Source organism: Mytilus trossulus, chromosome 10 (assembly GCF_036588685.1).
Source record: "Mytilus trossulus isolate FHL-02 chromosome 10, PNRI_Mtr1.1.1.hap1, whole genome shotgun sequence".
NCBI classification, from domain to species: Eukaryota; Metazoa; Mollusca; class Bivalvia; order Mytilida; family Mytilidae; genus Mytilus; species Mytilus trossulus.
Window position 1 is genome coordinate 74,876,515 of NC_086382.1, and position 59,517 is coordinate 74,936,031.

Below are 59,517 nucleotides of genomic sequence, written 5' to 3' on the forward strand. Positions count from 1 at the left end.
TTTGACCTCTATTTTGTCATCAGTATCAACATATTAAAATTTGAAAAGATTAGATTGAATGGTTCGTGAGTAAATGCAACAACGTGAAACACAATTTTACGATCATTCAAGAACCATAACTCCTGAACGGTAAAAGTCAAAATCGTCATTCTAATATGACGTCCTTATTACGCTTTGTAAACAAAGCCGTGTTCTAATGAGCATAACAAACTTGTTTGACACATGCGCACGAACTTACTGTGTATATAAACGTTATTTCCATCGTTATCCTTTAAAAATGTATACATTTAAGCAGCTAGCATAAACTTTTATTATATATTTTTTATAAAACAACATATATTTACCCTGCTCGTAGTTTTTAAACTTATCAAAAATGAAATGTAATGCACAGACTCATCGGGGAGGGAATGGGAAAAGCCAACATTTTTACGGTATTTTCGTACGCTTCGACCTATGAAAATACTTTTTTTGTCCTATTAGAATCGAAATAATTCCTTCGTGTCATGCTCTATGCTCATTTTAACATGGGTAGGCATTATATTTGACCACATTTTACACCTCGCTAACGCTCAGTGTAAAATATCGACAAATATAATGCCTACTCATGTTAAAATGAGCATAGAGCATGACACGAAGGAATTATTTCTTAATTATTTAACTTGACCTCTATTTTGTCATCAGTAACATCATATTAAAATTTGAAATGCTTTGGTTAGATGGTTCATGAGAAAATGCACGGACACGACTGGAAACACCATTTTTCAATCTTTCAAGAACCATAACTCCTGAACGGTAAAAGTCAAAATCGTCATTATTGAACTTGACCTCTATTTTGTCATCAGTAACATCATATTAAAATTTGGCAAGCTTTGGTAGAACAGTTCATGCGTAAATGCACGGACACGACTGGAAACGCCATTTTACGATCTTTCAAGAACCATAACTACTGAACGGTTAAAGTCAAAATCATCATTATTGAACTAGACCTCTATTTTGTCATCAGTAACAACATATTAAAATTTGAAAAGCTTTGGTTGAATTGTTCATGAGAAAATGGACGGACACGACTGGAAACACCATTTTTCAATCTTTCAAGAACCATAACTCCTGAACGGTAAAAGTCAAAATCGCCATTATTGAACTTGACCTTCATTTAGTTGTCAGTAACAACATATTAAAATTTCAAAAGCTTTGGTTGAACGGTTCATGAGTAAATGCACAGAAACATTTGATTGAGCCGCCCGCCCGCCCGCTGAGCATCCCCAAATCACTAATCGACATTTTTGTCACAAAAATACGGTTAAAAACGTTATCGCAATCATATGCTATAGCGACGAAATCATATTAATTTTGATAAGCGCCATTGAGTAAACTGAAAAACATTATCAAGATTTGATATCAACAGCAATGGTCATCGAAATAATCAGTGTTAGTTTTTCATAAACTGTATATTAATGTGCATTGTTTTAACTTTCTTGCGTGTAGTTCGTATAATGGAAGGAGGTTACCAAAACGATTTCGTGGTACGGTCTGGTACGTTTGAACAGGTCATAGAAATCACTGTTCCAACTAGAACTAATAATGCAAGTAAAAGTATCATAGAAAGTACAGTATTTTATACAAACATTGAATAGCTAATAAATCAAAAGGACATAAAGTGAAACCAAAAAAAAAAAAAAATATTGGAAGTAATTTAAAATGATTTTTTCATCTTTTTAACAGTAAGTTTCAATCAAAGCAATATTCGTATTTTCATACCAATACCAAAGTACTGGCTACTTGGCTAGCGATATCCTCGAGGACTTGCAGTCAACCATTAGATATATCGGGAAGATATACGTCGTTATCTTGGAAACAGATACTTCGTAATGGTTTAGCTCTTTTGTTGGCGTTCATCAGATTTTCGAAAGGATGATTTCATCTTTTTTACAACTAACTCTTGGTTTAATAGCCTTCTTGTATATCGAGTTTATTTGAACAGTTGTTTATAGGTTTGTTTTAAAGAAAAAAATGGGTAGGCAACTTAAACATTATTGCAAGGTTAATGTGACTATTATTTGGAGTAGTTTATGAGGATATATTCATGGGTCCCAATCAGAACAGTTAATGGTGAGAACACTATCAATTCACCTGGTTGTGAAATTAATTGCTGCAGCTTCTTTGATTGTCGTGTGTAATACAAGGCGTAGTATCTATATGAACTCAGACTCCTATTTACATAAGAAAAAAGAATGTAAGATGGTAAATTGACTATAATGATTGGAGATTTGTTTGAAATAATAAAATGGATTTTAAAAACTTTTACCAGGTGTCATCATTTTCTTATCGATTGGAGTAGATTAAGGTTGTAACTAGTTAACCCTTTTCACTTAAAATTATTTTACCCCCAAAATACATTTTATATTATGTAAATATAGACTCTCTGTACACGTATTTTGTTGTCATCTATGCAGTTTTCAGAGTTCCTTAATAAATTATTACTGTGAAAGCAATGATTAAAACAGATAAACGTTTTATAAAGAAAATAAAAAAAAAAATATTCCCAATTCTAGTAAGTGGATTTTAAGAAACACAATTACATGTATTATCTGAAATTAGGAAGCTTTAAAGTTGTGCTACTTAAAATGTCCTCTAACAATTTGCAAACTGTGTCTGATTTCTCAACAACTGGAACATAAATTACAAATACATATTATTAGTATATTTTTTTAAAGGGACACTAGCTATAAGATATAAAAAAAATCATATTTGTTATTTTCAATCATGAATGAAAGTGAAATAGAGAAATAAAAAATCATTTTAGCAGCAAGTATGTTTGAATTTTTTTCAAAATAAGCAAAGAAACTTTGCAAGTGAATAATTTGACCTCATTAATTCCGAATTCATGTGATTTTCAATTTAACATGTAAGTTAGAGTTTGATAAAGTATGAATAATTCGAGTTCAATTGTTAAAAAGAAAAGAATACAACTTTGAAATAGAAACAAATGGAAATCATATGATTGACTGGCTCTATCAACAAAAACTCATTCTCTTGCAGGTAAAACCGATAATTGACAAGAAATCAAAGAGACTTACGAAAATCTTATGTCACGAGGTCGCTTTCTATTTATAGTTATGTTTCTTTTATATCGTATTATGTGATCGTCGTCAGTTTTTCGGATGTCATCTCGATAATAAATAAGATGACATCTGGACTAAAAAACACACGAAATTCTGATGAATATATTATCTAGTATATGAATTGTTCACTGCTTATTGCAGACTAATTGTAATTTGGATATGTGTTTTAGTATGTTATAAATCAAATATGAGAATGTGAGTCAAATCAGTGTACATCATTTTGACAGTTTGTGCGCTTTTAAAGTAGCTTTGACTGCAAAAATATATATCTGTTATTCATAGTGTTGATACTTAAAATCAAATTTACAAGTGTTCGTGCCTTAAGCTTATAGATTCAATGCGTCAATATAACCTTCATCCGGAAAGCTCAAAGCCGATTATTTAAAAGCCAAGAATGTATAAGAACTGAAATAAATGAAGATTTATGTAAATATCAGAAATAGGCGTTGGTCCATTGTTCAAGCTTTGGTGGGATCACATCATTTATATTTCATACTTAATTGTTCAACGCATCTTATACAAGATTGATGTTTTGTTAAAAAATCAAAACCACAACTTTTATGAATTGATACAGGCATATGACAGTAATGAAATCTTCCAAAACCTTGACATTTTGATAGTATAATAATATAATTTGTCGCCTAAAAAGTAATTTAAAATAATGATTATAATAATAATTAAAAACCAATTGTTCAGAGAACAATTGTAGGTCATTCCACTAGTAAAGATCTATTTTGATATTGGAATATAAAAAATCAGTTTAAAATGTTATTTCCTATGGCTTTATGATGTATTTATATGAATTGAAAGCAAAGGTCAAAATCTAGAACGTCATATTAACCTATGACCTTGACCTCAATTTCAAGGTCAGAAACCAAGGACCTTAACCAAAAGACCCTAGGTCTTTAATATGTTAGGTTAATGAGTAATATCACTTTACGCGTAATTCTAAATGTAAGATAGGCAAAAACTCCCATTTATTGTCTGCACACCCTTTCAACCAAAATATACAAGTAAGGACATGTAGCAACTAACAATTTATGAAAAAATATTTGTCAATATGTCATACTGTATTGGAAAATAAATGAAAATAAGCCAAAATCAAAATTTAGAATATGACCTTGACCTTTGACCTTGACCTCATTTTTATTTTTTTGGACCAAGGACCTTAAATCTAAAGACCCTATGTCTTTATCACTTATGGTTTCCCATTTAGAAATGCATATCACTTAATTGAATTGAAAAGGGGGAATAACTCTCATATGGCGTCTCCGTAAAGCTTCGGTCCATATGAATATCCGAATCCTGAAAATGTAACGAGCAATTTGGTCAAATAAATTTGTCGTAATCGTTAACGGTTGCGAAGGAGTAGTGGCCACAAGAAAAACAGTGTTTGGGGAGATAACTATTACAACATGAAGTATTTTGTTACGCAATTGTGAATTTTTAAAGCGTATAAACTATACGATATCATATTCCAAATGTCTAAGCGACATCTTTTGAAACATCAATACTACGCAAGAAATAAATTAGGCGGAAGAAAAGAAAATAATAATCAGAACAAAACCTATAGGTCTTTCCACGGAAAGGTGGAAAGACCTAATAATAAATTCTTTATTTAAAGAGGGTAAACTCAGCTAGTTACAATAAACAAAATCTTCCCTGAGGACCTCGCATACAAATTACAATACAATCAAAACAGATATTTACACATAGTTAATTTACAGTCATGTACTTCAATGTATTGTTATTAACATAAGATATCAAGCTGTTTTAAAAGTATACATGTAGTAAAAAAACCAAATGAAAATAAAAAATATAGAAATACATTGTAGCAAACATTTCTTATTAAGATTGTGTTAGGTACTTCTTGATATTTTGCTTAAAAGTAAAAGTGTTTTGAGCTTTACACATTTTGTGTGGAAGTCCATTCCATAATACTGATCCAGAATAAGCAAAGGATTTCTTAGATAGTTCAGCTTTAAGCTTAGGAACTATCAGATTACCTTGAGTGACACCTCTTAAGGAGTAAGAATGATTATCTGATTTCAGTTTAAACTTTTGAACTAGGTACATTGGTGCTTTCATACGCAGACATTTATATAGAATAAATATTTGTGGTATTTTATTCTATTGTCCTCCTTTTTTTGGAGTTTTGAAATTCTTGTTTTCCCTTCATTTTTACATTCACCCCAAATAATACAGCAGTAGTCAATTAAGGGAAGAATATACCCATTGTAATATGTTTTCCTTGCATTTATATCTAAAAAGGAGAAGGTTCAGTATGATCCTTTTTTGGCCCCACAGTAGCCTCACTAAATCTATAAATTTCAAGCTTTAAACAAAGAATATCATGATCTACCAAATCAAAAGCTTTTCAAAATCTAATAAAATTGCTAGATTTGAATTGCCATCATTCATTTCTTGCAACCAATTGTCAATGATATTGATAAGTGCAGTTTTACAAGATTGCTGCGGCCTAAAACCAGATTGATTCCAGATTGTGTAGGGTGTAAAAGTTTAAGTTTAGATAAATATTTGTACATTTTGTTAGAAACATGTCTTTCTATTAATTTTGATAAAGTTGGAAGAACAGATATAGGTCTGTAATTTGTTGCTAAAAGCTTGTCACCATCGTTGAAAACTGGTGTTACCTTAGCATTCGTCAGTATCTATCTTTCTGTTGAATATATATGTGAGAGGTTATGCAATTAAAGGGGCACTTAGTCTTATGATGTTTTATTTATATCAAGTCTTGCTAATTCATTAAATAGCTCATTCATATTCACTGGTGGTATAGAAAACTTTTCATGTTTATGTAATTTATTTTTAACAAATTTACTAAGATTACTAAAATCTGCTTTGTTAACAGGTGTATAACTTTTTTAATTCGGATTAACAAAAACGTATTTCTAATGCGAATTATTTAATTCAATTAGCCAATTTGAATCAATTCGAATTTAAAAAAGAAGAGTGTGAGAACGCGATTAGCGAAATCGATTCGCATTCGATTCGAATTTAATTCGAATTAAAGTTACGTGTGAACGAGACATAAAAGTATCAGCTATACATTTTATTTGCTAAAAAATCCAACACAAAAACACAGAGTGTATGTTATGTCTATGATTGATTAAAAAATCATGTAGTCTAACAAATTAAAAAAAATGCAACACAAATACAGATTTCGAGCGACTTTTATGCTCCAAGTTAATGTAGTCAAACTGTTCTCACAATAAGCCGTTACATGCATATACTATGTATTCAAACATTAAATTTTGAAATTTTAACACGTTCAAATATATTTCTTGTTGAATTATTATTGACAATGTATTCTGTATTGTTGAGTTTTTTGGCATCTATTATCTTATTGAGATACCGTCAAATCCTATTGTCATTTTAACCGATATGAATAAACAAAGTATGACGTAATGTCATACCTTTAGATATGTAGCTTTTAATGCTTGGTGCAGTTCATCACAAACTTCAGGGAGCTTAGAAAAAAACTTTAACTTTTTAAGTATGGTGTTTTAGTGTCTGTCGTAATTGTTTCTTGGATCTGCGTCATTTTTCAAACTAAGCATAGTAATTTTCAAAAAAACAGTTGATACATAGACTTGATAAATAAATACATAAAGTTTTAACAGGAGATTTTGATAAAATACTTATGAGTCTATACAACTTTAAAAAAGAAGGAAAAATTAACGTCATATCAAAACACTTGAAACTTAGATTATGAGAATTTATAGAGGAAGAATTTGTATTTATTACCTTGTAACAAACTGCATAATCGTATCTTACAATTTTTTTTCAATATACAGATAACCTTTATCCCTATGCATTATGAAGTTCACCAGCACACTAATAGTGCAAGTATTTGGGTGACAGTCGTATGGTTATGCTGTTATTGTAACAATTATTTTTAAGAGACGAATAACAAAAAAACATTATATTTTCACCACGAATGTTACATTTGGAATTATACTTTTTACCGGGATTGGAATAACATGAGCAGCACGACGGGTGCAACATATAGAGCAGGATCTGTTCACCCTTCCTGGGCACCTTAGATCACCCCTAGTTTTTGGTGGGGTTCGTGTTGCTTGGTCTTTTTCCATGTTGAGTCTCGTGTACTATTATTTGTCTGTTTGACTTTTTGTTTTTTAGCCATGGCGTTGTCAGAGTTTATTTTCGATCTATGAGTTTGACTCTCCCTCTGGTATCTTTCGACACTCCTTTATAATATATTCTAAAAGAGTTATTAAGCATTTTCCTGTTAAAATACTTTTTTTCGTGATTCGACATAAAGTAATTTGACATATGATTGTTTAAAAAAAAAGAAAGACATACGTTTTCCCTCTTATTTGTCATTTGCTTTTCTACCATATATCACCCCAGTATATTACATTTTTTTTTATAGTAACTGAAGTAACAAAATAATTGTCATAGATACTTTGGTTAAGGAACTCTGCTTTAATATCTTGATAGAGGGGTTGTTGCTTTCAAGGAAGTTGTCGTAAATACAGTCCTTTTCCCCCGAGTGTGACTTACCGAAACATTCTTGTCATGACAACATTAGCAATACTGATCTTCTTATTCTTCCAGAGCACCTGAGTTAATCTCAAGGTTTTTTTTTAAGAATTTGTGTTGCTCTATTTTTAGTTTTCTATGTTGTGTGTTGTGTTTAGTGTACTATTCTTTATTTTTTTAACCATGGTGTCGTCAGTTAATTTTCGACTGTGAGTTGGAATGTCCCTTTGGTACCTTTCGCTCCTCCTTTTTTAATACAAAGTTCTCCTGATTAAAAGTAAATATAAAAAACGCCTCGGTTGCATAAGGCTTAAAAGATGGTGCTTTTATTTTTTGACCATATGGAATAAATCTGTCTCAATTTTTTTTAAGAACTATAAAATTCATATAATTTCAGGAAGACACAATTTCAGATTTAACGGAGTTCTATAACCGAATTGAAGATGGCACCATTCAGAGATTTGCACATTTGAAAGTACGGAGATCGAAACCGTGTTGCAGTTATAACCATCACTTTATGTTGATGGATATTTTGGAAAGGGGAGAAAACAGCGTTAAAGTAATAGTTGGCCACTATACTTCATCGAGAGAAATATGTACAAATACCAGTAATTTTGGAATCGAAATGAAAGAAATACAACGGAGCGAAACATGCGACCCCTTTGATTTTGAAGCAGGACTGTTTTATGTCAAATACGAATCGTCTTTTCTAGATCCTTACAGAATACAAGAGCGACTTTGTGAGCGATTAGGTGAACGTGATTACGACTTTAGACATAACAACTGCGAACATGCGATTACTTATATTATGATTGGAGAACAGCTTAGCAATGACGCTGACCAGAACTCATCATGTGCTGATTTATGTACAGTCACAGTGGGTGAATTCAAAGAAGTTGGAATGAAAGTAGCCTTTTTCATGGCATTTATTAGTGCAACTGCAGGTTCACTTATACGATATTCTTACATCAATGTAATTGTTGAAGGTACAATTCTTTATGCTTATCATCATGGCACGAATGAGACGTGTTCTACTCCAAAATTGTGGAACTGGATTCCAATTGGAAAAAACGTAATAACTCATGCAAAAGATGTGTTAGATTATCATGCCAGCATACCAAAGTTGTCGGACAGTCTCTTCAGAAAGCAAATCATACGAGATATAGAATCAACTTTTGATGAAGCCTATATTTGCAAAATTGCTTTCGAGCTTGCTAGTACAGCTTTAATTAACACTCTTTACCTTTCCTTAGCTATATCTTTTTCAGTTGAGACGATATTTTTTATCATAAAAATACGCACAACATTTTGTTCTCTTTATCATGCAAAAACTTGGATGGAAAAGTTTTACTTTGTTGAGAAAGCTTTTGGTTAGATTTGTTGCAGGATATATGTCAATTGGCATAGGAACATTTGCAGGGTTCCTGGGACAAGCAACACTTTCTCCTCCAGCGGTATATTTTTTCCTTATGAATCTTATATTTAGTATTACTTCACAGTATGGTTTATCACTTCTTGTAGGCTGTCTTTTCGATCGATGTTTTTTGTCTTGTTATTCAAGATGTCGTTCCATTTGTTGTTGTTGTTGTTGTTGTCGTTTTTGCTGTTGTAGAGACAGTCAAATAGATGAATATTCTGAGATAGAAGGTGGTAACGAACGCTCCTACATACGCTGTTGTTGTAGGTGTTCGAGAAACAGAGGTCGTTATGTTTTTATCAAATTGAATGTTATAACTGTAATTCTATTTGCTGGTTGTTTGTTCGTTATAATCTGGTCTTGCATGAAATATTTAGACTGAGAGAATTATGACATGTTGGATGTATACTGATTTATAGTCTTAGATTCATGATTTCTTATTATTAGTTATTGGCCTTTACATGTAACTACCTTTAAGTAACTGCCATTACTTTCAAATTAGTAGTGTTTGATGTTTTTTGTTTTGTTTTACTTTTATATTGATCCGATGAGTTCAACCCTTTACAACTGATGTTTATAGTTTGTCATTATGTTGTACTGTTTTACCACTATCCCAGGTTATGGGATGGTTTATGCCAGCTTGCATGTTTAACCCCGTCATATAGTGCATATTTTTTTCCATAGTCAGAAGCCTGTTATTCAGGTTTTTTTTTTTATTGCTGTGTATAATAGTTGTAGTTCGTTTATTGTTTTGTTCAGAAATCAGGCCGTTAGTGTTTTTGTTTGGATCGTTTTTAATCCATTAATCATTTCGTCACCTCCATAGCTTACAATAAGTGAGGATTATTCTCATTCTGGAATGCCGAATTGTGAAAGTATGTATCTAACTTCCATGTCATTTGGTATTTGATGGATAATAGTCTCATTGATATTGATGCCTCATCTTTTTATAAAAAAAACCTCGAATACTGCTTACACTGTTGTTTCGTTTAACACGTGTTTAATGGTCAAAATATATCATTTATACAGCTGAAATTATGCATATCATTCTGCAATTCTTTGAAATCATAATTTTACTTTAATATTATTTATAGAATCATATAAACTGCCAGTTGTTAAACTACACCTATGTAATATGGAAAAAACAACCTTGAAAAAATAGGAAAATTTACACATTTTAAAATTTGTTAAAATTAGATGTTTGCCAAATATGCAAAAAATTAAAAGAATACTGACACTAACACACGGATCAGAAACAACTTCGTGAATATTATGTTTGTATATTGCTTTAGGTATTAAACTAATTTATATTTCTTATATTAATAAATTTACAGTCAACTCGACTTTAAGATCAGTCAGCAATGTTAAAATATTTGTTCATTTCATGTCTCTATATTAATATTGTATATTATTTTACTCACGTGTATTCTATTTTGCTCAGTTTGATCACGTTTGTATGTAATGGAGAAAACGTTTTAAGTATGAAAATGCAGCTTTATTGTATTTAAAGTTTGAATTTCGACCAACGTTGATTTCCAGTAGCTAGGATATTCTGCCTTCTTGCATATAATTAGATATCACGTGGTATTCATACAGAAGATAGAAGATCTTAGTTACCGGAAATCAACGTTCATTGGTCGAAATAGTTCAAGATGTCAAACTTCCGTCAAACTTGATGAGATTGAAAGTATAATGTATTAAATGTTTTTCCATACAGTGCAAGAGCTGTATAGTCAAGGTAGTTAAAAACTTCCATTTGTTGTTATATTGAATGTTGAAAACAGTGTATTATCTGGACATAGGAGGTCGCGGATCCTGGTAAGGCACACGAAAATGTAGAAAAAAAAACGTTTATCTACAAGTGTGTACAGGTACGAATGTCTGATAAATACAAGATAAGCGATAAAATGAGCGCTTACAAATTGTCCGCTATCTCCTGTTTTGAATGGGCACATTTTTCTGTCTCTATATTGCAAAAAAAAAAATATCTTAAAAAATTAGAAAATAGCAAAATCAATAAAAATAGAATGTTAATTAGTAAAAATATGCATTATAGGGGCAGAAGAATTCGGTCAACCATTATGTTACCTTTAACTGTTCAATATTTATTTAGAATAGCCCTCCTCTTTCTTAAAAATATTGGACAGCAAAAGGTAGCACAACTGGTTTTTACATGTGAACGATAGTTCAATCACTGAATTAACTACTATTGATAATTATGCCTCCTATGATTTTCTTCGTGGGAACAAAAACACAACCAAAGAACAAATGAAAATTTAAAAAAAACAACATTATATTAAAAAATCATCTTCCAATACAATAATTCTGTCACTCATTAAAACTTGAGAAAAAAGTGCATTTTTTTATAGTTAGATATTTGAAATAAAATCGACTGCGGTGCAATCGATATGGTTCAATGTCAACATGTCTTTATAGGCTTTTCTTTTTTTCCCTATCGTATTTGTTTTTAACTTGTTTTCGTACTGAACATTAATGACATATTTGCCAACAATCATTTATTTTTATCATTCATCTAGTAAAAAATAACACCAGAGAAGAAACAAGAAACTAAGAAGAGAGGACTACGTTTGAAAATATAATATATATAAAGCTTGCTATTATTAGCGACTATAACTATATCCTTTTTGTAATTCAGACTTCAAGGTGTAATACCACCAAATCAATCTACGAAAGTAGGTCTAAAAAAATATTCCCTTGAATTTGACCGTTGTAGGTAATTAATTCTATATTTTATTGCATTAAAACTATTTCTGGGTCATAAACATATGTCTTGGGTATTTCTAAACACCATTATTTTTTATTAGCTCACCTGGCCTAAAAGGCCATGTGAGCTTTTCTTATCACTTGGCGTCCGTCGTCGTCGACGTCGTCGTCGTCGTCGTCTGTCGTCGTTAACAATTTTTCAAACATCTTCTCCGCTGAAACTACTGAATGGATTTGGATGAAACTTAGCATGATTGTTCCTTAGAGTATCCTGCACAAAGTGTGCGCTTCGATTTTTGATCCGTCAAAAAACATGGCCGCCGTTACTTAAAGTAGAACATAGGGGTCAAATGCAGTTTTTGGCTTATATCTCAAAAACGAAAGCATTTAGAGCAAATCTGACATGGGGTTAAAATGTTCATTATGTCAAGATCTATCAGCCCTGAAATTTTCAGATGAATCAAACAAACCATTGTTGGGTTGCTGCCACTTAATTGGTAATTTTAAGGAAATTTTGCAGTTTTTGGTCATTATCTTGAATATTATTATAGATAAAGATAAACTGTAAACAGCAAAAATGATCAGCGATGTAAGATCTACAAACAAGTTGATATGACCAAAATTGTCAATTGACCCCTTAAGGGGTTTTTGTCCTTAAATGGCAATTTTTCACAATTTGTTCATCATATTTGCTAACTTTAAAAAATCTTCTCCTCTGAAACTACTGAATGGATTTAGATGAAACTTAGCATGATTGTTCCTTAGATTATCCTGCACAAAGTGTGTGCTTAGATTTTTGATCTGTCAAAAAACATGGCCACCGTTACTTAAAATAGAACATAGGGGTCAAATGCAGTTTTTGGCTTATATCTCAAAAACGAAAGCATTTAGAGCAAATCTGACATGGGGTTAAAATGTTCATTAGGTCAAGATCTATCAGCCCTGAAATTTTCAGACGAATCAAACAAACCATTGTTGGGTTGCTGCCACTTAATTGGTAATTTTAAGGAAATTTTGCAGTTTTTGGTCATTATCTTGAATATTATTATAGATAAAGATAAACTGTAAACAGCAAAAATGATCAGCAAAGTAAGATCTACAAATAAGTTAAATGACCAAAATTGCCAATTGACCTCTTAAGGAGTTATTGCCCTTTAAAGCCTTTTTTCACAATTTGTTCATCATGTTGACTTACTTTAAAAAACCTTCTCCTTTGAAACTGCTGTATCAATTTCAGCCAAACTTAGGCTAAATGAGTTTCAGAGTTTCAGAGTATCTAGTATAAATTTTATATTTCATTTTCTTGTATGTCAAGAAACATAGCTCCTATGGCTAAATAGAACATAGGAGAAAATGATTTTTTTTTTGGCTTTTGAAGAGAATAGGACGATTTAAAGAACATTTAAATAAATTGAAAAGCCAAAATAATCATTGATGAAAGATTAAACCAAAAAAAATCAGGTGAGCGATTCAGGCTCTTGAGAGCCTCTTGTTTGTGATTTCTATAGAAAATTTTGTAATCTTGAGGTTACATGGTGACTAAACCTTGTGCATATATAGAATAAGGGGAGAAATTTGATTGGTTAACTTCCGATGATGGTTATTTTCTAATATGCAATGAAATGTTATGTGAAATTTTTTCTATAGAACTGGACAGGATAAAACTTTACTCATGCCAAGTATTTCTTTATTTGAACCAAAGATAAATTCTGCACAATTTTTTGAAAAGTGCAAATTTAACAAAGACTAATACGGGGAAAATCAATGGTGGTATTACACCTAATATGGGAAATTGTATATGCACCTATGGCCTTGTGAGTATTCTCATGTGTTAAAAATTCTTGCTATTTAAGTGAAATAATACAAAAATGAAATATTCTGATTGGATGAGTCTCCAAAACACATTTTATGAGAAAATTGTCTTGAAATAGGCCTGTACCATGAATATTCAATTGACAGAACAAGCCATACTAAGTGCATATTTTGGAGGGGATGGTTATTTCTTATATTTTGCTTTGATATAACAATTTCCTAGGTAATAGTCTTAAATATAATATAGTAATAAGTAGATGAAATTATTTCTAATGTTGTAACGACAAGTTATTCTTTAAAAGAGAAGCCTTTTATGTCCCTCTTTGGAACGCGGCGTAAATTTAATTTTTACATAAGGACTTATTGAAACCTCCTTGGAGTCAGTAAACTTTTATATGGATTGTTCATTCTGCTAAAATGCTCTAATTACTCATTTCTTATATCATTTCTACCATAAATGAGTGAAAGTTACCCCATTATTTTTATTTATTGGCCTGAAAAGTTGAAATTTTTAGGAAATAAGAGGTATAAATTGACCCAAAGAGACCTTATAAAGAAGACAAAGAGGTTCATTAGTGATATTTATCTTCCTAAAATCATCTTGTGTATCATACTCAACTGTTTGCAGGCAGATAAGATAGATATTTGATCATTTATTGGTCCACACTCCATTCTATCTTGTTGCGGCTTGGTTTAGATTTGTCGAAGACATTTTTCTCGAATCACTGTAGATGTCGTCTTTCATTATACTAGATTTTTCTCAAACTATTGAACTGATTATGGCAAAACTTGACAGAAATGCTTGAAATAACCAGTATAACAAATGAAAAAAGTCTCATTCAGTTTATTGAACAAAAAAGGTCTTCTTTAGGTTTAATACCACCAAATCATGGTATGTCACATCCGGAAAGTAGGTCTAAAAAATATTCCCTTGAATTTGACCGTTGTAGGTAATTAATCCTACATTTTATTGCAGTAAAACTATTTCTGGGTCATAAACATATGTCTTGGGTATTTCTAAACACCATTATTTTTTATTTGTGATTTTTATAGAAAATTTTGTAATCTTGAGGTTACATGGTGACTAAACCTTGTGCATACATAGAAGAAGGGGAGAAATTTGATTGGTTAACTTCCGATGATGGTAATTTTCTTATATGCAATGAAATGTTATGTGAAATTTTTTTTATAGAACTGGACAGGATAAAACTTTACTCATGCCAAGTATTTCTTTATTTAAAACAAAGATAAATTCTGCACATTTTTTTGAAAAGTGCAAATTTAACAAAGACTTATAGGGGAAAATCAATGGTGGTATTACACCTAAATCGAATATATCTTAATACACATTTATTGTGTACACTCACTTAATATAACGACATCACAATGATCACTCTTTTCTTTTCTTTTCTTTTGCATTAGGAATATACTAGTACTTCTACCATTTATCCATTTTGAAACACAAAACTCATGTAAAGGTATTGACGGAAAAAATGAGCGGATAAGATGAGTTGTCTTTTTTTACGCACAAATCATGATATGCATACCCTGAGTCATATTCTTCAGGTAGCATTACATGTTGTTTACCTTCAGCTGTACTTCCTTTTTGTCTATGTTTACTTTGAACTACTGTTTAAATGAGCCAGTATGTAGGATATATTTTAATTAACAATGTTTATTATTAAAAAAACAATTTCCACACTTGATAAAAAAAATTCTTTGTTTGCTTTTTCTTTCTTATATACATTCTTCGAGGTGTTAAACCATGTTTTAAGTAAAATATAAGTCTCTAGCCATCCTGCGGCCTCAGCCTCTGTCCAATATTTTACAGAATGGATTGTCATCGGCTTATATCCTTTACTTATGCCCTAAGCATCTGTGTTCTATAGACACAAAAAGTCATCCTTGTTATCTACGAAAAGTAGATCAGGTTGTGTATTGGCATTAAGATGAAAGAGGATAAAGTTAAGCATCATTTATTTTATAATATAGTAAACTCTAGATCTCCAGGTTAACTCTTCAAAGTTATCTTGTGTGATATATTCATGTTTATATTGATTCGGATGGTACGGGTTTTAGGAGTATGAACACAATATTCTACATAAAGTTCCAACGAAAGATTTATAATGTGCTTATAACAAAATCAGAATCCTAGACTTCTAGTATATGTATAAGTGTATGACGTGTGCGAGTATAACATATGTGCTTTTAAATGATTTAAAATATAACATGTATATATATTAGGCATATAAATTGTAATTAAACATAGCGGTAGAATATTTTTGATGTTCTGAAGATAAATATGTTTATTACATAAACGGAAAGTATCAAATTAATACAAAAACTGGCGAATATTAACTTATCGTCGAAATTATAGCTAACTGTAAAACTGACATGTATAAAATGACTTACCTCCCGTTTCCCGTTTACTGATAACATTAAGTTTTTATGTGCTTACTTCACTATTTTGACCATATGTGTATACCTTTTCATTGATCCTATAATGTGCCAAAGATTTAAATTCTCTTATCCAAAATTTTTCCTGCTATGACCAACACATTGTTTTTGAATAGCTATTCTGACTTGCCAACAACAAAATGTGTAGTCTTGCAATTAACATTGCAAAGTACGGTATATTCCTGATTAAAAATTAAATGTTTTTGTTTAATCATCAAACTTCTAAATTTTTGAAACATACCTATTCAAATCGCACTTTTTGTCAGTAGCATATCTATGCAATATCTGTTCTAAATACATTACCTACTTCGGTTTTGATATTCATGAATTACACAGGCGTTCCTGTGTTCGGTTTCAATTATATTATTAGGTCTTTCCATCTTTCCGGTGGAAAGACCTATTGATTTCGTTCTGATTTTATTTTCTTTCGCCAAATTTTTCTGGCGTAGCATTGTTGTTTCACAAGATGTCGCTTAGATTTTAGGAATATGATATCGTAAAGTGTATGCGCTTTAAAAACTGACAACTGCGTAACCAAATACTTTACGTTGTAAGAGTTACCTCCCGAAACACTGTTTTTCTTGTGGCCACTATTCCTTCGTAACCGTATAAGATTACGACAAATTTGTTTTACCAATTTGCTCATTACGTCTTCAGGATAAGAACTTAAATTGACCGAGGCTATCCGGAGACTCCATATGAGAGTTATTTCCCCTTTTGCATTTGAGATAAGTGATATGCATATGAACTCATTAACCTTTAGGCGTATAAACCTAGAACCTCTTTATTTGGTGTCCTTGGGTCCCAACTCAAAAAATGAGGTCAAGGTCAGTCATGTTCTAAATTTTGACATTCACTTCAAACTGCTTTTTCTTTGAAAAAAGTTAGGGGTAAATTTGAAAACAATGTGAGCAAAATGTTAGTCGCGACATTATTTATGTCGTGAAATTTTGTCGAAAAAATACGCGTAGGGCGTTTTCATGCTACTGAAATGGGGAAAATCAACGAATTGACTAAGTTTAGCTCAAAACTTTACAGCTCTCATGATGCGTACATGCAATTTATCTTTGTAAATCATACAATGCCCACACACAACTACCCATCTGCACACACTCACACACACACACACCCCCTTTTTTTTAGGAATCCCATTTCTATTCTATTATAAAAATGCTAATCCATCTTTTTTATGAATAAATTTCTTTCTGAAATGCAAATCTATTCCTGCAAAATGAAATATCTGCTCCATATCATGTACATGTATTTCTGAAAATTAATCGATAAGATTTTTGTTAAAGTACTTCATAATACCAGCATTATTTGTGTGTGCATGCAATGAATGAGTCGACCAGTGGTCAGCGGTCAGTGATTGGACAATAGTCTACCTGTAAAATAAATCGAGAAAATATATTTTCCGTTAGCAGTATAAATCACGTGCAGTCCGCTTAACGTTCCAATCTGGACTGAGAAATTAAAATCAATGACGTAAAATAAATCGAGAAAATATATTTTCCGTTAGCAGTATAAATCACGTGCAGTCCGCTTAACGTTCCAATCTGGACTGAGAAATTAAAATCAATGACGTAGAAATCAATCCAAAGTTCGTAAATAGAAGTAAAATCCTAAATTCAAACTTCTAAACATGTATTAAAAATCAAAAATCTGTGTTCCCGTTGATACGTGTGCGAAAAAAGCATGCACGATCCGACATCAATGACCTGTAAGTGAAAGAAAATTAAATCCGTTTGCACATTCTTTATACATAGTTGTGATCAGGAAGACGTCTCTCTCTGCAAAGGATTATAATAAACATAAACTATCTTTTTGACTATATCAGCTTGGTGACGTCACAATCACTGCATACGGTACAACCTATAATGAAATAGGGGTTTTCCCCTTTTTCGAAAAAAAAATAAAAATGTGCACGTGCATTTAAAACCATGCAAGTCAGGTTCGATTTCCTTTAAATCAAATTGAATACAATGAACTCCAATAAGATCAATAAGTAAATAAGACACACCTTTTATAAAGGAAGATGCAATGATTTTTTTTGTAGGCGTGTTACAAAAATGTATATATCCTTGCATGTTCCTACAAAATGTCATAATTTAAATAGAACTAAAATGTTTCACAGATCCGTTTTCATGTGTTCCTAGAGTTTTGGTTTCGTGTGTTTAAACACTGACACTAGGCTCTCAATGTCGTTTTCACGTGTTCCTAAAGGCTAGGTCTCTAGTGTTTGAACATGGGCAACAGGCTCTCGATGCCTATTTTATGTGTTCCTAAAGGTTTGGTCTCAAGTGTTTAAACACGGAGACTAGGCTCTCAATGCCGTTTTCAAGTGTTCCTAGAGTCTAGGTCTCAAGTGTTTAAACACGGGCACCAGGCTCTCAATGCCTATTTTACGTGTTCCAAGAGGCTGGGTCTCTAGTGTTTAAACACGGACACCATGCTCTCAATATCGTTTTTTAGTGTTCCTAGAGTCTAGGTCTCAAGTGTTTAAACACGGACACCAGGCTCTCAATGCCTATTTTACGTGTTCCTAGAGGCTGGGTCTCTAGTGTTTAAACACGGAGACTAGGCTCTCAATGCCAGTTTCAAGTGTTCCTAGAGTCTAGGTCTCAAGTGTTTAAACACGGACATCAGGCTCTCAATGCCTATTTTACGTGTTCCTAGAGGCTGGGTCTCTAGTGTTTAAACACAGAGACTAGGCTCTCAATGCCGTTTTCAAGTGTTCCTAGAGTCTAGGTCTCAAGTAATTAAACACGGACACCAGGCTCTCAATGCCTATTTTACGTGTTCCTAGAGGCTGGGTCTCTAGTGTTTAAACACGGAGACTAGGCTCTCATTGCCGTTTTCAAGTGTTCCTAGAGTCTAGGTCTCAAGTGTTTAAACACGGGCACCAGGCTCTTAATGCCTATATTACGTGTTCTAAGAGGCTGGGTCTCTAGTGTTTAAACACGGACACCATGCTCTCAATGCCGTTTTCAAGTGTTCCTAGAGTCTAAGTCTCAAGTGTTTAAACACGGACATCAGGCTGTCAATGCCTATTTTACGTGTTCCTAGAGGCTGGGTCTCTAGTGTTTAAACACGGAGACTAGGCTCTCAATGCCGTTTTCATGTGTTCCTAGAGGCTACGTCTCAAGTGTTTTTACAAACACTTGAACTACGCTTTCAATTCCTTTACAACGTGTTCCGTGAGGCTATAAAACTATCTTTCCGGCTATCAATCAATCAAGCAACCAACCAACCAACCAACCAACCAACCAACTAACTTACCAAGCAACCAATTAAACAATCAATATATAAATCAATAAAAATCAACCAAACATGTTTCAGAGTGGAAAGACCGTAACAATTGTTTTAAAACAATTGATTTATATTTATGATTATTGTTGTATAAGATGAGAAAAGATTAATTTCACATTATTATCATACTGATGACAGATATCTGTTATCCGAAATATAGATAGATGATTACATTTAATATTTTCCCTTTTTTAATAGTGATGTTGTTTTGTACACTTTTTATGCGTTTATACAATTAATTTTTTTTTATGCGTTCATATAATTTAACACATTTTATGCGTTGATATAATTTATCTATTGTGTACTTGTAACGATCCCATGCCCGCGTTGAAAAGATTGTTGTCATTTCAATAGATATTTTATAATGTGTCTTTTTATGTTGTTTTTTTAGTGAAGGTTGGTGCCTGTTAAAGAATTAAAAACCCCTACATTTTTACGCACCTGTCCTTAATCGGGAACATGTTGTTCAATGTCGTTTGTTGGTGTGGTTGGAAAGTGTTGCTTGTTCTTCTTTTTTTATATAGAATAGACCGTTGGTTTTTGTTGTTTGAATGGGTCTACACTAGTCATGTAGGTGCACAGTTGTAGTTGATGTCATAAACCATGAAAGGATAACAAGATGGGACAGTCTTGCAAGTAAAGTCGCGGCTTTCAAATGATTAGGTATAATTTGTTAGCATATATTGAAAAACTAATATCAATTATGTGAAAATTCAAATATTTACATATTATCTTTCTCTCTTATTTTACAAACAAGAATATTAATTACCATATGTAGTCATATCAAAATATTATTGTTCCCATGATCTATCGAGTAAATAAATCGGTCATCCATAACCTTCCTAACTTCCCGGTACTTTTTCCTCGTCCAATTAGTGTGTCTGGTGAGAGTAAGTGAATAGAGACAATTAAAAAAGCAATAAGATGCAATCAGTAGTAACCTTTCCTACCCTAATCACTGTAAAGACGTGATAAATCTCACATTAATGGCGGGAGTCGTACATAACGTCAGCTTTTTACTGTAATGAAGCATCGACCTTTCGACATTGTATTGTCAATGAACTGGAAGGCAATATTTTTACAGTTTTATTTGTCTCAATGGACAATAAAGGATCAAATATATTTTTTTTCGATTAAGTAAAACGTCTGCGACCTAATTTGGTTATAATTTTATTTTCAGACTTTTGTAAATTGTACCTTTGTCTTCATTTTTTCTTAAAGAATATATATTGTTTGAGTACATGTATAACTGTTCAGCTACTATTTTTCTTCACCTTCTTTCTAATACAGAAAAAAGATACCCGAAACATATAAAAAAAAAAAAACAGAAAAAAAAACTAAATGCAAGAAAACAAACAAACTATTATCTAAAAAGAAAATACAAAGTTATTTTTAATGAAACCGTACAAAAGGTCAAGTAACGGCCTGGTTAGTGTGAATAACAATAAATGAAAAACCAACGAAAACCACTGGACTAGAGCCTCATGCAGAAACAATGTGACAAGGTTTAATTTATTTGTTAGCGATACTCGGAATTTTGGGTCCTTTCTGCTCTTCAACTTTGAACTTGTTTAGAATTCTGACTATTTTGATATGGGCGTCACTGATGAGTCTTATTTAGACGAAACTAGCGTCTTGCAAAGGAAATTAAAAGCCAGGTACCGTTTACAACTATTCTATTCTAAAATCCATTGTAAACTGGAGTAAATCATGTAAAAACGTCGATGACATCACGCTAACATGACAAAATAATGTCTTTTAGCTGATAGACCAAACACTGTCAGCCAATAAGAAGATGCGTTACACCTAGGCAGTGTCTGCGCGTACCCGCATGCGGGTACGAATAGTCAAATTGCAGTTCTAGGCTGCGCGTACCCACATCCGGTTTTCTAATAAAATGCCATCGAATCGGGAATAAAACGTGCAATACATACGAAAAATATCGATAGTATGGGGGTTTCGTGTAGAACGAGTGAAGAATATGAAGAAAAAAATATTTTCAAATTGTATTAATTAAATAATTAAGATTTGGAACAAATTTTTAAAATCAAATATTATTGTTTTAGCACAGATTTCAACCCGGCTGCACATTTCAAATGTTGCCAATCTACGTTCACGTTTCATTAATCATTATTACTTGCTTCTTTAAATTTTAATTTTTGTAGATATTTCACGTTTTATACCCGATCCGATGGCATTTTATTAGAAAACCGGATGTGGGTACGCGCAGCCTAGAAAGGCAATTTGACTATTCATACCCGCATGCGGGTACGCGCAGACACTGCCTTACACCTAACATAAAATTATAACACAATAACCTCAGAATAAAATGTAAAAATGTAAAAATCAAAGTAAAGAACGGGACTGCAACGTTATTTTCTTATGCTCATGACTAGTATATATATACAGTCGAATTAAGAAATAATTCCTTCGTGTCATGCTCTATGCTCATTTTAACATGGATAAGCATTATAATTGTCGATATTTGACACTGAGCGTTAGCGAAGTGTAAAATGTGGTCAATCATAATGACTCCCCATGTTAAAATGCGCATGTGTCAAACATATTTTTCGTGCTCATTAGAATACGGCTTTGTTAACAAAGCGTAATAATGGCGTCATATTAGAATTAAGCAAAAGCAATGCTTCAAGTAGACTTAACTTAACAATGTCGACCACGCTATTGTAGTTTAACTCCTTAATTAGTGAAAACCTACGGTAAGGTGAAATTGTTCACTTGTTGACGTTTTAATGCAGACGTTGTTGTATTGATCCAATACTTCATATATTTCTGGCGTTATCACGTGACGTTTCTGGCGTTATCACGTGACGTTTGCATTTAAAATGCAATCAGGTACAGCAAAAAACTGTTTCGTAACCAAATTATTACAAAAAGTTACCAAAATCAAAATACACAAGGTATCGATTTAAGGAAATGACGTTTACTGATTTCTGAAGTACTAGTATCAATTTGAATTATAACAGTAAAATATATTCTCCATGCTTGCTTAAGAATATAATCGTTTTTTTTTTTTTATAGTTATACACACCAAGGTTGAGATGTTTTTCTAGGTCTTTGACTATTATCGGACTGTAATGACAGTTGTTATCCATTCGTTAGATGTGTTTGAGCTTTTGATTATACCATTTGATAACATACATAACGTTTTAAAGTTTCATATAGGAGTTGGGTTTTTTTTGGTTATTTTACAATTTGATATATAGCATGAAAATTTTATCTACTCGTCAGCGCTAGCGTCTCGGATGAATAATTTGCGGTATCAATTGTTTCATAAGGTTTGAAGTCTCATATACAAATGCATGAAGCAAACAAATATGTTTATGTGTTTTGTTTCTTCTTTGGACTACTAAAAGAGGGACGAAAGATACCAAAGTGATAGTCAAACTCATTAATAAAAAATTAACTGACAACGCCATGGCTTAAAGTGAAAAAGACAAACAGACAAACAATAGTACACATGACACAACATAGAAAACTTAGAACTAAGCAACACGAACCCCGACAAAAACTTAGAGTATCTCAGGTGCTCCGGAAGGGTAAGCAGATCCTGCTCCTCATGTGGCACCTGTCGTGTTGCTTATATGATGGCAAATCCGGTAAATAGTCTTATTCGGTAGGAGAGAAGGGGATTGTAGTTGCGACGTAATGAACATATCCGATATCATTTGTGAAACGGTTATTCCATAACTAAATGTCTTGAGACCCAATGAACAATACATACATCGCTTATCGAATACCGAAGGTTCTCACATTCGCAATCAAATGTTTAGTTACATCTTGGCTATATGTTTGCTGTTTTTTTAAGCGGCTTACTACAGGTCTCGGGCTCACCAAATGATAAAATGTATAATTGATCGTCGAAGCTTCTTAAATTCTTAACTAAACAATTATTGCTAATAAAATTTTGTTATCTTAACCATCTTGCCTATTATTTGTAAGGAGTATTAAACATTATTTTTCTCTAGGGATCATTTATTTAGACAATAAACCAGAGAATAAAACCCATATGATGACATTGAAACATGCTATTCTTTCTCAAAGAAATTGTCTTGTTTTGTGCAAATACACACTACATTGAGATATAAATGTCAGATTAACAGAGGAATCCTGGTTGTATATTACTATTCATGTTAAGACTATTGACACCTTTCATTTTGTAAAAGCTTTAAAGCAAGTCTCCAGGGAGTCATTGTAATCAAACTTTAGACTTCATCAAGAACAAATCCATTTGAGACACTTTCTAGGGAAGACTTAGAAATATGGTATGAACTCCATTCTGGTTGTATAACTCATTGTTTCATGAAATAATGGTCGGAAAAAATCGAAACCTACAAGGTTCGATCAGATGATTATAGTATCACTATACTCATAAAATGGACAGGAGTTACATTAAACATACTATAATCGTATCGAATATCAGACTTTTTATATTCCGGTTTCTAAAAATATTACACAGTGAAATTATGTCACTTCTGAAATTAGACAGCAGCAAATTTGAACGAATTTAAGATGGTGATCGTAAACAGTATTTGTATTTATTGCAATAGTTTTTTTTAATAGAAAGAGCGCATTCAAATTAAGAAATATGTATATTGTGAACATGTACAAGCAGTATATACAACAAATAGTGTACAACCCCATACGATGAAATAGAAGGAATGTTACTGAGAAATGGGAAGTAGATAATTGGGAAGTTGAAATTTTCACGATTGGTAAATTTTCTAGTTTAGAGATTTCCATCTTTGACAAAATCGAGGAATATACTGAACGACTTTAGTAACGCAACACTCATGTTGTTGATTTTTTTTACCAAATCTTGTTTGATTTTCGTATAACTTATGTTCATGCTTATCATACTTCATTCTCGTTACAAAAAATAAAAATCTGACTTACCTGTGTTTATTGAACATACCGAATTTTTGAAGTCGCACGAATTTCTTAAAGCGAAAATTTTGGACCCATGAAATATTGTTTCAGGTTTTTTTGCTTTGCGAAACAGTTCTTTCAATCCTTTGCCTAACTTTATTCAGTTTAAACATGTTGCATCTCCATTTTGCCAAGACTGAGAAATAAAAAACTGAATTATCCCTTAAGAATACTGCAAAGATGAAAACATGAACGTGCTGCAACCATACTTTTTGACTTTAGAAACTCGTCTCCCTGTCCTTCCGACAACAATAAAAGTAGACGAGATTTGCTTTTGGCCACCAATAAACAGATCAACGTATAGGGACAACGAAACGTCAACAGAATTTGAAAACGCAACGTCATTTGCAAGACATGTTTATGGCCGCAACGTCAACTGCTTATCAAATTGCCGAGTGCCATTGAGTACAAATTCATGCCATAAATGTTTCCTATCAACTGAATTGCCAAAGAATCTTCTGAAGAGAACATTTAAAGCCCTCAAGTTCCAACCGCATAATTGCCAAAACCAATTAATGGGTTGAACAAATGCAAAATCAGAAGGTGTAAAACAGAACCTCATACATGTCAGACAGAATTTGTTGATCTTTTCTGGCAATCATTTTGGCGTTTGTAACAGGCAGTCATCGCTTTTGACGGGGACACATTCATTCAAAACTAACACAAAAATAATTAGTGTTGCGTTTCTAAAGTCGGTCAGTATATAGCAAGATATGAAGCGGACCTTCTACAAAACAAACACCGTATAGTTTGCTGTTAAAGACAATAGAAAAAAGAAAACAATTCAAACGAAAATAACCCCGCAAAATTAAAACTTAGCAATAAAAGAATGATATATTGAGGGAACAAAAGAAAAGAACAGAATAAAAGGCTTTTGACTTTAGACAGATGCAGACAGAAATGAAAAGGAGTTCAATATGTCTGCGATCGCGATCCTAAACATAAAACAACGATTGAAAGTTCATCACAGGCACATGCTGCAAGAAGCAGGTGGATGGGTTTTATCTTGATATGAACAACAAAAGCACTTTACAAAAAGGCAAAATAAATAAATAAATAAATGAAAAGATACAAATCTTGTAGAACTAGCTGTTATTGATAGCTTGTTCAAAGCCAATAACAACTTTTGAAAATTACATTTTTCAACTCGAACGGATTTATTAAAGTGACTTCACATACTCTGCAAGAAAAGCATGCTGCTGTTCCATATCAATAGAGGCGACATATACCAGAAGGACAATCATCAGTTGAAAATAAACTGACAACATGGATTAAATCAAAAAAAGACAAATAGACAAACAGTATAACAAACCAAAGACTGCACAATATATAAAAATATAAATATAAGTGTATCATCTAAACAGGATGTCAAACACAATTTCAATGCTTTGGCATATTAGAAGTAGATTTTTGTAAACACAATTGTTATCGTATAGTTTCCTTACTTCAGTTCGTTCATATGTTGTAGATCACATTTTAGTGACTCCCTTTTTTGTCTCCTGACTGTCGACGAATTTCACCTTTTTACAATTAATTCCGTATCCAATCTCATCATTTTTACATTTGGTGATAAAAATTGTTCCAACTTAGTCTTAAATTACTGTCAGTGCAACTGATAGTCTAGGTCATCAAGTCAGGATTTACATTTTTCATGATTATGAATGATATATAACTAACATGAATATATTTTTCCTCATAAAAATAAATTTTATACTACGAATCTTTCATTAATTTAGAAACAGATAAAATGGAATGAGTCAATCTCCAGAAAGAATGTGTTAAATCATTGTTAATTTGACAAGACATTGTGAGACACACCAGTTAAATAGTCGTAATATTTAACCATTAGGTTTGGGAAAAATCATAACGATAAAAGCTGTGGTCAATAGAATGCCTGTGCCGAATCAATGGTTATCAAACAAATACTGACAAACAAAGCCCACAACTTTCCCTTACATCCGAGCAAACCTAACTAAGATAGTCGACAAAAATGGTCTATTTATTGAAAAATTATTAAAGACTTATCTTTTAGAATAATCATGATTGAAAAGATAATTCACAAAATATCGAAATATGCCCAGAAATGATAAAGAGTGTTCTTTCCTGAAATTGCATAATACATTTTTGCAAAAATCCACGACAGAGAGGTAAATACTGCATATTTTTGTGTAAAAACATCGGTGATAGTGAAATAAAGAAATTTATGTATTACTAAATAATTATTACACCAGGGTTTTCGAAATCACAAACTAGTCAAAACATTTATTAAATTGTATCATCGGTATAAAGACATCATTCGTAAATATAGCTCAACATGCAGACTTCTTATACGTTCAGGTATTTCACATCCAATTTTTTATAGAAATATTCTTTATAAAGCACAAAGGTGTCAGTATTCACCTCAGAAACTTACAAAACCTTTGAATAGACTTATTAAGAAGGGATATAATTACGATACTGTTGTCAAGTCATTAAAGATTGCATATTTTGGCGTTAATATTGAGTCACTGATAAGGTCTTTGCGTCGGAACTAAACACATTTATTCTAAAAACAGGTGTTGGCATGACACGGGTTATGTTCTTCTCATATATGTTATGATGGTATGATACTAAACTCCTAACGGGAAGGATTGTGCCTGATGTTCAGATGATGAAATCATAATCTTTCAGTCAGTTTAATTGAAGTCTGGACCTGGCATGTCAGTTAACTGCTAGTAGTCTGTTGTTATTTATGTATTTTTGTCATTTTGTTTATTTTCTTTGGTTACATCTTCTGACATCAGACTCGGGATTCTCTTGAACTGAATTTCAATGTGCGTATTGTTATGCGTTTACTTTTCTAAATTGGCTAGAGGTATAGGGGGAGGGTTGAGATCTCACAAACATGTTTAACCCCGCCGCATTTTTGTGCCTATCCAAAGTCAGGAGCCTCTGGCCTTTGTTAGTCTTGTTTTATTTTAATTTTAGTTTCTTGTGTACAATTTGAAAATTAGTATGGCGTTCATTATCACTGAACTAGTATATATTTGTTTAGGGGCCAGCTGAAGGACGCCTCCGGGTGCGGGAATTTCTCGCTACATTGAAGACCTTTTGGTGACCTTATGCTCTTGTTTTTATATTTGGTCGGGTTGTTGTCTCTTTGACACATTCCCCATTTCCATTCTAAATTTTATTATTCGTCTATTCCATGATACTTATAAAATGTGTAATAATGATATACACAGTTTCTCTGATTCATCTCTCGGTGTTTAGCTTACGATTCTTAACTGCATGATAATTAAAACAAAATAAAATCACAAAGAACTCTTACTGAAATTGAGATACATTCATTTTTCTACATATTGACAATTTTCTAGAACTAATATTCAGGCAATCATCTTGAGAACAATTTGTAAATATGTATTTTTGTGCAGTAAAAGTTTTTAACGACACATACACACGCGTTCGCATGTGTATTCAATGTTGATCCAACTGCAATGGAAACTATTAATTAAGTAAGGTTTGCCACTTATATAAATCTGGGGATTTGGTAAATCCTTATGTACCGAATGATTTAGCATATTTTTATATTCGCCCATATATTGGTAAAATGGTTTCTTCTCTATTTGTTTTCGAACTTAATTAGAATTGAAAATGGAAATAGCGAATGTGTCAAAGAGACAACACTCGACCAAAGAGCAGACAACATCAGAAGTCCTAATGGATGTTCCATGGAACGAAAAACTTTTGCACCCGGAGGCTTGCTTCAGCTTGCCCATACACAAAAATATACTGAACGACTTTAAAAACGTAACAGTCATTTTGTTAATTTTTTTTTACTAAATCTTGTTTCATTCTCTTACGACTACTTTCCATGTTTACCATACTTCTTTCTCTTTACAAAAAGTCAAAATCTGACTTACCTGTGGTTATTGAACATACCGAATTTTTGATGTCGCACGAATTTCTTAAACACGACGGGTGCCACATGTGGAGCAGGATCTGCTTACCATTCCGGAGCAACTGAGATCACCCCTAGTTTTTGGTGGGGTTCGTGTTGTTTATTCTTTAGTTTTCTATGTTATGTCATGTGTGCTATTGTTTGTCTTTTTCTTTTTTAGCCATGGCGTTGTCAGTTTGTTTTAGATTCATGAGTTTGACGGTCCCTCTTTTAAAGCGAAATGTGGGACCCATGAAAGATTGTTTAATTTTTTTGCTTTGTGAAACAGTTATTTCAATCCTTAGCCATACTTAAACCAGTTAAAAACGTCTCATCTTTATATTGCCAAGACTGAGAACTAAAAAATGAATCAGCCTTAAAGAATACTACAAACAAGAAAACATAAACGTGCTGCAACCATACTGTATGAATTCAGAATATCGCCTTACTGTCCTCCCGACAAAGATACAAGTAGACAAGATGTGTTGCTGGCCATCAATGAACAGATCAACGTGTAGTGATAATGAAACGTCAACAGAATTTGATTACACAACGTCATTTGCCAGACATGTTAACGGCCGCAACGTCAACTGCTAATCAAATCGCCGAATGCCATTGCGTACAGATTCATGCCATTATGTTTCCCGTCAACTGAATTGCCAAAGAATTGACTGAAGGAAAACCTTTAAAGCCCTAAAGTTCTTACCGCATAATTGCAAAAAACAATTAAATGGTTGAATAAATGCAAAATCAGAAGGCGTAAAACAGAACCCAAAACATGTCAGACAGAATTTGTTGACCTTTCAGACAACCATTTTGGCGTTTGTAACAGGCAGTTATCGCTTTAGACGGTGACACATTCATTCAAAAATAACAAAAAATAATCTAGTGTTACGTTTCTAAAGTCGGTCAGTATATATACTAATTCACTGATTATGATCGTTTATTGCCTTGTTTTATTCGATTCACACAAATAAAAACAAAATTCAAAGTTGAAACCTAGAGTCTGCATTTTAGTTCTGATTTTTAAAAACCATACAACCACCCTTTATTTAGTTCAAAATGACAATCTATCACATATAACAGAATGTATTACTTTCAAAAGCATATGCTATAAAATATTTATTTGAAAAAATGTAAAATAGGACAACGGTAGTATACCGCAGTTCATAGTAAAACGAGATAAACAAAATGATGTAATATTATACATGATATAATTTGTGTTTTGTAATGAAAACAAACCCACAGAGATTAATATTATTTCTTACAATCATTTTTTGATGACAATTATTCTCTATATAATCGTCCTGCTGAGTGCTTTGTGACAATACACACTGAAAATGAACATTAATATTTCAGATTTTGAAGAAAAAATACAATAAAACACATTTTGCAGGGATTCTAGAATAAATAATATTAATTTTGATTTGACAAATGGATTATTCAGGAAATATCACGTGGAGGTGTACTGACATTTATATTTATTATCACGCATACAAATTTTATAGTAACGATTTATACAATTACAATCCCGTAATATCCTGACGGACTTTGGAAATGCAACACTAAATTATTGTTATTTTTCAATTTGCAATAGTTGTTAAATACACATATACACATTATTTCTTCGCCTGAATACATTTCTCAGTTTGAATGTTGAATTGACTGTGCTACATTTAAAATTACCATCATGAAGAATGCGTAGAGAACTTAGATCTAATCATATTAATGAAGTGTCACCGTCGAAGGCAATGACTTCTTGTAACCAGCGTCTTAATCATTGACAAAAAATTTGACAACTTGTTGGGAGTGTGTTTAGTTCAGTTTTATTCCTTTCGATTACAATGTAGGCCTCTGTCTGAACCATTTTAGAGAATTTTTGCAATTACGCTGTATAACCTGGTAACCTTAATCTGATTATAATGTGGCATTTAGGTATACTGGACACACCTTTGGCATTAATTTGTCAACCCTGACATCAGATGAACTGCTTAGCAGTTGACCGGTCAGTCGTTAATCTTTCACCCAAATACTTAAAGTTTATTGACGTACCATTGTCACTATTGGTTTTCCTGGGCTTAAATGGTAATTCACAACCCTCCCCCTACATTTTTTGCGATGATTAAAAAAGAGAAAGTTGTGCCGTACAATAGTCTAGTAGCATTACATAGTGTGTCATTCAATGTTGAGATGTTACACTATTGTTTCAAATAAGGGAGAAGGTTTGGTACCATTACAAAGTTTAATCCAGCTGCAATTTTTTTGCATCTATCCTAAGTCAGAAATCTGATGTTCGGTAGACGTCGTTTGTTTATTTTCATAAGTGTTTCTCGTTTCTCGTATTTTTATATAGATTAGACCGTTGGGGTTCCCGTTTGAATGGTTTTACACTAGTATTTTATGGGGCCCTTTATAGCTTGCTGTGCGGTTGAGGCAAATGCTTTGTGTTTACAAAATACCTTGACCTATAATGGTTTGCTTTTATCGGTTGTGACTTGGATGGAAAACAACACAGGACAGAGAAACAAACGAATAACAGCCAACAAAAGGAACCAGGTTAAAAATTTATAACGTCAGACGTGCGTTATATCCACACAAAACTAACCAGTGACGCTCAGATGAACAAAGTTTGAAAGCCGAAACAAGTACAAAGTTGGCCATTTTATAAAGATATTTCTTTATTGTAAATAACTAAGACTATCAGTAAATGTACAGCAATTATCAAACTAATGGCCTTGATATGATTAGATACCTGAAGTTATATCAAAACTTCTCTGGAAAGCTTGATTATTGAAAATTAAACGCGCCAAGAATAACTATATCTCTTGTTTAACACACATATTTAAGATTATGATATGTATATAGAAAAATATTTTTCAAATATAATACAAAAATAAGTTTGAAGATGTCTTCGGTATTAGGTATTTTGAGGACCATTTCAAAATCGTATGATTTTTACTTTAGATCTGATACATTTTGTGTGTTGGTGTGGGGGATTTGGTTGGTTAGTGGAATTATTAACCTAATTACACCTTATATAAGAATGCCAGCTTTTGATTGGCTGATAGCTAGTGTATTGTTCGCATATTCTAACATTTTTTCCTCATTTCAAACGAATCTGACCGTTTTTCACCACTGCCGGTGAATATGCCTCAAATACCATGATATTTGCCATTTTGGATATTCCTTTTTTTACCCTCACGAGCATCTTCCCGCCATTTTTTCGGATATGACGTTACATAAAGACAGCGCGAACGCGTATAAGAACATGTATAGTTCCCGCGGTATATTTTATGATAGTTCTTGTCCTCAAATAAATATTTTCTTTTCCTAGTACAGAGAGTTTAAATTAAAATATATTCGGTGAAATTAAACAGATATATCATGTTATGGAGGGGTATTTGCAAAGAATACAAGTCTTTGGACAAAATTTCCCTTGCCTAGCGGCTCGGGAAATTTAAGTCCCTCGACTTGTATTTTTCGGAAATACCCCTCCATAACATGATATATCTGTTCATAACATAACGTTTACGTACAATTCTCATTTGTTTTGTCTCGGTTGTCTTTTTCGTAACGGTTTCTTAAAGATTATTTATGAAGAAGATACTGGACGCGCGCTAATTAGGCAGCATCCTGGCATTAAAGCACTTAAATAATGTCAACATCAAAAGTCACGTGCGATCTGCAACACAATTCATGTTTCAGTACACGAGAAGGAGCAACATAGCGGTAACATTTATATTTACACAACTCCTACAGATAAACCATTTAAATACTTTCTTTGATATTGATGCTAGAGGCCAATATATACATGATGTGCATTACAATGATTTCTTCTGAAAATATGATTTGTTTGTAAAACCTTGATATAGTTTAATATTTTCCTCTTTTCCAATCAACAAAAGTTTAATGGTTCTTCGAAGGCTAAGTAATTATAAATATATATCTCAAGGCTTAATGGAACTGGAAGTTTTTTGTCTTTGAAACCATACAATTTACTTCCAATCTAGGAGCTTTTGTGATATCTTGATTTTTTTGTCTAATTATTAAGATAGTTTCAACAAACCAGAATAGATACATCATACTCGTGAAATGGAATATATCATACACAATAAGAACGATATAAAAGTTATCCATTCCTTTATAACATTTTACTGATTGCAAATAAAACAACTATATATGCACCAAATATCAAATGAAGTTATAAATTAGTTAAAAGCTAATTTTACCGAAGGTTGTGTTTTTCTTTTACGTTTTTAGTTCCCACCGTATAATTTAACATTCGTTAAATGGTTAATATTTGTATACGAATCGATTTAAGGGTTTATTGCTATTGTTTTTGAACACATACGCATGTTGATCTGCGTCTTTGATAAACCACTCGACCATGTCATTGAATATTGGAATTTGTAAGGATAAACTGCCGCAACTTCTGTTGATACCATATTTCACTAACGGAGAAAAGGTGACCGAATTAGACATTCAATTTTAACCTTATAAAATAGCTTATCTTTGGAAAATTGTCGTTTACTTGTCGTTTTTATGCAAGCTTCTCCATTAAAACCCGTTTTATGCACAAATAATTTAATTTTTGATGTCACAAATCTTCTGATTGGCTGAAATATGTTTTGTCTTTTAGGTTAACACATAATTTTGTCATGTTACCAGGAAGTCGTCAACGTTTTTGTAGGTTTATTTATTAATATGGAATTTCATGGCATTTCAAGGATTGACTGGAATATTTTTTTCTGTCTGTATGATATGACCTAAAAAATTTGGTGCAAACTTTTGAATTACGCGAAATGCGGGTTATTCAGAGTGCAACACATTTTAATCAAAAGATCCGTCGATCCAGCAGAAATAATTAGATATAGCTCTTAAGGCATAATGAAACTGCTTCCTTTGTCTTTTGAAACCATACAATTTGTTCTGAATCAAGAAATTGGTATATAACCTTTTTCGTTCTTGTCTTATCAAAAAGCATTGAATGAGTACATTTTACACATTTGATATAAACTTATACGCTGTCAACGGATAAAAATAGGATAGGTATTTTTTATTATTTCATATCCTTCTGCTATTGTAAATTCTCAAAATATAATGACCGATGGTCATATGCAATGTTTTGAAACATGCTGGTATTTCGGGAATGTATTTTAACTGTAAAATAGAAGTATGCTAATCTCAAACATTACAACTTCAAGTTGTTTTATCAATGCCATTGATATTATATCTGGGTTTAGTTGTCCTCAATTTGAATTACGTATGCATTAAAGAAATGAGCTCATCAGCCTAAACTGAAAATTGGAAAGTATCTTAAAAAGATCAAATGGAACTCCAAGGAGAATCTTAATAAAATTGAGAGGTCAAAATAACTACATGTTCATGATAACAAATAATTATCCCACGTTCAATGTAATGTTTTCTGTTTTTGGCATAACTAAACGATTGTATAACAAATAAATCGGCAATTAATCATGGACTAAATTAAACAAGATGTCGTCATTATATGCACGAATATGCTGAGACTCAATTAAAACTTATTGGAATGATTATGTTGTCTCAACTAAGCAATTTTTTGGATTTAATCTCTATAGCAACGAAGTCCGTGTAATTTACGTATACGGTTATGAAAAGTAAAACTAAAATGTAAAGTATAACTTTCTATAACGTCCTCTTAAAACGATACTGCTTTTGTTTGACAATCAGTATTTTTTTCCCAAAAAATCTTCTTTGCAAATGGAAAACATATTTTCAACCTAAAGTTTTAACTCCCTCGGGCTAAGCCGACCTTAAATTTATATTTTTGGTTCTTTCTTGGTCCTATTGTTCTTCACAAAGTTCGGGTCTTCTAAATCATTGACCTTCAATTTTATATATTTTGCGCATTCAATATTGAGATAAATTGAGAAAAGTGATTCGCACAAATATAATATATAGTGGAATCAAATAAATTAAGGCGACTGAGGGAATTACATATTTACCAATTCTTAACTTGAATTTTTCAAAAGTCCTGTTCAAGTAATCAAATGTTATTTCAACATGTAACTTGCAAGACAATATAAACATATCACTTGATTAAATGGTTGTATGAGGATAATAAATAAAGGCAACAGTAGTAAACCGGTGTTGAAGGGTCATAAATCGATAAAGAGAAACAAAACTGAGTAACGAACTTCAACTAAAGGAACAGACACACAATAAGAGAATATCATAGGAACAACATGAACAATGAAGTGCCACAAAAACAAACGCAAACATACATGAAAATGATCTGTCTGAAATCAACCGCCATATTCCTGACTTGGTACATGACATTCCAAGAAAAGTGATGGGTTGATCCGGGCTTTTGTATGACAATGTTAAAAAACATTAATAAAATAATAACAGAATAACGAAGTGCAATAAAAAAACCGCAACCACACATATTAACGATCATTAACACACGTTATGATACATTTTAACAAGTGTCGGAATACGCTCCTCTTTGTTATACCGTATTCTGAATAACAACATTGAAACAAAGACAATAATTCTGAAACTATGGCGTTCTCGGTTGAGAAAAATCCTATTGCATAACTTCTAGAAGGAATTAACATTTTAAAATCAAATGAAAAGTAGTTTAAAGTGTTAAACAGTAGAAAGAAAACAATAACATTACAAATGTATATGTTCCGGACCATATGCGTATTTGGACCATACGCATATGGTCATGACCGTATGGTGTGTCGGACCATTTGATAACATTGAGAAAGGAAATGGGGAATGTGTCAAAGCGACAACAACCCGACCATAGAGCATAGAGCAGACAGAATCAGCTGGCCCCTAAACAATATGTATACTAGTACAGTGATAAAGGACGTCATACTAAACTCCGAATTATATACAAGAAACTAAAATAAAAAATCATTCAAGACTAACAAAGGCAAGAGGCTCCTGACTTGGGACAGGCGCAAAACTGTGGCGGGGTTAAAGATAATTATTAGATCTCAACCCTCCCCTATACCTCTAGCTAATGTAGAAAAGTAAATGCTTAACAATACGCACATTAAAACTCAGTTCAAGAGAAGTCCGAGTTCGATGTCAAAAGATGTTACAAAAGAAAATAAATAAAATGACAATAATACATAAATAACAACAGACTACTAGCAGTTAACTGAGACCTCAATTAAACTGATTGAAAGATTATGTCTTCATCATATGAATATCAGGCACAATCCTTCCCGTTAGGGGTTAAGTATCATACTCTCATAAAATATATAAGAATAGCATATCCCGTATCATGCCAACAACTGTTTTTTTTTAAAATTAATGTGTTAGTTCCGATGAAAAGAAACTATACGTGAATCAATATTAAAGCCAAAATGTGCAATCTGTAATGACCTGACAACAGTATCTTAACTATATACCTTCTAAATAAGTCTGTTTAAAGGTTTTGTAAGCTGTATGGGGAATACTGAAATTTTTGTGCTTTGTAAAGAATATTACCATATAAAAATGAATTTGAAATACCTGAACATATAAGATGTCTGCATGTTGAGTTATATTTACGAATTATTTCCTTATACCAGTGATAAAATTAAGTAAATGTTTTGACCAGTTTGTGATATCGAAAACCCTGGTGTACTAATTTTTCAGTAATACATAAATTTCTCTCGCTAAAATCTAATACGCTGTTACATACACAAGCGAATCGTACAAGTAGAGATAAATACACACCATAAGATGGTAACAAGGGAATATCACCATCTAAAATATAGATAACTAGCGATAGGAAATGAAAAATCATCTCTTTTATCATAAATTGTTGTATTAAGCTTCCCGTTAATGACATAGATATCAAGACCGAGGAAAGGGCAATGGCCATAGTTAGTATTAGCTTTAATTCAAGTAAGTTCAATAGGATAAATTTCTTTAGTATATTTACTGAAGTCGTCATTATTGAAAGCCAATATATTATCCAAATATCTAAAAGTATTGTTACATTTTTGTATCAAATGTTGTTTCGATGGGTCTTTGCTAATTTGAGTCATACATTGTAACTCATAACAATATAAAAACAGGTCCGCAAAATGTTGTGCACAGTTAGTTCCCATTGGAGTTCCAATAGCTTGACGATATACAGAATCTCCAAAGCGAACAAAAATATTGTCAAGTAAAAATCAAAGCGCATATATAATATCAAAAGAGGGGCGAAAGATACCAAAGGGACAGTCAAACTCATAAATCTAAAACAAACTGACAACGCCATTGCTAAAAATGAAAAGGACAAACTGTTAAACAAAAACATAGAAAAACTAAAGAATAAACAACACGAACTCAAAAGTTCTTTTGTTTATTGCTACTAAAAAATTACCTTAAAGAGTTTGAGCATATGTACTCGTATACGTAAATGGTCATGAACATATGCGTATGGTCGAAATACTCATATAATCCATAACATATATAATGCAGAACAAAATAGAAGTGGAAATTCTGATTTAGATTAATTTGAATATTAAAATAGTATTTTTTTTATTGGTGATTTATTGTTCAAACGGCATCAAACTCATTAAATACAATGTCGTTTCTCCAAATATCGCCAACTAACAGAAGGATACTAAATAAGAATCATTTTATACAGAATAACATAATGTTTTTTTCTTGTAAATTCAACATCGCATTACTTTCTATTTAGTTGCCAAATTATCTTTATTCCTTGAATGGCGCCTAATTCCCGATTCTTTATTCTTATGTCCTTTCGTTTGATCCAATTAATTGTTATGTCTATTCTGTATATCCCATTTAGACCCTCATATATCTATTAGTGTTACACTTTTATGACAGCTTTAGATTTTGTCGTATATGCTGTTGTGTCTGTAGGGAATAACGCGCAAGAAGAAATTCACATTCCAAAAACAAACATGAAACCAGATATCATTCATTGATTGCAAGAATGGCTTTGTATTTGAACTTTTAGACAAAATGTCTCACTCGTAGCATTGTTTGTGATATATTATAGTTTATCAGCCATCAGAGATATGTCTTGAATGTAAAATATTTCTACTGCAGTAAGATCATTACTGTTCATTTTGAAAAGCTTTTAGTTTAACGATCATGTCAACAGAACTGACTGAATTATATTAGAAATAAAACACTCGTAAAATTAACACCAGTATAGGAAATAAACAGAAATAATTCATAATGAGATAAAATCAAACATGTGTCACTTTAGAAATGTATAATACATAGAATAAACAGCAATTGTATATAACCCTGGATAGTCGTCTTACTCTGAACATCCTAGTAGCATATGCAGTGCCAACATAACACGGTACCTAGTCCATAGATAATTTCCCAATCTGATAAATATTGGCATGTATGCGTTATAAGCACAACAAATAGAAGAAATGCGATTCATTTTGAACATATTTCGTGGGTTTTTTTTATTTGTGGTTTCCTGGATTTTTTTCTTCAAAATCTTCCACCCAAATAAGTATTTACTTTGACTTTACTCTGTATATTTAAAACTCTTTCTTAAGATACATCTTTTATAAAGGAAACCAACTGCATATCATTTAGATACTACAGTTAAATTTAAATTTTATTGACCGACATTCCATAAGGGAAATAATTAAATGTTTTAAATGGGTTTCCATCGTAAATTTATTAATTTCTAAACAATCATCCCTTATTGATATACAATAATGTATTCCATTTTGCTTCAAAAGTTTCAAATAATAACAACTAAATCCGTATTATTCAAACATAGAAATTGAGCTTTGGTAATCATTAATGATTGATATCGTGAAGTATATAGTTTCATATTTCAACAAACTTCCATTAACAAAAGACAGAAGAATCACAATGGAATGTATAGAAACATTGTCTAATGTGCTCTTAGCATGAACACAAGGATGTTAAGTGAGGGAATCAATGAATTGTATTCCACCAAAATCATTGTATTTGACATTGTTATTTCTAACTGTGAAAAAAAACCGAGTGAATTTTGTTTAACATGAACGCAAAAAAGTAAAGTATCTGGATAATAACCGTAAGATTAATGCTGATTGCAAGCAGTTTAAATTAGAAACACATTTTAAACAGACAAGAAAAGTATTTTACGGGAAGATTAAAAGTGTTACTTTTCAAAGGCGCGATAATTGAACGAAATAATGTGCCTAAAAATTTATTTAGAAGCTTATAATCAGAGGGAAAAAAATCTAATGAAATTGCAACAGAATTATTTGACAGAGTAATAATATAATCGGTATACATTTTACTCAGCATGCACTACATCCACATTTCGGCAATTTCTCTAGAGTTATGATCAAGACAAAATGTCTAAAAATGAAAAAAAAACTTCCTTCGTTGAAGAGATTGTATAAGTTAAAAAAGACTATTGTAATACTTAAGACTTAAACAGACAAAATATTTGAAAATTAAAAAAAAATTCATTCGTTGAAGAGAATATATAAGTAAAAAAAGACTAGTGTAATACTAAAGCCTTATACAGACAACTTTAAAAAAGGCACGTAGGAATTCAATCATTCATGCAAAATTATTTCCTTATTTTAAAATACCAAGTCGCTATGAAATAGTCTTTCGGAAACCACTTGCATAATATAAAAAGTCAAGAGGAGTGTACAATTATTCCTTTTATTGAGACCTGTTTTTGTATCTTTAGATGAACATTCCTTTTATTATATGAAAAACTAATTTGAATTTATTTGTCTGCCAGCTATAAATATTGTAGGGTAAATAGACGGCACCAGGTGTTACAGACCAATGTTGATAAAAATAGTAATAATCAAGTCTTCTTCTACAGATTGGAAACCTACCTAATTGCTTCATGTCTCCAAATACAACATTGAAATAATGTCACAGAGACGTCTAATGGATTGTATTGTATATCATTTGTGAAAGTTCTTCTATTCTGTGTTATTTTAGCAGTTTCATTTAGATTACAATAAAAGAAACTGTATATCTGTTGATTTCGTGGATTTTCGTGTAAAGAATTGTAAAATTTTAAAAAGATTAACTTACAGCTCTAATTTGACCCGTATCTAAAATGTTATGAACAAACTAAACTAAAAATATCTAAAATCTGCAATCATCATCAAAATAAACATAAAAATATTTAAGACTTAAGACTTAAACTGACAAGGTTCCTGACTTTCGATGGATACATACATTTTTGAAATGATTAAACTACATGTAAAAGAAGAGAGGGACGAAAGACACCAAAGGGACAGTCAAACTCGTAAATCTAAAACAAACTGACAACGCCATGGCTAAAAATGAAAAAAACAAACAGAAAAACAATAGTACACATGACACAACATAGAAAACTAAAGAATAAACAACACGAACCCCAATTGTATTCATCCCTCTTACCTTCTTCTTTGAAATCTGTTTCCTAGAACCGATGTTGGAGTGTCTATTTAGTATATTATTCCCCTATTTAACTTCGATCCATGGAATAACAAATGGTGCAGAAAGGAATACACAATGTAAAATCAGTCTAGAAATGCATTTAACTCTACAAAAATGGTACTGTAACAAAAGTTGACAAACAAAACCCCCAAAAAACAAATAATAGTTACCAATATCAGACTTAAAGAAGGGAGTTTTCACACAAGAAATAACAAGTACATACCAGTTTGATCAATTTCTACCTAAATACAGTATTTTAAGTAAAACAATCTTGAGAATATTGTAGCCTTTATAGAAAATGAAAATTGATATTATTTGACGTAGCATTAACTGACACTTGGCAATTGGTATAAAAACGGTTTATTTGAAAGGATAAATGTAAACAATTACTTACCCAACAGCATCGTTATAGTTTGACGTTTAGAATTGAAAAAGTAGGAGGATGTTTGTCTGGTCATTGTTCAAACTCCTAAATGTTTTGGTATTTGCTGGTATATTCTTATTAACACGTATGGTAAAATTTTACCTCCAGAATTAAAAGTTCTGATAGTCTTAGTCTTTTTTATGGTCTTTAAATACATATTTGTTATTACAAATGGATGAATATCTAACGTTTCGAAAGAGTATACAAATTACAAAGTACTGTGTCATGACTTTGGTTTGAAAAATAAAATAGCAGTAAACAGGCAAAAATTATATCAACCATTACAAAACATCATCAAATGTATGCAATAACGATTATTATATTATGGAATCAAGTGAATAAAAGAACTAAAGAATCATCAAAAGTATGCAATAACTAGTTCTGTGTTATGGAATCAAATGAAAGAAATAACGTATCGGCGTTTCAAATATCAGACAAAGGATAATATCAAAACATTGGAAATAATTATCTGTGCTTTATTTAACCCAGTAGGGAATCAATGTCCAACGGGTTATTATCTTCTAGTTTCCTTTTTCTCTGGAATATTTCCAGTTGATTAGAATAATCTGTAGGAGTTATTGAGAATCATCATTAGCTATAATCAAGGAATATAAGAAAGAGAAAGTGATATCTTACGGATGTCATTGTGCGGCTAATTACGATTCTCGAAGCATGAAAGCAGAATGATCTGACTGTTGTCCTTTAAAGTTTCCTGTAATTCGTCAGATTAATCTTACTGTTGCACTTAAAGTTTCCATGTAATTCTTGAGAATAATTTTACTGTTGACCTCAAAGTTCTCACAAAAGTAATTTTTCTATTGTTTTGTATTTTATACGTTACACTTATACTATTTATATTACTTTCACTTAACCGTTTACAAAATTTTGATTTTTTTGAAATACTAAGGCTTTTCTACCTCAGGCATCGATTACCTAAGCTGTATTTGGCAAAACTTTTAGGAATTTTGGTCCTCAATGCTCTTCAACTTCGTAATTTTTTTGGCCTTTTTTAACTCTTTTAGATTCGAGCGTCACTGATGCGTCTGTGTAGACGAAACACGCGCCTGGCGTATATATAAAATTTAGTCCTGGTATCTATGATGAGTTTACTTACGAAACTTCACCTTTTACGGAGTTTATGTTGGTCGATCTTTCATATATGAAGTGTTTTGCAACTCATTCATCGACATTTGATTAAGTTCGACCAGTTAGAATGTATGTCCTTCATTTTATCAATAAAACCAAACAGATATACATGTATAAAATGGTTTACACAACTTTTAAATTCTTTATATTACAACTGCACAATAGGTCTGTCTTGATACTGTTGATGTTCAGCTACTATGATGCGTTTTCTTGTACGTGTCGATAAACATTAACAATTCAACCCATTCCTTATATTTATTACTTTCAAAATTACCATTGGACGTTATAGCTCTCACAAAATGTCTTTAGATTTGAAATTAAAAATTTCTTCAAAGAACATTCATACAAATTTGTTTGCCATATATACAAATGAGAGTTTTATAAAAATATTATTTTTTCTACTTAAGATAAAGTGAACAAAGTCAGGAATATGACAGTTGCTTGCATCCTTTGATTTTTTGGAACATACATTTTGTATTAAATGATGTACTTTCTGTATTTAACTTTCTTTCGAGTTCTTATATATTACACAAATATACACGAATAACATATATGAAAAAGAGTCAATAATGACTACCACTGGAGACAGGCTCGTGACTTTGGACAAGTACATACAAAATGTGGCTGGGTTTTACGTCAAGATTGTGAGCGCTCAACCAACCACATCCTAAACGGGGACAGTCGTATAGAGCACAACTGTTTATATACAACTGTTTGTTTAAGATTAATTTATGTATCCCTGCCGCTGACGTTTATTATCACACATTATGTAATTTAATTCCCAAAATGCACCTCACAGCAATCAATATACATGTTTAAGAAGGAAAATAACATAAACACTATTGAGAAAACAAACGAAACGCAAAACCTTAAAAAGCTTTATGTTTGTGCATGTGACATTTATACATTCTTTCCTGAACCACCCTGTTAAGAACTGAATAACCATCAACGCTACATCTGAAACATAGTCCTTAAGTACAGCAAAGTTAACCAAACAGTTAATGACGTTTTGGATGAGTGAAATTCTATTTTTCCTAATGTATTTCTAATCTCAGAACGGTACTTGAGTTCTACATTACCCATTATCTGTAAAAAGAATCTCGATTGTGGTTTTGGACATGCATCTCATATTGCAAATGGGAATGGTAGTCAAATGTAATAGTTTAAATGTCGAACAATGATTGGTCGCGTTAAAACTATTGGTAAAATCATTTCGTTATAAGTCACAAGGATAGTCTTGTAGGTAATCTGATAGTTGTTGTCAGGATCTCGTCACTACACCTTAACTAATAATCTTGTTTTCTTTTTGGACACTATAAAAAAAATCAGACAACTATCTAAATAATTGTTATCAAACTGAGTTATTATAATATAATTGATTTTGATAGCTACTTTGCTCTTGAGATATCGATTAATATGGAAATACTTTTAATTCGATCAACACCATGAAGAAATGTGATTTTGTAATTATAATTCTCTATAGGATTTTGTTCAAGCGTTGATTGGACAGATTTCATTAACAATATAAAGTAAAGGATTACAGCAGTTATAAAATCAAATGCAGAAAGTTGTGCATGTCTAAAGCTTGAAGGGATAGTATGATTATCTGTATACGTTCTCTGTCCAGGTTAATATGATGTGTGATTTATTATGTTGGATAACAATTCTAGTTTTATTATTTAGTGATATAAATAGTGAGGTAAGAACAGAGAAATTTGATTTTTGCTTAATAACTGTCTTTTCAAATTATTAAAGTTGATTAAACAAATTGTTTATGGTATATTCAATGAGCAGTTTAAATACTATATTATTTACTCATTATTTTATTGTTTGTTTAATATGTTTGAAAAGCTTTTATTGTTGTTTTAAAAGCATGCCTAAATACCCCACAAATTATATATTTAATAACATTATACTTATATAAATTCCTGGACATTAAAATTGACCTGCTGATGAAATATAATGAGATAATTATTACTCTTTTATATATATCAAGCCGCAAACTAGTCTATAATGTGTAAAACTGTACATCAAAGTTTCAAGAAAGAAAACTTCTGGGTGAAACGAAATAGATGAGACTAAGGATATATATTCTGTAATAGTTGTCATATGAAACTGCAGATCATATATGAATTCCAATAATTAAAAAAGACAAACAAACAAAAGTTAGATATAAGTTTACGATTTGAAGTCGAGCTGAAATAAAAAAAAATCCTGCGCGACTCCTTTAAACAGAAGCGCTCAGATGTATTCGAATATCAGGTTCAACATTGTCACTTTAAGACACGAAAGGAGCGACATTGATATATGACAACCGTTGCAATTCAGAAATATTAGAAAGTACATCACAAATGATTTTTTTAAACCAAACTGTAATACTGTAGACTAGATGGAAGATGTTTTTGGACCTTTCTTATATTGTTAGTTTTGTTTTTGAGAAGACGATTGAAAAATCATTTAAATTTTGTGTGGACTGTTACTTTAACTTTGTTCTATTTTACTTGCAAAAACATTCTTTATTCTCTTTTAGTCACTAAAAAATAGAAAAAAGACGCTCATTTTCTACAGAATTGTCTTCTTTTGTGTGGTTTACCCCTTATACACATTAATAAACAGTTTTGATAAGATATCTTGTATCCACAATCTCCATATTTTTTGTTGGCTACAAAAATATAAAGGTACACGGTTTCCTCTTTTGAATAGTTAATTTACTGCACAAAGCAAGCAGATCGATTACGTGAAGACCCTTTACAAGAAATCTGTGTTATTGTAACCCAATAATTGTTGGTAGGAGAATAAACAATTATAGAATAGTATAATAAATAGTCACTTGAAATAACAAACTTCAAGGTTTACATCTAAAACATATATTATTATGCTTTTATAATCTTTAGAAACTAGTAAACTGTATTTTTTTTTTTATCCCTGGGCATTGTTATACAGATTTTAAGTGCTGTAATTTTCTTAACTTGCGTTCGATATCAATGCAAAATTTCAAAAACACTTTAATAAATTGACATGATAAATATAAACAATAATTTGATATAATAAAACAGTTTCTGTTAAGTGAATCGTAAATACTGGAGCCTAACTGACAAACGTAGTGCCTATAAGTTGTTTAATGTGTATATCAAGTTGCATAATAATAAATAAATCAATATATAATCCCCCGAGATACAAAAGCAACTTCATATCAAAATTAAAGAAATATTCCATTTCTTTTTACAGATTTATGAATTTGATTCCAACGGACCATGTTGTAATGGGACTCTTGGCTATGCTTATTATAATATGCCATGTTCATCATTAAAATGTTGTAACTCAAGCGAAACAGTGTCTGTCTCTCTTGTAAATGCTGCCTTAGGATATGTCTTCCGGTGTACGGTAAGTTATTATACAATGTTCGGGTATCCTTGTTATCTCTGTAAAAGAGAGACGAAAGATACCAAAAGGACAGTCAAAATCTGAAACAAACTGACAACGGCATGGCTAAAAATGAAAAAGACAAACAGAAAAAGAATAGTACACATGACACAACAAAGAAAACTAAAGAATAAACAACACGAACCCCACCAAAAACTAGGGGTGATCTCAGGTGCTCCGGAAGGGTAAGCAGATCCTGCTCAACATGTGGCAACCGTCGTGTTGCTTATGTGATTACAAATTCGGTAAATAGTCTAATTCGGTAGGTCACATTCATGAAAGGGAAGGAGATTGTAGTTACGACGTAAGGAACATATCCGATATCATTTGTTAAAACGGTGATTCCATAACGGTCAATGCAACCAACTCGTGATGGCGTCTGTAAAATTTACGAAGGGATGTAAGTTATTATATAATGTTCTTGAACATTGTTATCTATTCCGTAGGATGATCAAAATGTTATTTTATAGCGTTCTTGTATTCTTGTTATGTTTTTCTTCGGATATGTTGGAAACAAATAATATAGTATGCTGGTACCCTTGTGTGCTCTGCCTTAGAAGTCTTCCTTTGTATGTTAAGGCAGTATATAGAGTTCTGGTTTCCTCTGTCTTATTATATTTCTCTATACAATAATATATCATCCTCTGATATCATTGGTATATCTGACCTAGGAACATCTTCTAGAGTACGAGAGTGTATTATCTCTGCCCTAAGTTTATCCTCCTATATATTGTAATTTATTATATAAAATATAGCGAGGTGGTACAAAACAAATTTGTTTAAAGTTGCAAAAACAGAAGGAGTTTAAAAACCGACGTTTTAAGAGTACAAACATACATGTACATATAACATCAGACAAACATGCAAGAACACAGACATAAGTATATCAACACATGCACATTACTAGCAAAGCAATTACAGCAGAATTGAAACATAGATAAGCAAAGCTAAAAATTAATAAGCTAGAGAAGCACTTGTTTGTAAAAGGCGCATATATATATTGATTTTAATGTCATATGGTTCTTAAACTATACACTGCAGAATATTAAAAGTGATATAAAATGAAAGCACTGTCTATAGGACAATTTTTGTACATTATAAACTATTAAAATACAAATCTTTAAAGGGATCAAATCCGAAGTCATTGACGCGATAGAGTCATGTGTAGGGTCCCAAAAATAAGGAAATTTCAAATGAAACAGATTTGGCATCATAAGTCTAAAACAAATAGTCTGCATTTTGAAACTAGGCAATAAAATTGAGAATGGAAATGGGGAATGTGTCAAAGAGACAACAACCCGACCAAAATAAAAAAACACAACAGCAGAAGGTCACCAACAGGTCTTCAATGTAGCGAGAAATTCCCGCACCCGGAGGCGTCCTTCAGCTGGCCCCTAAACAAATATATACTAGTTCAGTGATAATGAACGCCATACTAATTTCCAAATTGTACACAAGAAACTAAAATTTAAATAATACAAGACTAACAAAGGCCAGAGGCTCCTGACTTGGGACAGGCGCAAAAATGCGGCGGGGTTAAACATGTTTGTGAGATCTCAACCCTCCCCCTATACCTCTAACCAGTGTAGAAAAGTAAAAGCATAACAATACGCACATTAAAATTCAGTTCAAGAGAAGTCCGAGTCTGATGTCAGAAGATGTAACCAAAGAAAATAAACAAAATGACAATAATACATAAATAACAACAGACTACTAGCAGTTAACTGACATGCCAGCTCCAGACTTCAATTAAACTGACTGAAAGATTATGATTTCATCATATGAACATCAGGCACAATCCTTCCCGTAAGGGGTTTAGTATCATACCATCATAACATATATGAGAAGAACATAACCCGTGTCATGCCAACAACTGTTTTTAGAATAAATGTGTTTAGTTCCGACGCAAAGACCTTATCAGTGACTCAATATTAACGCCAAAATATGCAATCTTTAATGACTTGACAACAGTATCGTAATTATATCCCTTCTTAATAAGTCTATTCAAAGGTTTTGTAAGTTTATGAGGTGAATACTGACACCTTTGTGCTTTATAAAGAATATTTCCATAAAAAATTGGATGTGAAATACCTGAACGTATAAAAAGTCTGCATGTTGAGCTATATTTACGAATGATGTCTTTATACCGATGATAAAATTTAGTAAATGTTTTGACTAGTTTGTGATATCGAAAACCCTGGTGTAATAATTTTTCAGTAATACATAAATTTCTCTCGTTAAAATCTAAAACATTGTTACATACACGAGCGAACTGTCAACCTGATGCAACTACTTGTCAGGAATTCCGCTCTTGAATCTTGAATCATCAAAAGATATAGATTCATAAACAAACGGAACAAGTACATCTCTATTTCTGTGGTGTTCTTGTACTTTTCTCTGCCTTATGTTTGCCTGATATATATTATATAGTGTTCTGGTACCCTTACTTTCTCTGCCTTAGGGTATGTTTAAGTATCGTTTTAATATGACAGAACGACGAAGGATAAACACCAACGATACTGTAACCCAACGACACATACCACAAACAGACACTCAGAAATTCAATTTAATACTAGTAGACATAGTAGAAAAGTGGTGCATTATGATAACTTTTCCTTACAATATCTAAGGGATTTATATATAGTATTGTATGTGCTAATAAAAATAGTTATTATCTTTCTAGGATAGATCAGAAGTTAAAAAGGACTGTACCAAACGAGGAAAACTCATGATTGACTCAAAAGTGGCTTCAACCAAATATGGCACTCGTATATGTTGTGATGGATTAGTGCCCAAAATTTATTTCAATCAACCGTCTGCTGCCTTGGCTGTTGAATGTGTTGTTTATCCTCGGTAGTCCTTATCTGTCTTATCTGTCTTACCTGTTGAATGTGAAAGTCATGGTCGATAGTTTTCGGCTATCTTGTACAGCTGTGGGAATGCATATGTGGCGTTCTACTATCCTGAAATAACTTTATATAAGTAATACGCCTGCTGCATGAGATGTTTAAAATTGTAAAGGTGTCATATATGGCGTGAAAGGAGGAATATCGTTATAGAAATTCCGCATCTGTAACTACGTATACATATCAGTTTCTCGTTCATTATATACAATGGAAGACAGTATATAACGTTTACCACTGTAGGGTGTTGGGAGACATACTAGGAGGTACAAGACATTGCTAGGTGCATGTAGAATAAGTTATTTAAAATCCTTTTCTACTATTGTCATTGGGAAATTAGAGATAGTTAATTCTGTTATCTTAATTATGGAAATTTATTTGAAGGGATTAACAGTATGTTTCTTTTATTCGCTCCTGCATGTCCATTCATAAACCTTTCAATGTTGCAGTTTCGCAAAACATAATAACAAAAATTAATTCCTATATAAAAGCGACTGCAAATGTCTATCTATATATATTTACTTATAGCGATTGCAATTTTGAAAGATTACCATTTATTCTACACATCAGCTTCTTTTCTAAATTGAGTTGAACTTTCTGGTGCAGTTTGAACATATCTAATTGGCTTAAATATGCAAAAGGGGTGAGACACACATAAACTTTCTTGTTGATAGAGCAACGTTGTATCAATTAGTTATGCCTACTGTTTCCATATGGCGTTTATGATTGTCGAGATAGAGCAATTACAGGTTAAGTTATGCATTCTCAATAAGCAACTGTCATGTGACGTTCGAGAGTTTACATAGGTATGTGCGATGAATCTAAACATTTACTTACATGGCAGAAACATGTCATTACCATTACACTATTTTGTTAACCTAATCTCTACATATCAATCCCTTTAGGTGCTATGTCCTTTATCCTCCTTTCTATTTTTGAAGTGATAAACATTCTGTCCGAAGCCTTCCCGTTCTAATATAACCAATTATGTTAGCAAAACTTTTCAAGTTTCTTCTTACATTTTATTATCTATTATTTCCGTGTATTTTTTATGAATAAAATTATATTTTTAAAGAGTGTTTGTTGTTTTGTTCTTGTTTTGATTGACTTGTCGAATGAAAAAAAAAGAAAAACAAATGGTTCAGTAAACTTGAGTATTAATTGTCTTCAAAAACTCTCTTGGGAGTATGGAAGCGTGTTTTGTTGATAACTAATCTTGACTGTAATGTTTTGTGAAACCCTCGCCAAATCTGTATTCACATTTTATTTCAGATAGTGATTTTACGGTTTTGTTGTCGTGATTGCAGAAGGACACTGACTTTGGTGTTATCATAGATCAAAATTTATGAGTAGTTCTAATGCAACAACGTTTGTAAAAACCATTTTGATTGGATAACGTCACTTATGTACGTGGCATCAATTTGCTATTGAACGTACGCGCAAGCGCAGACGGCATATGACAGATTTTAAATACTTGTTTAACGTTATTTTCTATCAGTTTCATTAGAATGGAGATAACAATTTTGTATTTTAAGCTCCGACGGCATCAATTGGGGATTTGATGGTCGCAAATACCCATTTAATGGCTCTGCTAACGCGTTACCAGTAAACTTAATTTGCGACCATCAAATCCCAAATTGATGGCGTCTGAGTTTAAAATACAATACAGTTAACTCCGAACTATTTAGAAAATTAACATTCAAAATAGAATTGTGTTAGATGTTTTTTGGTTGTCTGATGATTTTCTGATTGCGTTCAGAAGAAATGATTACGTATATAAGAAGATATGGTATGAGTACCAATGACAGAACCCTCTATCCTAGTCATAATTTGTAAAATAAACCATTTTGGTCTATCATGTATATTTAGGAAAAGAACAAATGTGATAAATCAAAAAGGTGAATTAAGATATTATTGACCGAGATATAGGACATACATTATATAACTGTCGCTGGTAATGAAGGTATGTTTGTAAAAGAGTTCATAGCGTTCAGGGAACATGACATTCACCTTTCACGAGATATAATATACAATGATTCCAACCAGAATAAATGCAAATTCGTATTACCGTAACAGCCAAACGGGTTACCCTTGAAAGCATGTGTTGATCCATGCAAAGAATTTTTTTTTTGTGATGCAAACATTTGAGTATCTTCATTTTCATTGCCTCCCGATGACATATTTATGGGTTTACAATCTTATAAATTAGGGCAGCAGTAATTTATCTATGTTATTTCTTGAAAAATTACATAGAAGAGAAAAAAAACAACGTAACCATGAAATAAAACTTAAGGGAATCCCACAAACTACAAAGGTTGCGAGAACGGATGCACAGCTAACATGCGAAAAACAAGTAACTTATCAATACTTTCTGTACCTAACTAGAAATACATGTACCTAGTCAGAACAGCATTTACATAACCAAAAAGACATGCACCTAATAAAAATACATGTACCTAATCAAAATACATGTACCTTATCAGAAAAATATGTAGTACCTAACCAGAAAAACATGTAGTACCTAACCAGAAATACATGCACCTTAGGAATACATGTACCTCAACAAAATAAATGAACATAATCAGAAATACGGATTTGACATATTGTTATGAGGTGTCAGTTGTAAGGTTAAATTATTTTACTTTTGGTTTTTACATACTGTAGTTAGACTTAACTAATGCTAACTGAATGTCACTTTTAACTGTTCATACAATTACCTTTTAGCAATGTTACCGTGAAACTTGTAATTTAAATTCAGTAACATCTTCATTATATATTCTGCATGTCTAGTCTGTCATTACGTCAGTTAAGTAAGTATGAATCGATATAGCCAATGTTCCGTTTGACAGTCAAACATTTAATTATTTAATGTAATAGTTTAGCAGTGGTACAAATATTCCTGTTTAATTTTCTTAATTGCTGCTTGACATTGATCAGCACATTTGTTTTCCATATTTAAAATGAGTACTTTAAATACCTTTAAACGACCTCACTGTTGGACGATTTATTGTCTCTGCGTGGTCATTAATACAATTCATGTAAATGGTGGGTAACTATTTACACCACTGGGTCGATGCCACTGCTGGTGGACGTTCCAATAATGTGGTCATTTTTATAAAATTTCCTGTATACAAAACTTTGAATTTTTCGAAATACTAATGATTTTCTTTTCCCAGGCATAGATTACCTTAGATGTATTTGGCACAATTTTTTGGAAATTGGGATCCTCAATGCTCTTCAATTTTGTAATTGTTTGGCTTTATAAATATTTTGATATGAGCGTCACTGATGAGTCTTATGAAGACGAAACGCGCGACTGGCATACTAAATTATAATCCTGGTACCTTTGATAACTATACAGACAAAAAACATTTATAATCGAGTTAGATAGCAATAGATACTAGACTCGAGAAACTTATTCAAATATAACCATAACTCCATCCTGCGAAGTTGACCTGTCTGTTGCGTTTATGTCATATAATTCTTCAAATCTTTTGATTCTTACACATCCTTGGCTTTCACTTCCTCGAGGTTCGAGTGTTCCGGATGAAGGTAAATCCAGAAAGTTAACTAAGACACCGTGCGTTGTTTTAATTTTGTATTTCCGTCAACACACTTTGAATTGAGACGATTACATTGTGGCATCTTCAGTTTGCTTTAAATTAATATTTTTGAAGCTCAATATTTTTGACGAATATTCTAAATTAACAACTGAACAGATAAAATAAAATTGCATGCATCCTGTTTTAAAGATATATTTCAGTCTTTGACTGTTCGTCTGTGAGAAACTTACAAGGGAAGTTCACGGGTTTCCAGAAACCTCGAGCAAAAGAGAAACCCCAGTCATTAGTTATTGCAATTTATTTTATTTCAATGTTCTTTGATATCAAGACTGCTTACCATGAAATACGTGTATATTTGTGTAGAAGCTACAACGTATTAGTTTTGGCGAGTTATAAAACTAGTCGGATCTACATATGATCTAGAAACCAAGTTGTGTCTATGATGATTGTTCGAAGAGCTTTTTCCTAATCTCTATGTTTAAAAGTAGGCGTTTGAATAAATTCCTAGGTTGAATGTATGTGTGATCCTGATAAATAATGAGTTATTACCATTACTATAAAAATATGTAGCGATTTCAATATTTTTACTTTATGGAAAAATTCAATAGTAATAGTTATATAACAGATTACAAATGTAAGTCTGTGTACATGTATTAGATTTCTCAGGGTTCTTTCAGATAAGATAAAAAGAATATGAATAAAAACAACAACTAAAAAGGACATTAAAGCTTCAAATACTATTTAACATTACAATATTGTAAAGCCATGGGTTTGATATAATTGATTGTACTTTGATGTAAATGAAAATCTATTTAATATGATCAAAACCATGAAGACATTTGATTTCATAATTATAATTCTCAAAAGATTTTTAGTCACATTTGATTGGACAAATCCCATTAGCAATATGAGATGAGGTTATTAAATCAAATGCAGGAGTTTAAATGCAGATCTAATACTTCAATGGATGCACTGAAAATGAAGAGGGAACCAGTTCCAATCAATGTTATAGTTCGGTGTGACATTGAATATGTACTGTATACAACAAAAGGAATACTTGTCTGCATCTATAAGGTAATCACGTGCATGTCATTATGTTTCAAAAACTCCAAGGTAATCAGCGATTTTGATGAGAGTTATTTTTTTGTCATTATTTTCCCTTATTGCTGAACAGTGATTTGATCTGCAAGGTATTATATTAACATTTAAAAGCTATCATACATCATGTTCTGTGTAAAAACTAGTCACAATAACAAAAACAAAAAACGCCGGGGAAAATTAAAAACGGAAAGTCCCTATTTAAATTGCAAAATTAAGAGCCAAATCACATCAAACGATTGAATAACAACTGTCATATTCCTCACGTGTTTTGAGTACTTTCTTATGAAGAAAATGATGGATTAAACCATGTTTTATGACCTGTTACATGTATGTCTTATCGTTTGTAGTCCAAATAATTATAAAACTTCCTTCCCATAACATCACTGTCAGGAAAATTGTTTGGATGAAGTATTTGTTAAGTCATTGTAAAAAATTATTGCATGTTAGTTACGTAAGCTGACTGTTTTTGATATTCTTATCATTTGTGTTTATCGTTGATAGAATATATCTGTTGTTGTTCGGGGTTTTCATGCTTTGTCGACTGTTACATTATTTGTGTGTGTTTTTCTCTGTTATGAATGTTTTTGCGATTGATTGTGATATATTGCTGTAATGTAGTGTTTTTATATTGTCATAAAGCAGGAGGTTTTGGCATGCAATTAAACCAGGTTCAACCTACATTTTATTCTCTCAAAATATGTCCTGTTCCAAGTCTGGAATATGACGGACAGCAAATAGTTTGTTTTTATGTGTGTTGGCGTTTGTTTTGTTGAACTTCGTTGTTACTGTTGGTTCTTTGTTTTCCTCTTATATTTGATGTGTTTCCCTCTTTTGTTTGTTTGTAACCCGGGTTTGGATTTTCTAAATCGATTTATGACTTTTGGGCACCGCTTTACTACTGTTGCCGTTATTTATAGCTACATGTATGAAATTCCATTATATTGATAACGATGTGTGGACAAAAAAAAAAGACAGACATAATAGGTAAACATGTCAAATATCGGGGTACAGCATTCAACATTGTGTAATCATCTTAATAACAAGAAAACCGTCAAATATGTTATAAACCTAGATAAAACATACGAGGAAAGACTTATTTGACCAGCGACAGCAATAATGTTATATTATAATTTAATTGGTTAAATAGTGTTGGTCGTTGGACACATTGCATGCAGTGTTATCAAGTCTAGAATTATAGTATTTCCTCTATATATCCATATGTTATCTGATATACAATGTATGAGGTTATATATATATATATATATACAAGTATATACAAACTACCTCAAGCAAGTCTTATATTAATGGGATGGTCTGGAATAGGCCATACTTCATAAATATGAAAAAATTTACAAAAGGTCAAGGTTTTTGTAACGATACGTATATAAGAAAGTTAAAAATGAATTAGATATATTAAAATCACATCGACTCAGGCAAATAACATGAATAAGGGAATTTTTTATTTTAACTTTCCTTAAATTCTTTAAAATGAGGTATCTCCACACATTTTATGTTACTTTTCTTTTTTTTCAAACAAAATTGTGTTTCCTTTGAATATCTGAAATCTAAAGTCTGACGTGAAATTTCAGTGGTTTGCAAATTCGAAAATAAGAGAGAAAAGGTCAAACCTTATAATAAGTTAATCTCGTTTTTAACAAAATCATTTGCACCCAAACCTTGCTCAAAGAAATATATTTTTAATAGATTTGCAAATCCATATAGCATTTATATCTTTTGACAAAAGGTTGACTATTCTATATTTATTATGTCTGTTTAGTGCACGCATCAATGTGAATATAACGAACTTTGATGAGACTGTCATCAACGTGAGAGGTTTACCGCTATAACACAAGGTTTTATCCACCATTTTCTACATTTGAAAATGCCTGTACCAAGTCAGGAATATGACAGTTCTTCGTCCATTCGTTTTTTATGTGTTTTGTTACTTGATTTTGCCATGTGATTATGAACTTTCGGATTGAATTTTCCTCTGAGTTCAGTATTTTTGTGATTTTACCTTTTTGAGTAAGGTTATGGATGACAATGAAATTCATATAACAATTCGATAAGAAAGACTATATATATGAACAGCAAGATCTTTTATTCCGAGATTTAATGACATCATTAACTAGCTAGGATATTGAATTTGTATACCCAAATATAACGTCCTCTGGGAATAGTGGTAATCATTGCTTGGCAAACAACGATTTTATTATCAGACCAAAGTTGTCTTTGTCTGTACAATTGATATTTCATTTATTTCACACATAAACAACTCTTGCAAGACTCGTTATAAAGGTTCATCAATGTCTTCAATGCATTACAATCTAACGTTTTAAAGGAAATGTACCGGCTTACAAATATAGCACTACATTAATGGATATCAGCATGCAAATATTAATTCATTTTGTTGAGAGTTATAAAACATTCTGTAATTTTTACTGAACATTTGTTCATCATTAGTTTTACTTCAATGTACGGTGTTTTTTTTCATTTTAAGATGTATTGTTTATGGATTAGAAAATAATGTGAAATCATTTATGGTGGTTTATTAGATTTTTTTGAATTTGTTTAAATACTAAGACTTTTCTACCTCAGGCATAGATTACCTTAGCTGTATGTTTTTTTAAGGAATGTTGGTCCTCAATGCTCCTCAACTTCGTATTTATTTGGCCTTTTAACTTTTTTGGATTCGAGCGTCACTGATGAGTCTTTTGTAGACGAAACGCCGTATATACAAAATTTAGTCCTGGTATCTATGCTGAGTTTATTTATAATATAAATAAGCCTATATTACGACGTGGGGCGAGTCGGTGAAAAAATGTGTCGATTTGGTTTGTGGCGATAAAAGACTGAGAATCTTTTGTAAGTTTTATTTTTGCTATTTGTAGATAAATTGTTTAAACTTTGTCGTAAAAAGCCCAAAGACATCACGGATGTTTAATTGATTTGCAGGTCAATCAATCAGAATCATTTGAATACCAAATTTACGCTCATTTTAATTTTCCTAAGCCTGCTATAAATGAAAAAGAACTGAATATTAACAAGGGAGAATTTAATGAGGCACAGATAATTTCTTTGACCGATTTAGCCAGCACACATCATTTTTACATGTATATGTATACAGGTAAAACAAATATATACATTTTTTACAATTCAGTTCAACATACGGTTGTCCGTCTTCGTTTCTTTATTTATAATTACATTTGTATATGTTGATTTGGCTGTCGTCAGTCTTTGGAGTCATCTCAAAGGTTTAGTAGATGTCGTTCAGTGAAACGCTGATACATTATAAAGATTCCACGCATTACTTATTAATTTTGTTTGTTTGTGTGGAGTCATTGTAATTTGTTTAAACTTTATATATTATTTCAAATCAAATACAGAATTTATGTCAAAACTGTGAACACAAATTTGACAGTTAATGGACTTTTATTGAATTTCTCAAATACTTTTCATGCATGTTTATTTAGAATGAACTTGTGTAATTCTTTTCACTATCAACTATCATAATTGTTATTTAATATTTCTAGTTGAGCTAGTATTCTCGTTGATTTAATATCCATGCTGTGCCAGCTGAACAACATCTATTTCCTGGTTAAAACAATTCAATTAAGTTTATTCTCCCCTTTGTTTTTAGTTTGATTGGATTTTTAGTCACCGTTAAATTTGATTAACTTTTTCTGTTTTCTTTTCTCATACTAGTCAAATGCATGAAATCAATTTCATGACACCAAACATAAATTCTCGGTTTAAATTTCTATACAAAGTCACAATATTCGGAAACGAATTTTGTCTTAAAACTCCGTAGTTTTTACATTCTTAGATACAAATCAATAAATTTGCTCAAAACATTCTTATAAATATAAGGAACTGATGTATGATTCTTAAATGAGTATCTTCAAAGTTCAAATTAAATTAATTGGCGCAATCGTATATTTTATTTTTGGCGCAAATGATACTTTGTGATTTTAAGGCAAGTGGCGCAAACGTGGCATTTGAGAAACAAAGGAATGTGGCAAAAGGACGCATTTTTTGGCGCAAACGGATTTCTCCCACAAATTCTGTCCAAAATCTAGCGACATATTATATTGGTAGGGTCACCCTTTGTGTCGCTGATTTGAAATAAAATATGAATAGTACAAAGATGAACTATTATTATGTATGTGCATGTCAGCATTCTTGAGCGCATTTGTCATTTTAAAATTCGTTGTGTACTTTGGTGTCTATAGTGTTTGATATTTAAAGGACTAAGATTATGTATTACGAAATTTAATATGGAACTACCTTTTAATGATTCATATATAATCTACTAAGATTGTAAACACATCTGTAACAAAGGCATATTCATATATATGGAATACTATGCACTTTTACTCATTCGGAAGCTTTCTTACGCCGAAGGTGAAGATTTGAACAGGACATATACAGTTTATCTTAATGCTGTTTTTTCGACTACCTTTGTTTACGAATAGCTAAGTATGATGACCATGATTTTCGTTTTTATATGTCTTTGTAAGAATTGATGTTGTGAATTCGAAGCACGTGCTGCTATTGGCATGATCCTGTAACAATTTTTCTGATAGTGTTTTCTTTACAAAATCATTTTTCACTGACCTTCAACTTCCAGCTGTGCATGCATACTTACGCACTTTTTCACATAAAAGGAAGCCATAGATATAAGAAGATGTGTCTATATTCAGTACAAACATTATATTCTTCTCTGGGGAGCGATGTTTAGAATGTTATTCTGATTATATCTCTGTCATAAACACTTTATTGAAGTAGTATGGTATATATCTCCATTCAGAGTATCCCATTGAACTGTTAACAGCTTTATTCCAATCAAATTTCGTCAAGTATCGATACAGATATAAAACTTGGTTATGATCAGAAATTATATTTAACAGGGTACGTTGATGCCTGACATAATATCCTCATTGAAATCGTTAGGGATGTATTCCTCTGACGTTTCAGTCTCGTTGGAATCTGGTTCTGGAATTGTTTCCAAAACATTTGATGCAATTGCAAGATATCAATAAATTTTTAAAATATTATAATCAATTTTCAATTCTTTTATTACTTTTTTTAATCAAACATAAGTCTTTGAAAAAATTGTGTATTTACAGTGAATGGTTTTTGAGTAATCTAGTTTCAAATTTTACGACCAATCAATCAAGTTTTTTTAGCCAAAATTTTGAGAAAATGGGTGAGGGAAAAAAAAACGATTTTACAAGTATTCCATATCATTTTTGTCTTTTCATGTTTGTAATTTTTCATTTAGTTATAACAAAAAAAATGAAATAATATGCATTTCGTTCTTAAAACTAAGAAAACTCACTATTTACAAAATTGACAGCATGGTAAATTTGACAAAAAAAAGCATCAAAATATGATAAAACTTTTCTTATATTTACACCTACATTGTACCTATAGTTTTTTTTAAGCTACATTTATTCAGATTTGTCCACTTCATCTTCATTTAAAGTATGAAAAAATGTTTAATTGTGGAACTGTGATTTTTCACACTAATAGCCCCAAAAATAGGTAAACAATTATAAAGAATGGAAAAAATACTCAAAATTGGGGTTTTATCGTAGAAAATTTAGGCTCCTCTGAGGTGTACATCTTTAAGTTATGCTAATTATTACATCATACAATGATTAGCTTTAATGAATTATGAAATATAAACATTGTACAGTGGATAAAGTAAAATAACAAAATAAGGAACTCCAAAGAAAATTCAAAACGGAAAGTCAGTTGTCAAATGGCATAAAAACCTTAAACATATCAAACGTACTGTCATATTCCTGACTTGTTACCGGCTTTTTCTGATGTTGGTATATTCAATTTAAAGAATTTTTTTTCTTTGGTAATGTTTAGTTGTTTTACATGTCTTTTGTATTTGTTGTTTATTGTTTTCGTATGACACACAATTTATTACAAATGTGTTATAGTTTTCCTTCCGTAATTCATTTCTGAGATTTCAATAATTGTCCTAATGCTTTTTTAGCACCATTTATCATATACATTCTCAAACTAAATTGAATAAAAACTAAATTCAATATAAAAATGTTTCTAAACTTTAATGACATCTTACAGTGTATGTAAAGTGCGGATCCTAAAATATCATTTTTACTTTATATGCAATAAATTTCTAATGTAGAATGATAAATAAACAGACGAACTTTTTTTAATTTTTGAAGAAAATGAAGAAAATGAGTTAAAATGTATATGTTCAGAAATACATAATACTAATAAAACAAAGTAAGAGATGCGAGCGGGGTTTTATCGCGCCTAAAGCCATCCAGATGTGAAATATATACCAAAATAGGTGAATATTTAGGACATTTCACGAACAGATCGTGCAGGTGCTTTATAACTAACAGGTCAGATGTTGTTGCAGTAAAAATATTCATTTTAATACAATTAATAAAGTTGTAGAACGTAGAATATGTTTTGTCATTCAGTTTCTTCATATTTAACTAAATTCCACTATGATGATTTCGTAATGCTAGTCATGTTTACTGTCGAATACTGATACTATTCTTTCATTTTCACTGTGGAGCGAATCATTAGTATTGTATATGCGGTGCATTTTCACTGTATAATTTTTTTTTTTATCTATTACAGCTCATTTCTTTAAGCATGTAGAGCAAGACTTTAGTTGACTTGCTTGCTTTTCTTTTATTGGATAATCATTATGATAACACCCAATTTAATTCAAATATTAAAAATACAGGTTAAACTATGCCTACTCATATTATTTAAAAATGTCAATCTTATTTACAAAGTTTGTATAAACAATTAAACAAACAAACAAAGCAAGCAAGCCAACCAAAGTTTTGCTTTACATGCATTAGGAAATTAGCTGTAAAGCCTTAATTTAGCCGACTTGCTCAAACAATAGATAAAGTAAGAGCAAAAGATTCGATAAAATTTAACTTACGGAGGAAAGTTTGATTTTAAAACACTCTAATAAATTCAATAGAAATAAAATTTATTTCAAATGTATTCCATTTAGTTTCTTATAAAGCGTAAAGGGATCTTTATCCTTATTTTTGTTTATCCATTTCTATGACACTTCACTAATTACGTACATTTTGATATAGATTGAACCTTTGTTTTCCCGTTTAAAAGGTTTTACACTGGAGCTCTTTATAACTTGCTGTTCGGTGTGAGCCAAGACTCCATGTTGAAGACCGTATTTTGACGTATAATAGTCTACTTTTATAAATTGTGACTCGGATGGAGAGTTGTCTCATTGTCACATACGACATCTATATATGGCTCAAACACTAAACGAGA

The 59,517-nt window shown here is 31.7% G+C and overlaps 1 protein-coding gene across 1 annotated transcript; it reads left to right on the forward strand.

Moving 5' to 3' along the window:
* The first annotated feature begins 42,493 nt into the window (after positions 1-42,493).
* LOC134686633 (uncharacterized) lies at positions 42,494-48,619 on the forward strand. The gene is made up of 3 exons (XM_063546308.1): positions 42,494-42,918; positions 44,448-44,603; positions 47,326-48,619. Exons 1-3 carry the CDS (start codon positions 42,853-42,855, stop codon positions 47,497-47,499), a joined length of 396 nt encoding a protein of 131 aa, XP_063402378.1. The 5' UTR covers positions 42,494-42,852; the 3' UTR covers positions 47,500-48,619.
* Positions 48,620-59,517: the final 10,898 nt, after the last annotated feature.

Bases quoted from the DNA above. Each gene is read 5' to 3' on its own strand.
- LOC134686633 (XM_063546308.1), top strand. From the start codon at position 42,853: ATGATGTGTGATTTATTATGTTGGATAACAATTCTAGTTTTATTATTT. The intron at 42,919-44,447 runs GTAAGAACAGAG...TTCTTTTTACAG, and splicing joins TTAGTGATATAAATAGTGAG to ATTTATGAATTTGATTCCAA. The intron at 44,604-47,325 runs GTAAGTTATTAT...TTATCTTTCTAG, and splicing joins GATATGTCTTCCGGTGTACG to GATAGATCAGAAGTTAAAAA.